This window comes from Rhinatrema bivittatum, chromosome 2 (genome assembly GCF_901001135.1).
Source record: "Rhinatrema bivittatum chromosome 2, aRhiBiv1.1, whole genome shotgun sequence".
Classification (NCBI taxonomy): Eukaryota; Metazoa; Chordata; class Amphibia; order Gymnophiona; family Rhinatrematidae; genus Rhinatrema; species Rhinatrema bivittatum.
Window position 1 is genome coordinate 26,800,990 of NC_042616.1, and position 72,089 is coordinate 26,873,078.

A 72,089-nucleotide genomic window follows, 5' to 3' on the forward strand; every position below is an offset into this window, starting at 1 on the left:
GGTGAAGTGTTAGAGGAGGGGTTCTTGTGTGGCGTTATGATGAGGAGTTCAGTCTTGTTGGTGTTGATTGCAAGAAAGTTTTCCATTAGTAGATTTTTTATTTCAGCAAGTGCCAAATCCCAGGTTTTCATGGCATTAGAAAGTGAATCATTGATGGGGATGATGATCTGTACGTCGTCGGCGTATATGAAATGACGGAGATCCAATTTCACCAGTAGTTTACAGAGCGGAGATAGATATACGTTGAAAAGAGTTGATGAAAGGGAGGACCCTTGTGGGACACCTTGTGATAGATTTCTAGGATTTGAAGTTTGGTGTCCCATCTTGACACTGTATGTCCTATCTTTCAGGAACGATTGTATCCAGGATAAGGCAGTGCTGGTGATGCCAATTTGAGAAAGGAGAGAGAGAAGGGTAATGTGGTTGACAGTGTCAAATGCCGATGAGATATCAAGTAGGGCCAGTAGATAAGAGTGACCAGTGTCAAGGGTTTTTATAATGGAGTCTGAGAGGGACACGAGCAGGGTTTCGGTGCTATGGTTCTTCCGGAATCCGTATTGTGAAGGGAAGAGTAATTGGTTTTCGTCTAGAAAGTCGGTCAGTTGTTTGTTTATGACTTTTTCAAGGATTTTTGACAATAACGGGAGGTTCGATACTGGTCGATAGTTAGCCGGTTCAGAGGGATCCAGGTCAGCTTTTTTTTTTTTTTTTTTATTATTTATTCTTTATTCAGTTTTACAAATTTAATTCAAGCATTACTTGAGTTTGAAATATATATACTTCACTCATTAAAGTTCAGACATAATTAATCAATTCCTAAATTACAATAATCAAAGAATATATATCTATTTAACAATAAAGTAATACACATTGTAACCTATTTATTTTGAAAAACAGTGAAGTATAAATCTTTTAGCCCACAAAATTGGATCCAAGATTTCACAACCTTAAGGAAATATATTTAAACAAAAAATCAACTATAGGGGAGTCACATTTTATTTTATAGACCTTTTTTAAATTGCCTTTAGAAGTATACATCAACTCACAGGGGAGGAGGACACCAAGGGGTCCCTTCTACTAGAAATAAAAGATGTTAGTTGCGAGGGGAGAAAAAACAGAAACGAATTCCCTTGAAATTTAACCAAGCACTTGCATGGAAACTTAAGCATAAACATCCCTCCCAATTCTAACACTTGTGATTTTAACAAAAGAAATTGTTGACGACGCTTCTGCGCCGTTCTCGCGAGGTCAGGGAATATCTGAACTTTAATGCCCAAAAAATTTTCATGACGATGAGAAAAGTACTTTTTGAACACCCATTCTCTGTCTGATTGTAATAAGAAGACCACTACAAGTGTAGATGGAATCACTGTGTTTTCTTCCGACTGCTCCAGCAGCTCTGAAATATTCATAGTTGGTGTTGTTTCCCTTGGGGCTAATATCTGGAAATTGTCCAAATTACTTTCAATAATTCTTTTTGAGGGTATATAAAAAGCCTTAGATGATATTGGCAAAGTCTCCTCAGTAATCTTTAGATTTTCTAACATATATTTCCTCCAAAGATCTTTAGCATTCATATATGGTAATTTAGGAAAATTAATACATCTCAAATGTCTAGCGCGTATCTGGTTATCCAAATTTTCCACTTTTTGTTGTAGAATCTGATTTTCTTTAATTAAGTTGCTTTGAAGATTATTTAAACTGTCCGTTTTTACTTCCATTGATTGCACCTTTTTCATATTTTCCCCAAGGTCTTTTTCAACAGTTAGCATTCTGGTTTCTAAATTTTCAACTGCTTTAACTGTTGAAAGAATCTGTCTCTGAATGTTATTATTAGTGTCTTTTATCGCTTCCCATATCGTTTGTAGCGTAAAATTTTGTGGTCTTACCAACTGACATACTTGGGCCGCATTTTCAGCACTTTCCCCTTCGTTCAATATTGATATTCCTCCTCTCAATTCTCGTGATGGTCGCTCTGGCGTCTCTCCACTCCCTGCTTGCTGCGGCTCAGCTTCTGGCAGGTCAGCTTTTTTAAGGGTAGGCTTTATTATTGCATGTTTGAGTTGCGTGGGAAAAACTCCCTCTGTAATGGATTTGTTGATGATGTTAGATATCGCAGGGGCGATTCTAGAGGGGATGGCAAGGAGTGTTTTAGTTGGCATGATATCAATGACTCTGAAAAAACCTTTGATAGGGTTTCTTGGGCCTATACGTTATCTGTTCTGAAGAGGCTTGGTTTCAGTGGTCCAGTTCTAAAGTACATCTTCCTTTTATATCACTCTCCTATTTCGAATATTTTGAGAAACAATTTTAGATCAGAAGACTTATCTATAAAGAGAGGGGTCAGACAGGTTTGCCCCCCTCTCTCTTATTCTTTATATTCTCTCGATAGACCCCCTTGTAGGAAAATAGCATCCAATTCCGAAATAAAACGTGTTTGGGGGTTTTTCTTTAACAGGAATCAGGAATTTTAAATTTCGGCTTTTGCGAACGATGTCCTAGTGTATCTGACCAATCTTGAAGGCGACCTGCCCAAGATTCTAAAGATCCTAGAAGAATTTGGTAAATTTGCAGGCCTCAAAATTAACCAGGACAAATCAGAAGCTTTGGATGTTACTGGGGAACTGTGGCATAAGTGGATGGGCAGCTTTCCTTTACAATGGGTTGAAAAAGAAATAAAATATCTGGGAATACGTATTCCCATGAGTACTACAAGAATTTATGAAGCTAATGTTGGCCCTCTAAAAAAGAATTTAGTCAAAGTTCTCCAGTTATGGAAGGGACTATCATTATGCCTAATGGGCAGAGTTCATCTTCTGAAAATGGTAGATATATCAGAATGGCTGTGTAGGCTGCAAATGGTACCCGTGTACTTGCGTAAAGAGGATGTGAGAGAAATAAATAAGAATATTAGGTTATTTCTTTTGGGGGGGGGTTGGAAGGCTAGAATCTCATTACAAAATTTAATGAGATCCCCATCATCTGGGTGGTTTGAACTGTCTATAAATTGTGCTTATATAATGCTTCGTGTGTGTTAAGATGTATAAGTGATTGAATCTTTGAAACCTCATTCCATGCTCCTTTGGAGTTTATGGAAAATTGGGTGAGACCATTTTCATTAGGTAATAATCTACAGGTTGCAAAGAAAGATATCCCAGAAAAGATCCTTAAGAGCACTATTGTAGCCTCCTGTAGAAATGCCTGGCTTCTAATTTGTTCTAGTTTACAGAAGGGGGGGTACAAGGATGGCATTTATGACTATCCAAGGCAATCCTCAGTTTTGCCCTGCTCTCAACAATCTGTTATTTGCTCAGTGGAAGGCACAAGGCCTTACACTGATCTCCCAGACACTAATTTCAGTCATAGTTTTCAGGAATTACAAACACAATTTGCATTTTCATCTAAAGATTTCTGTGGTTACTTACAAGTTAGACATTATGTACACAAGGTAATGCAAAATGTCCTGGGTCTTGGGGAATTTCAAGCACTAGAAGATGGTTTTGTAAGAGGTGTGGACAGTGAAAGAGAATCCCATGCACAGTATCACAGACCCTTACCAGATATTCAGTGGAGGGATGAATAAGAAACATGGCAGAGATGGAATATGATGCCTGCTGTCAGGATACCTATATGGGAGCTTTTCCAGCAGCAAGAGGGGGGCTCCCAGTCTTTTGCATCGAGTGTCACATGCATGATTTTTTACCCCCCGGTGAGAAGTTGTATGTGTGCATGCGATGCAAAGAGCTCCTATCTCTCAGAGAATGAGTCCGATCTCTGGAGGCTAGAGTGGCAGACCTGGAGGAGCTGAGGCAGACAGAGAGGTATATAGATGAGACCTTCAGGGACATAGTAGTCAAGTCCCAACTTCAGACTGGCAGCCCTGGTGCTGCCTTGGAGGAAGGTGGTCTCATGATGGGAGAGCATCAACCAGGTGCAGCAGGAAAGGATCCTGTAGCAAGCACCTGCTCTCCAGGTGGTGCATTGTCCTCTCGCACCGAAGATGTTTCTCCAATGATTACTGCCCAGGAGGGAAGGTTAGGTCAACTGTCATAAGAACATAAGAAAATGCCATACTGGGTCAGATCAAGGGTCCATCAAGTCCAGCATCCTGTTTCCAACAGTGGCCAATCCAGGCCATAAGAACCTGGCAAGTACCCAAAAACTAAGTCTATTCCATGTTACCGTTGCTAATGGCAGTGGCTATTCTCTAAGTGAACTTAATAAAAGGTAATGGACTTCTCCTCCAAGAAATTATCCAATCCTTTTTTAAACACAGCTATACTAACTGCACTAACCACATCCTCTGGCAACAAATTCCAGAGTTTAATTGTGCGTTGAGTAAAAAAGAACTTTCTCTGATTAGTTTTAAATGTGCCTTATGCTAACTTCATGGAGTGCCCCCTAGTCTTTCTATTACCCGAAAGAGTAAATAACCGATTCACATCTACCTGTTCTAGACCTCTCAGGATTTTAAACATCTCTATCATATCCCCCCTCAGCTGTCTCTTCTCCAAGCTGAAAAGTCCTAACCTCTTTAGTCTTTCCTCATAGGGGAGCTGTTCCATTCCCCTTATCATTTTGGTAGCCCTTCTGTGTACCTTCTCCATCGCAATTATATCTTTTTTGAGATGCGGCGACTAGAATTGTACACAGTATTCAAGGTGCGGTCTCACCATGGAGTGATACAGAGGCATTATGACATTCTCCGTTTTATTCACCATTCCCTTTCTAATAATTCCCAACATTCTGTTTGCTTTTTTGTCTGCCGCAGCACACTGAACCGACGATTTCAATGTGTTATCCACTATGACACCTAGATCTCTTTCTTGGTTTGTAGCACCTAATATGGAACCCAACATAGTTGGTGATTCAATTATTAGGAATGTAGACAGCTGGGTGGCTGGTGGGCGTGAGGATCGCCTGGTAACATGCCTACCTGGTGCGAAGGTGGCAGACCTCACGCATCACCTAGATAGGATTTTAGACAGTGCTGGAGAAAAGCCAGCTGTCATGGTAGATGTGGACACCAATGATATAGGAAAATGTGGGAGGGAGGTTCTGTAAGCCAGATTTAGGCTGTTATGTAGAAAGCTGAAATCCAGAACCTCCAGGGTAGCATTCTCTGAAATGCTCCCTGTTCCACGCGCAGGTCACCAGAGGCAGGCAGAGCTCCGGAGTCTCAATGCATGGATGAGAGGATGGTGCAAGGAAGAGGGATTCAGTATTTTAAGGAACTGGGGAACCTTTTGGGGAATGGGGAGTCTCTTCTGAAGGGATAGGCTCCACCTTAACCAGGGTGGAACCAGACTGCTGGCGCTAACCTTTAAAAAGGAGATAGAGCAGCTTTTAAACTAGAACAAAGGAGAAAGCCGACAGTCGCTCAGCAGCGCATGGTTCAGAGGGAGGTATCTTCAAAGGATACTAATAACGCATTAGAATTAGGGCATCCCGACAGTGAGGTTCCAATAATTAGAAAAGTAGTCCAAGTGCCTGTAACTAAAAACTCACCTGAGCTAAAAGATTCCAATTTATCCCTATCAATTAAAAAGGAGAATGAAAATACAAACAAAAAACAAACTTTGAAATGTTTGTATGCTAATGCCAGAAGTCTAAGAAGTAAGATGGGAGAATTAGAATGTATAACAGTGAATGATGACATAGACTTAATTGGGATCTCAGAGACGTGGTGGAAAGAGGATAACCAATGAGACAGTGCTATACCGGGGTACAAATTATATCGCAATGACAGAGAGGAGCACCCGGGAGGCGGTGTGGCGCTTTATGTCTGGGATGGCATAGAGTCCAACAGGATAAACATCCTGCATGAGACTAAATGCACAATTGAATCTTTATGGGTAGAAATCCCTTGAGTGTTGGGGAAGACTATTGATAGTCTATCGTCCACCTGGCCAAGATGGTGAGACGAACAGTGAAATGCTGAGAGAAATTAGGGAAGCTAACCAAATTGGTAGTGCGGTAATAATGGGAGATTTCAATTACCCCAATATTGACTGGGTAAAGTAACATCAGGACATGCTAGAGAGATAACGTTCCTGGATGGAATAAATGACTGCTTCACGGAGCAACTGGTTCAGGAAGAGACGAGAGAGGGAACTATTTTAGATCTAATTCTCAGTGGAGCACAGGATTTGGTGAGAGAGGTAACGGTGGTGGGGCCGCTTGGCAATAGTGATCATAATATGATCAAATTTGAATTAATGACTGGAAGGGGGACAGTAAGTAAACCCATGGCTCCAGCACTAAACTTTCAACAGGGAAACTGACAAAATGAGGAAAATAGTAAAAAAAAAACAAAAAACCCCCAAACCCTGAAAGGACATTATTTAAAAATACCATCTTAGAAGCACAGTCCAGATGTATTCCATGCATTAAGAAAGATGGAAGGAAGGCCATACAATTGCCTGCATGGTTAAAAAGTGAGGTGAAAGAGGCTATTTTAGCCAAAAGATCTTCGTTAAAAAATTGGAAGAAAGATCCATCAGAGAAAAATAGGATAAAGCATAAGCACTGGCAAGTTAAATGTAAGACATTGATAAGACAGGCTATAGAGAATTTGATAAGAAGTTGGCCATAGAGTCAAAACTCGTAATAAAAACTTTAAAAAATGTATCTGGAAAAAAAAATGTATCTGAAGGGAGTTGGTTGGACCATTAGATGATTGAGGAGTTAAAGGGGCTCTTAGGGAAGATAAGGCCATTGCAGAAAGACTAAACATTCATTGCTTCAGTGTTTACTGAAGAGAATGTTGGGGAGATACCAGTTCCAGAGATGGTTTTCAAGGGTGAGGATTCAGATGAACTGAACCAAATTATGGTGAACCTGGACGAAGTAGTAGGCCAGATTGACAAACTGAAGAGTAGTAAATCACCTGGACCGGATGGTATACACTCCAGAGTTCTGAAAGAACTCAAAAAAGAAATTTCAGACCTATTAGTAAAAATGTTTAACCTATCATTAAAATTGTCTATTTTACCTGAAGGCTGGAAGGTGACCAATGTAACACCGATATTTAAAAAGGGGTCCAGGGGAGAGCTGGGAAACTAGAGACCAGTGAGCCTGTCTTCAGTGCCGGGAAACATCATAGAAACTATTATAAAGAATAAATCACAGAACATTTAGATAGACAAGTTTAATGGGACACAGCCAGCTTTGGATGTACTCAAGGAAATCTACATTTTTCTGCTCTGTCAGGATTTTCAGAAAAATGTGTATGACTTCTGCTTCAGAGAAAGCAGAGCGGGAAGGAAGGAAAAATCTAAGGTTCGATTGGTAGCAATATTAGAATGTAGGGTATGAATCAAATCTTCTGCCTTTGATTGATGTGTGTTAGGAAAGCGACTAAGAGATTTGTAAACTAATAAATGTGAAAGTAGCTGAAAAGCACAGAAAAGCAAATGTTTTACTACAACAAAAAAGCTAACAGTTTATTGAATGTCACCGTTTTTTTCTTTTACACTTTGGAGCACAAGATGCAAGGTGTTCCTAACATTCATTGAACATGTAAAGTTTTTGTTATACAACAAACTGAAGTGTTCATACAGTTAAAACGATTATATTGTTTGACCACATATTGCTTTGTGTTCCTAATATTGCTCAATGAAAACTTGTTATACAACAAAATGAAGTGTGTAAAACTGTCAAATATAAAATATTTATTTACAAAATCTGAGAATTAGATTGTCACATTTATTGCTTATCACATAAGATGCACAGACTTTATAAAGAAAAGCACAGAGATATTAGTCTATTTTTTTTCCAGCTGTCAGCAGGCATTGTTCTACACTTGGGATAAACAGTTGAACATCATCTGTGTATAAAAAATATATACCGTATTTTCCGGCGTATAAGATGACTGGGCGTATAAGACGACCCCCAACTTTTACAGTTAAAATACAGAGTTTGGGATATACTCGCCGTATAAGACTACCCCTCTTCCAACGCAATCCAACATTTACAGCAGGAGGGAGTGAGTCGAGGAGTGAGGGCACGTTGCCCGATTGGCCGGTGCTGGGCAAAAGGGGCTTGCCGAAGCAAGCCCCTTTTGCCCAGCACCGGCCAATCGGGGAGCGAGGGAGCGCAGAATGAACTTTTTTACTGCATCCGGTGAGGGGAGGGAGTGACTCGAGGAGCAAAGGCGCGCTGCTTGACTGGTCGGTCCTGGGCAAAAGGGGCTTGCTCCTCGAGTCACTCCCCCAGATGCTGTAAAAGCAAGCCCCTTTTGCCCAGCACCGACCAGTCGGGCAGTGCGCCTTCGCTCCTCGAGTCACTCTCTCCCCTCACCGGATGCAGTAAAAAAGTTCATTCTGCGCTCTCTCGCTCCCCGATTGGCCGGTGCTGGACAAAAGGGGCTTGCTTTTACAGCATCCGGGGGAGTGACTCGAGGAGCGAGGGCACAGGAAATGCACCAGATGCTGTAACTTTGGATTACCGGCGACAACTACGGTATACGCCCTATAAGACGATACCCGGCGTATAAGACGACCCCCGACTTTTGAGAAGATTTTCAGGGGTTAAAAACTCGTCTTATACGCCGGAAAATACGGTAACTCCCAATGAGTGTAACAACTGCCCTAATGGAATAAGGTAAAACCGAGGATAGCAGAGAACCTTGTGGAACACCCAACTCAAGACTCTGCCAAGAGGAATAGTTAGCTCCAATCCATATCTGCTATTTCCTATCCTTTAGATATGAGCTAAACCAGTGCAACACACATCCCAGGTTAGCCAATCTTGAAATGGCTATCTTATGAAAAATGGTATCAAAAGCGGACGCTAAATCAAGTTTGCTGTTAGCTGGGAGCTTGGTTGTTAGAGACCTACAAAAGTGCCTGATCTTGCATATCCAACTTTTTCAGTGTGCTACAGGCTTCACAAAGATGATTCTAACTTTGGAGTGCAATTAGATTTGACATTATCCATGCAATCCCATATAAAACCTGTCATAAAGTCTCTATTCTATAAACTACACATACTTCGTCACATAAAGCCATTGTTGGATCCAAACTGCTTTAGATCAGTATTACAATCGTCAATCCTAACCTCCCTCGATTACTGCAATGTACTATACATAGGTCTTCCTTACAATTCTATCAAACCACTCCAGTTAATTCAAAATGTACCAGCAAGACTACTTACTAATACCCAGAAACACGAACACATTACCCCAGCATTGCAAACCTTACATTGGTTATCGATTTAATTCAGGATCCAATACAAACTTGCCTCCCTAGTTCAGAATTTATTATATCATGTAAAATCACCATGGGTCACAAGCACTATTAGAAAGTCCTTCTGTCCAAACAGTAAGATTGGCATCTACGCGGGAAAAGGCATTTTCATTGGCTGGGATACCCTCCCGCAGCACTTACGACTTCTCACAAATAAAAAAAATGTTTAAAAAAATCTTTAAAACCCATTTTTTTCATAATTGCCTTTCCCGCAACTTCATCTTAATTTTCCTTCCAATAACACAGCAATGATTTATGAGAGTGAGTCGCCTTACAAGGTAGGAAAGGATATTTTATTTGTATTATCATGCGTTTCTTGTCTTATGTCTTATTTTGTAGCTCGTTTTAACTGATTATGTATGTACATACTTGATTCTTTGCATGTATTATTGCAACCCACCCCCGTCTTTGGAGGTTGCGGGCTAAAAATCATTTTAAATAAATAAAGTTGTACCAAAATACCACTCCCACCATACGGGATACTACACAATGAAGCGTCAAGCAAGGACACTAATAACAGCTCTGGTTTAAGACCTTTCCGAAAACCATATTGACATTCGTCAAGAATATCATTATCGGAAAAATAATTTGTGTAAGGACACATTTTTTCCAGTACCTTTGCCAAAGTGGGAAGACTGGATAAAGGGAGGTAATTTGATTTTGTTATCCTTACCTATTGGCTTTACAGTTGTCCTTTTCAACGAGTCAGGTACTATTCCTTGTACAAGACTCTTCTTTATCAGTTTGGTAATAAGAATATGGGAGGGTTCTTTTGCCAACTTTACATAAGAGGATGGACAGGGATCCAAGATTGAAAGCGTAGAGTTTAGACTAGAAATGGCCGAAGTCACTTCTTCCTCTTGCCCAAGCTGAATTTGTGTGATTCTTCTGCTGATCGGAATCTGCTTAAGACTTGTCCCACTGGATTTTGTAAGCAGGCAGCTTTAGAATCAAAATAGTCGGCTGTAACAACCGGTTCAAACTCTAATTCCTTATGTTTCACAAGTTTGGAAGTCTATTGTTCAACCGTTTGAATCATTCTCATGGCTTATTTATGGCTGTCTTCAAGACACTAAAATGATAATCCTTTTTAACCTGGATACAGGTCTTCCTACATTTACACAAGTAACCTTAATCTAATTTCATATCAAAGTCGCTATACTTTCTCCATTTTCTCTCTTTTTTTTTTTTTCTAAGATTTTTCCTCACGTCTGACAAAACGTTAGGAAAAAAACAAGGCAGAAGCTTTATGTGGTGCCCCAACCATTTTAATACATGAATCCAAATGGTTTCCATAAACCGCAGAGAGACTTAAACAGGTAAATTTTAAAGGGAGCATGCGTGCACCCAGAAACGCGCATAATGGGCACGAGAGCAAAAAACCGTTTAATTTGATATCATGCGCGCGAGTACACGGGTATCATTTAAAATATCCCCAGCATGCGTATGTGAGGAGCCTTGATGCGTGTACTCGCAGGTGACTGTGTGGGGGAGGGAGGGGGAGAGAGCCTAACACTGTCTATATCTCCCACTGTAACGGGGGTACTTGCAACTCAGGGCGGGGGTAATGTTACAAGGGTCTACAGTCCCTTGCGCCCTGGGGAGACCAATGTTACACCACTCCCAAAACCCATCCGGAGCTGAAAGTGCCCCTCTTACAATGGGAGATATAGAGAATGTCAGATTGTCCCTCACCGCCCCCCCCTCTCCCCCCCGGTATTCAGGATCCCTCTGGCCCAAAATCTCCAGGCTTGTGCCTCATCAGGACCAGTAGTAAAGTTATGCAGGTCACATGGCAATCGTTGCCATGCTCAGCCTTGCAAAATTTGGGGGTTACGGGTGGACCCACCTCGGAACGCCCATTCCCCACCCCTTTTGCGCCTCATTCGTGACGCGCGTGCGCACAGTACGTACGCTTTTAAAATTTACCTGTTAGGTTCCAATTGTCTACTAACTGAGTCTCTGAAACGTCTTTTTCCATCTCTTTGGTCCAATCAGCCTCAAATTGTTCAGAATTCTCTTGGAAATATACAGTCTTTTCCTTAAAAGACTTCACTTCCTCAGCTCTTTAGTGTTCTGCGCCAAGCTAGAAAACAAAGAGGAGCCATTGTTAGTTCTGGGTCCCAGTTACCATTATAACAAAAGACCTTCTATCATTGCCAGTATCCTTCTTGGATACTAGGCCCTAGAACCCCAATACCCATCGCAATCAAGACTTCTGTATTCCGCATGGACAATGTTGCACTTGCTGTTGGTTCTTCTAGTGTAAGGTTCCCCTGAAACTACAAAGAGAGAAGAAAAAAGGACATTCTGCAAGAATAATTTTCTTAGTCAAACCACAAAAGTCAGGGACTGAGGATACCATCCGCTCCCCTTTCCCTGGGCTGCATTTCTCTGCTAGGAGAAAGGCTCTCTTTTTACTAAATTCTATCCATTTGTCTACTTCTAACTATAGGCATGTATGTGTTTACATCTACATATATGCCTATATATTTGTATGTATTTATATATATAAATATATATAAGCCCACTCACTGCCACCCCTTTTTTTTTTTGACTGCTGTTTTTTTCTTGGAGTGGGTCCTGGACTTGTCTGTTAGTACCAAAGGAGAGGAAATTAACAGGTAAGTATAAATTTCACCTTCCTTTTCATCCTGCAGACCAATCTATATAGGTAAGACGTACCTGAGTGGTTCCTAGCCCGGGTGGGAGTTACTTAGACTTGCTTCCTGGACACTCACGTTGGCTGCTGTGCCCTTCCCCCCCCCTCCCTTAAAATGATTGACCTCTAATATTCTGTCAATGTGTACTGAGATACCCTTGTAGCTGCCCTACACATTTCTCCATAGGGTCACTGGTCTGTCCGGTGCAGAGGACGCTGCCTGAGCCTTTGCCAAATATGTTCTAAGGCTTCCAAAGCTTGGCTGTGCCTTCAATATGCATGCCTCCATAACTGCTTCCTTAATCCATTACGCACTTGCTGCCTTTGAGGTCACTTCTTTCTTGCAGATCTCTGGAGCCAAAGACAACTGTCCACTTCAGTTCCTGAACTCATTTGTGAATTCCAGATAACTCCAAGGAGCCTTAGGTCTATCTCGTGATCTAAGCTTCCGCTTCTGATCTTGACCTTACGCCTTCATAAGCCTTGCAGTGAAAATCTTGAATGACGTCCTATTACTGTCAAAACAACAGGGGGGAATATTACATAAGAATAGAGAGAGAGCACCTAGCCATAATGCCCTAACCCTAGATAGGTATTTATATCTCTATGGGAGGCCCACCTGGTAACTCGAGGTGAGGTTTAGGTTTTAGTGTAGGGGTTAGGGGCCACTTTGACATTCAAAGTGAGCCATATGAACAGAACAGTGCTCTCTTGTGAAGATTTGATGACCTTCGGAGTGAGGAAACTCACCCAAAGATGAGATTTGTGCAATGTTCTCCCAACCTAGCTTGATGTTACCAAGTAGAGAGTCCATCAAGCTAGGTTGAGAGAACATTGCACAAATCTCATCTTTGGGTGAGTTTCCTCACTCCGAAGGTATTCAAATCTTCACAAGAGAGCACGGTTCTGTTCGTACGTCTCACTTTGAATGTCAAAGTGGCCCGTAACCCCTACACTAATACCTAAACCTCACCTCGAGTTACTAGGTGGGCCTCCCATAGAGATATAAATACCTATCTAGGGTTAGGGCACTATGACTAGGTTCTCTCTCTCTCTCTCTCTCTCTCTCTCTCTCTCTCTCTCTCTCTCTCTCTCTCTCTCTCTCTCTCTCTCTCTCTCTCTCTCATAAATCCAGGCCCAAGTCACCTTGAAATTCCAGAGTTTAATTGTGCATTGAGTGAAAAAGAACTTTATCTGATTAGTTTTAACTGTGCTACATGCTACAAGGAGTGCTCCCTAGTCCTTCTATTACCTGAAAGAGTAAATAACCAATCACTTCCATCTTTTCTCCAAGCTGGGAACTGAACAGTCCTAACCTCTTTAGTTTTTCCTCATAGGGGAGCTGTTCCATTCCCCTTATCATTTTGGTCAACCTTCTCCATCACAATGATATCTTTTTTGAGATGCGGCGACCAGAATTGTACACAGTATTCAAGGTGCGGTCTCACCATGGAGCGATACAGAGGCATTATGACATTTTCCGTTTTATTCACCATTCCCTTCCTAATAATTCCTAACATTCAGTTTGCTTTTTTGACTGCCACAGCACACTGAACCGACGATTTCAATGTGTTATCCACTATGACACCTAGATCTCTTTCTTGGGTTGTAGCACCTAATATGGAACCCAACATCGTGTAACTATAGCAAGGGTTATTTTTCCCTATATGCATCACCTTGCACTTATCCACATTAAATTTCATCTGCCATTTGGATGCCCAATTTTCCAGTCTCACACAGGAAGTGTGGGTGGTGACAGTGTTCCTGACGGATCGGTAACGGCCTACGCGTGAGGGGGCCGTGCACAGTTCGGATGCACATGACACATTGTAAGAGCTCCCAAGGGGAGGATAGGAAGGGGGCCTTTTGGGGAATAAATAGGTGCTATGTATAAACTGGATTCAGATTTTAGGTTCCGTGCCTTGTTTTCCTGCCCTCATTGGGCAGACCTCTGAAACAGGGGCGGAGGAAGGCATGGCCTTGGACAATGACCTGCATACAGAACCGCAGAAGCCAGGGGGTTATTGCCACCGACCACGTCCTCCCCCCCACGGCTCTCCCCTTCCATTTGGGTGCCGTCAGCCACATACCCGTCAGCGTTGATGGAAATGAGAAAGAAGAGGGCGCCTTACCTGCGAGCCAAGCGTCGCCGTGCAGGCCGGCCTCAAAACTCTCCAAAAGGGCCCGTTTGCCTAAGTATAAAGGAAGCGTGCGCGGCTCCGGGACGCCCTGGCCACCGCGTCCAGGAGGCGCATTCGAGCGTCGCAGACCCATCTGCACGTGGATGGCGTGGAAGAGCTTTCTGTCGCAGTGCGTCTCCTCCCTCTGACGGGGTGGAGCGATGGCCACGTGAGCGCGGTCGACGGCTCCGACGACACTGGGGAAAGCGTGCAAAGGCACAGAAACCTCTCTTCAAGCCCATCAGGTCCCGCCTGTCACCAGGGAACTTTATGTATCGATCCATGCGGTCAGCTACAGCTGCGATGACCTGGTCGAGACAGCGTGAGAAGGTGGTTTGGGACATTCCCCCTACCCCCTACCCCTACTGTGGTTTGGAAGGAGCCGCTTGCCCTGTCATGGAGGGCGGCCAACAGTTCGGTGAGGCCGGGGACGGCACGGGACTTTGCCGTGACCGGATCCAGATCCCCTCGGACGTCTCCATATAATTCCAGGATAGCCCGAGAGCTGAGACGATACCTGCTAACCGCAAAGTCCTCAGGCCTGCCCAGCGAGGAGGTTTGTGGTGGAAGGATGCGCTCCCTGTGTCTCCCGGCCTGTGGCCCGTGGCTGCAGACCCTCTGCCTGCGCTGCTGGTACTTCCCCGGGACGTCGTGGAAGTGGCCTCGGGGGCCTGTTCTGGTTGTTCATCTTCCACGCGCGCGGCGAGGCTGGCGAGGCGTGAAGAATGCAGGTACGAGTACCCTTGCCACTCACCAAAAGCTGTTAGGTAGCTTGACCTGCTAAAAACGGCCGTTTCCGTTGGTCCAGGAACGTTTGGTAGGTGTGTGTGTGTGTACTGATTGCAGTGTTTGTCGCGCGCGATAGCGCCACGATAATGCCGCGGACCGCGATGCCGCCCGCGTCCCGACCGTACCGCCCAGAAAAAAGGTGTAGTTATTAGCCGCGCTACTGACCCGCGATAACGCGCGACATATATCGCGCACCGAGCTACCACCCCCTAATTTACATTTGCCCCTCCCCAACTCCTCCCACTCGAATATTTAATTTTTTTATTTGCATACGCATTTTGCGATAGGCTGTTAGTTTCTAAGAAAGACGGTCAGTGATGATGAGCTAAAGGACACCAGTAGGTTTCTCCTGCCTTAGTGCTTCCTTTCTGCTTCACCGAGGCAGTGTAACTGGTTGAGCAGACCAAACTTTCAACTTTCAACTTCCCTTCACGGGCAATTTGATTTTCCGCATAAACATCCACGCAGGCCTAATGTATCCGTTTGCGCAGTTGGTCATGTTCCCCTTCCTTTCCTGGATGTGGGGCCACGGTCATCCCTTTGGCGGCCCACCCAGCGTCCAACAGTTAAAGTGGGAGCCCTCTCATCCCACAGCGAAGCAAAATATGTCAGGGCTGGAAAAAGGAGGAGAGTCCCATTGGCTGCAGGGGCTCCAAGGAGGAGGCTGCTGCTGCTGCTGCTGCTGCTGGTGGTTTCGGGGTGGGGAGAGATAGTGAGTGGTGGGGTGTGGGGAGGAGGACTGCTTGTGAGAGGGCATGGGTGTATGGGGAGGGGAGAGAGTGTATGCGAATGGGCATGTGTGTGTGTGCTGGGGGGAGGGTGTGCATTTGTGCATGGGAGAATGAGAGGAATGCGAGTGTATATGTCTGTGAAAACGAGCATGTGTGAGTGAGAGCGTGAGAGTGAGCATATGAGAGTTAGAGCGTGTGTGTAAGAAACAGGAGAAAACTTGTGTGCAAACTGCCTGACGTACCCCCTCAGACCCCTCCCCACACAGACAGGGTGACTGTAACTTAAATGTTCCCAGGTATGCTGAGGCTAGGTTGAAGGGGAACCCATGAATAACTTTATGAACGCGCATCAAGGGTTACAGGCCCAGCGCAATAACGTTTTGCAAATGGTTGTCTAGGCCCGGCCTACCATTTCCCAGAACCACATGACCTACTTTCCAAAAAGACTGACAGTTCAAAGAGGGGAATATTGTGGATTCTTTGCCAGTGCCCGTGAGATGGTCTGAGAACAAGGACCTGTGTGAAACACGGCAATGAAATGGCCGTATGAAGCCCCAGGGTCATGGCCATGTGCGATTTCATTGCTTGCAGCCAGTTTTACAGACTGGGCTCTCGCCACATAGCGGCAAAGCTCCCAGTGAGACTCTGCCCCAGGCTGTGCCACATTCCCTGGCAAGCGCACCCCAAAGAAGCCATTTCAGGTTGTGCCAGTGTAACATACCTCTAGGAACTAGGGCAGAGAAATGTTGAATCATCATTGTGACATGAAAAGACTGACAATAGAGTGCTGTCTCTTTAAGAGCTGGGGGGGGGGGGAAAGGAGATTCAAAATTGGATTGTCTGAGCATGTGCAAACAGATCACTGCTCAGCTTGAACAGAGTTCCTGCCCTGCTCTGAATTAATAAATATTATCTGTACTGATTAAGGTGAGCAGCCCTCTATAATTGTATTCATGTGTAATGTATTTATGTTAGTTAGCATTGTTTTGAGATGTATTGAAGTTGTTTTTACTTTATCTAAAGAGATTTATAAAAATTGGATTGTCTGAGCATGTGCAAACAGATCACTGCTCAGCTTGAACAGAGTTCCTGCCCTGCTCTGAATTAATAAATATTATCTGTACTGATTAAGGTTCTCTTTTCTGGAACCCTGCTGTGGACGACTTGGGAGTAATTGAACTGTGCCCTGTCAGGATTTGAAGCTCTTCTTTCGGATAGAGGCTGCTGTATTGTGGATTTGGCAGTTGAAGCAAAGAGCAGTACTGACGCCCTCTTCAGCTCTAAATTCAAATGGACACACAGTAGGATACAATCTGGGACTTTGCTTGTTCAGAGACTGCTTAAGGTCGGGTGCTATATCACATGCTGATTCTGGTTGAAATACTTAACATGAGTTATGACAAAGTTGAGTTTTCTCTTGTACTATATACATGTGTTTATATGACAAATGCAGATGCTTAGGAAGTGAACAGATTTATTTCAGTCATTCATTCCAGTAAAGATAAAACTGTTACTCACTAAAGAGCGTGTGGATTCATTTCTGATACTGGGTTGGGAATCAAAGTGCAGGTTTCAGACACAAGGAGTCATAAAGAAAATTGAACTTCAAGGGTTACAACAAATTCTGGCGCATCAACGTGGGGCAGTGTTTTTTTTTTTTTTCTTCTCTCTGTCTGACCTGCTACTGAGCGACCCAGCATCATTAGTGAAGTGAGCACAGTATTCTCTTTGTTTCTTTCTCATACAAAATGGAGTATTGCAAGTACTATGATTGTATTCCTGATAGATCTGTTATTCTGAGTTCTGTAAATCCTGAAATATCTTTAGCAAGTGTAGAAGATGCATTAAGCCCAGCAGGTGTAGTTACAAAATTGAAACGTTTAAGAGCTGAGTCATCTGATCAAGTTTTGTGTGAGTTTAAAGAACCGCTTTCTATAATTATTTTAGAAAGAATGAGCTTAAAAGGGGAACTGGACAGTCAGTGGATAATTTTACCTGTCTTAGATGAGACAGTATCAGAACAGAATGTTGAGTCGATGTCCCCTGAAGCATGCACTGACCCACTAGTGAGTGACATACTTTTAGATATGACAGATCGACTTCAAGAAGAATTAGCATATATAGCTGACAGTCATAAAATCAATATTCAAGATCTGAGGAAAAGAACATCTGCTCTCATGATTGAGAGTTTGGGGTCACAAGAAAAAGAAACACGAGATATGGATCAATCACCCCAGAGTATATTGCAGACTCCAGTTAAAAGCCAAAAAAACGTTCCCAAGTGGCGGGATGCTATGCTGACCCAACATTCTGTGGCAGTCAATTCTTCTCAATATTCCATTCCACCAATTTCTATTCCTGCGGATGTTTCAAAGGTTATAGTGGAGCATGTGATCAAAACTCCTAAGGAAAAGGGTGCAGAGTTGAATCATACGTACTACAAAATTAAAGTTTTCTCTGGAAATGTCCCTAAACCTAGTAATGAAGGAGACTATGAAACTTGGCATATTCAAATTAAGCAATTACTGCAGGATCCAGATCTCACCGCAGGTGCAAAAAAAAAGGAAATTAATTGAAAGTCTCCTTCCTCCAGCTTTAAATATTGTCTCTTACATAGATAAAAGCGCCACAGCAGAGCAGTGTTTAGAGGAACTGGAGAAGGCATATGGCAGTGTAACTAATGGAGAGGAATTATTTTTTCAATTTATTGAAACTTTCCAGAATGGCAAAGAAAAATCTTCAGACTATTTGAGAAGGCTTCAGGTCCTGTTACAGAAAGTCGTGGAGCGGGGAATTTTCTTTGGGCTCGCCCCAGACAGGCAGTTACTACAACAGTTTGTACGTGGGTGCTGGGAGGAGACCCTGATTACCCGACTGCAATTGAGGGACTTATTAGAGAGCCAGTCGAAGAAACTGCCACAGTACTCGGAGCTGCTATTTAAAATTAGAACGATTGAGGAAGAAAGAAACATGAAAGAATCTAGGAGGATATGTCAATTGGGAGTTACCCAGATTAAACCTGTAAGCAGGACTTACCTAGCAAATGACATAAGCATTGCTCAACATATGACACCAGAGGCAAGTGAGTTTAAGGTGGGATCTGAGTTGGGAACATTTTCAGGAGAAGATAATGTTTTGCTCGCCCCATTGATCACTCATTGTAGAGCTGCCAATTCAGAAATAGTAAATAGCCCTGCTGCAAACAGCATGATGCGAAGAAACTCTTGGGTAGAGAAGATGCCTCAAAAAGGGAGGCATCATCCCAAGATACTTTCATTTTGCTATAACTGTGGAGAGAATGGACACATGATGGGAGAATGCATCAATCCTGTAAATGCTGCTCTAGTCCAACAGAAATTGCGGGAAAAATTTGAAAAAAAAAAAATACCCAGCATTAGGCAGGTTTCAAATACTCCTTTAAACTAAAAAGGTGCTTTTGCGAGGGGCAGACAAAGGCACCAAATGCAATTCAGATAAGTCCCAAAAGAAAAATATCCAGTGATTATATCCCACCATGTCCTCTACCAGATGATGTTTTGAAACGCCTCGTGGGAAAGGTTTGTTCTGCAACCGCTTATTTGGATGGTGTGCAGTGCCCTTGCTTAGTGGACACTGGCTCTCAAGTGACGTGCATAACACAAACCTTCTATGAAGACTATTTATCACATCGGAAGCTATACCCGCTAGAAGACTTACTTTGTGTTACGGGTGCAGGAGGTCAACCTGTTCCTTATCTGGGGTATATTGAAGTTGAAGTACAGTTTCCCAAGGAGGCCTGTGGAAGTGGGAACAAATATTCTGTCCTTGCTCTAGTCTGTCCCGATCAAAAGAACAAACCCCTGCCTTTAATAGTGGGAACGAATATTCTCAGACATCTAATACATGACTGTAAAGAACTGGCTGGCCCAAATTACCTTAAGGAGTTAGCCATGGACAAAAATTGGGTAACTACATATCAGACCTATGTTTCTCATCAAAGTTCCAATCAAAGAGTTACTAGGCCAATGATGGCTAGATTGACCAGCACCAGACCAATAGTGTTCGAAAGGGATGAAGCGAAGGAAGTGGAATGCATTCTGAGAATGCCCAGACATGGTCAGAGTTTGTCCATATTGCTTGAGGCTTCAGAAAATTATCCTCTACCCGGAGGCTTACTAGTACAACCTCAACTCATCCGAACTGGCAGTAAGTCGCACACAAAGGCTAGGGTGCTAATGAAGAATATATCAGATTGTAGCATCAGTTTGCCTCCTAGAAGGACACTGGGTGTAGGTGAGCCAGTCGATATAGTGAGGACCATGAACGTTACAGGCTCGACCTATAAGGATGGTGCTAAACTAGAATCTATTGGAGAGGGTAACATGGAGTCTGAGAAGGTGTCGCTAGACTTCGGAGATTCTCCAATATCTGAAGAGTTTAAACAGCATATAGAAAAGAGAATTAATCAAGAGGCAAAAGGAGCATTTTCCTGTCATGACCTTGATATTGGATGTATTCCAGGAATAATGCATAAAATCACCCTGTTGGATCCAACTCCATTTAAAGAGCGCACACGTCATGTATCCCCAGCTGACTTTGAGGATCTCAGGCAGCACCTGAAGGAGCTATTAGCCACAGGAGTGATTGAGGAGTCTGATAGCCCTTATGCTTCACCTGTGGTATTGGTTAGAAAGAAGAATGGTACCTTGAGGATGGTTGTTGATTATCGTAAATTGAACAACATAACCAGAAAAGACTCCTATCCATTGCCTCGAATTGAAGAGACATTCACTCTCCTATCAGGTAGCAAGTGGTTCTCAGTACTAGATCTCAAGAGTGGGTACTATCAGATTGAGGTAGAAGAAATGGATAGGCCTAAAACTGCATTCACCACGCCCTTTGGAAACTGGCAATTTAAGAGAATGGCTCAAGGACTGACAAATGCTCCAGCAAGTTTTCAAAGAATGATAGAGAAAGTAATGACTGATATTAATCTACATGAAGTTGTGGCCTTCTTGGATGATCTTATAATATTCTCAGACACACTGGAAGAGCATGAGGACCGATTGATGAGGGTGTTACAACGACTGTTGAAATGCGGATTGAAGCTCTCTCCATCTAAATGTAAATTCTTTCAGAAGTCAGTGAAATATTTGGGTCATCATATCTCAGAGAAGGGGGTGCTCCCCGATGAAGAGAAAATTTCAGCCATTACTAAGTGGCCACAACCTAAAAACATTAGAGAGCTGCGATCTTTTCTAGGATTTGCGGGCTATTACCGAAGATTCGTGAATCAATACTCACGCTTGGTGAAGCCGCTCAGTAATCTGTTGGTGGGACTAACAAACAGTCGAAAGGATAGGAAAGAAGCTCGGATTCAAAGTCAGCAGCTATTGGGTACGCGGTGGACCTCAGAATGTCAGAAAGCATTCGAAATTATAAAGGAAAAACTCACGGTTGCCCCTGTGTTGGCTTTCGCAAATTGGAAGCTACCTTATGTATTACACACTGATGCCAGCACTACAGGGCTAGGCGCTGCACTTTACCAAATTCAAGAAGGAAAACTGCGAGTGATTTCATATGCCAGTCGTGGGCTCACTAAAAGTGAACGGAATTACCCTATCCACAAATTGGAATTTTTAGCCCTTAAATGGGCAGTTTGTGAAAAATTTCATGATTATCTATATGGTGCAGAGTTTAAAGTAGTGACAGATAATAACCCTCTGACGTACGTCCTGACGACTGCTAAACTGGATGCCACAGGTCATCGATGGTTAGCATCCCTCTCCCTGTACAACTTTGACATCGGATACAAATCTGGTAAAGCCAATATAGATGCTGACGGGTTGTCTAGGAGACCACATGATCCTGAAGAAGATGATGAAGAATTTTTGAAATATGAGGAGAGGGTTGCCAAGATGCTATCTCGTGTGAAGACAGATCAAGAAGGAATGGACACTCTATCTAAGGTAATATGTAAGGCGGCATTCCAGAAGCATGATGTCTCTATTTTGACACATATTTCAGAAGATTCGGGAGACTACGACACTCCCATTACACCTCATTCTACTTCCAAGTTTGAGTGCAGCCCTGGTGCCTTGGTGGAAATCTTACCTGCAGGAGGAGATGCTGTTCCAGATGATTTTGATGACCCGGACCTGTGGCCTGGACAACCCACCCTACCTGGGTTTACCTTGGGTGACTGGAGAGTGTTCCAGAGGGAAGACCCATGTTTATCCCAAGTCATAATGATGCTGGAGAGAGGTGAGAAATTTGAAGATCGAGACAGGAATCGGGAGCATCCAGAATTTCGATTATTCTTCAGAGAATGGCAAAAACTATGTCTTCAAGAGGGAGTACTTTTCAGAAAAGTGATGAGGAGTGGAGGACCACACCAACAACTTGTGATTCCAAGAAAATATCGTCAGAGAGCTCTGGAGGGGGTACATGATGAAACTGGCCATCTGGGTTGTGAACGGACCTTGGACTTAGCACGTGCACGTTTTTATTGGCCGAGAATGGCACATGGGGTAGAGCAATGGGTGAAGACATGCGAAAGATGTGTGCGGAGAAAAGCTAGAGCAGAAAAAGCAGCCCCCTTGGTAAATATAAAAGCTTACGCCCCCATGGAGCTAGTTTGCATTGACTTCCTTACCTTAGAGCCTGACGACAAGGATACACGAAATGTTTTGGTAGTCACGGATCACTTTACTAAGTATGCTCAGGCATATCCCACTAGAGATCAGACTGCAAGAACTGTTGCTGTTACCCTGTGGGAGAATTTCATCTGCCACTATGGATTTCCAAAACGAATCCATAGTGACCAAGGAGCCAATTTTGAATCTGAACTCATTTCAGAGCTATGTAGAATAGCAGGCACTAAATCCAGAACCACTCCATATCACCCTCGAGGAAATCCAGTAGAACGCTTCAATAGAACCTTAATAGAAATGTTGGGTACATTAGAGGATAAGCGTAAGGAACATTGGAGAAAATATGTTCGGCCACTAGTACATGCCTATAATTGTACTCGGAATGACAGTACTGGAATTTCTCCGTTTTTTCTCATGTTTGGAAGAGAACCTCGACTTCCAATAGACTTATGCTTCGGCATCAGTCCAGTGGGTCATAACGCTAAAACTCATCACCAATATGTACGAGAGTTACGTCAGAGGTTGAAGTATGCATACGAGCTGGCTACTCAGGAAGCTGAGAAACATCAACTAGCCAACAAACGCAGATGGGATGCGAAAGTAATGCCATCCTCAGTGGAAGAGGGTGATAGAGTATTGGTCAAGAATGTGAAGTTGAGGGGCAAGCACAAATTGGCTGATTGGTGGGAGTCTTCAGTGTATATTGTGGTAAAACAAATTGAAGGTATACCAGTCTATGTGGTGAAGCCAGAAACAGGGGATGGACCCGAAAGGACGTTACACAGGGATCTACTGCGCCCCTGTGGATTTATTTCTGGAAGAGAAGAGGCTGATATTCACTGTGAACCATTCAATAGTACCAAGCAATTGAGGAAAAAGCAGAAGGAGGACGCTGAGGATAGTATGGATGGCTCTATTATGGAGAGCGGAAGTTCAGATCCAGCTGAACTGGATGAGTGTCCAATTACTGGTGAAATTCAGTCAAATGGAACATTAAATCCTAATGCGGAGGAGTTTCATCCAGAGTCATGGGAAGAGGATCCTGTGGAAGTTAGTATACCAGTAAATCATAACAATTCATGCGATTTGAACAGCTCAGTCAATGAAGAACAGCATGCATCCTCCTTGGGGAAGAAGAAAACTCTTGATGAATCAATGACTAAAATAGGACTTCTACCGTTACCTCAAAGATCGCAGAGACCAAGGAGACTGCCTAGTAGATTCGATGACTTTGAAGTGCAATTGCCCAAGGGGTTGCACAGCCACAACATATTGAGACAGTCATATTCAAGGAATCCATTAGAGGCGTGTATATCCATGCAGCAACTAAGTAGTATGATGCAAGAGATATTGAGCAAACAAACAGAGTTAATATATAAGCTGTGGACATAAATACCTGCCGGGGACGTCAGGTTTTAGGAGGGGACCATGTAACATACCTCTAGGAACTAGGGCAGAGAAATGTTGAATCATCATTGTGACATGAAAAGACTGACAATAGAGTGTTGTCTCTTTAAGAGCTGGGGGGGGGAAAGGAGATTCAAAATTGGATTGTCTGAGCATGTGCAAACAGATCACTGCTCAGCTTGAACAGAGTTCCTGCCCTGCTCTGAATTAATAAATATTATCTGTACTGATTAAGGTGAGCAGCCCTCTATAATTGTATTCATGTGTAATGTATTTATGTTAGTTAGCATTGTTTTGAGATGTATTGAAGTTGTTTTTACTTTATCTAAAGAGATTTATAAAAATTGGATTGTCTGAGCATGTGCAAACAGATCACTGCTCAGCTTGAACAGAGTTCCTGCCCTGCTCTGAATTAATAAATATTATCTGTACTGATTAAGGTTCTCTTTTCTGGAACCCTGCTGTGGACGACTTGGGAGTAATTGAACTGTGCCCTGTCAGGATTTGAAGCTCTTCTTTCGGATAGAGGCTGCTGTATTGTGGATTTGGCAGTTGAAGCAAAGAGCAGTACTGACGCCCTCTTCAGCTCTAAATTCAAATGGACACACAGTAGGATACAATCTGGGACTTTGCTTGTTCAGAGACTGCTTAAGGTCGGGTGCTATATCACATGCTGATTCTGGTTGAAATACTTAACATGAGTTATGACAAAGTTGAGTTTTCTCTTGTACTATATACATGTGTTTATATGACAAATGCAGATGCTTAGGAAGTGAACAGATTTATTTCAGTCATTCATTCCAGTAAAAATAAAACTGTTACTCACTAAAGAGCGTGTGGATTCATTTCTGATACTGGGTTGGGAATCAAAGTGCAGGTTTCAGACACAAGGAGTCATAAAGAAAATTGAACTTCAAGGGTTACACCAGCTCCTCTCTGGAAAAGTCAACTCCGGGCTGCTCCAGCAAATCCAAAGACTTCGATCCTGGCCGTGCCAGCAAATCCAAAGAAGCCATTCCAGGGCTGCACAACTTCTGTGGACATTCTTCAGAATTTTTTTTTGGCTTCAGGCCACACTGCTTGGGATGATTTCCTCCTCTCATGGTGGTTTGGAGGCTCTGGCAGGAGAGCACAGCTGCTCCTATTACCCTGACTAAAAAAAAGCATTTTTTTTTCTATTGGAGAAGGCAATCGTCTTTGAACCTCTCCCCCCCCCCCCCCAAGGTGCACAGTTTCTGGAGGGACAAGCATGGAGTGGTGAGAGAGGAAGGCGCCACCTACCCAGATAAGCTGGATCCCTCTCGCAGTGCCTTGGGGATTTTATGCCACTGTTAGCGGTGCCATTTGCCTCTCTTTTGGTGCCTCGGGGGTCTTCAATCACTTTCACGGGAGCTCTTTGCCCCCCTCCCTCATTTGGAACCTTGGCGTGTTCTTGCCACCCCTATCATGTTCTTATGTTCTTATCACGGTGCTTTGGGGTCTTCATGCCGCTGTTTGTGCTGGTTTTGACTTTCTATTCGTGTCTTGGGGTATTCCCTACCTCTTTTGATTCTTCTTTGCCCCTCTCATGGTCCCTTGGGCAGTTCAAGCCACCGTTGCGGGTGCCATTTGCCCCTCTTTTAGAGGCTCGCGTCGTTCTTTCCACTCTTGGCGCTGCATTACGCCTTGGGGTGTTGCTGCCTGTGTTTGGGCTGCTTTGCTCTGTCAGAGCACTTTGCGTTGTTCATGCCCACTCTTTGTGCCACTTTGCTCCCCCCCTCTTGGTATTTGGGAGTACCCTCCCTCTGCTTCTGATGCCTGCTTGCAAGTTTCACTAAACTTCAATAGGCACCTCCAAATTTTGGAGCCAAAAACAGGAACCGTTTCTTCCCCCATTGACTTTAATGGAAAACACACGAACGAATGACACAAACAAATTTGTCTTATTTCAAAATAAAATGAATTCTGAATGCAAATTAACAGACCAGCATTTTTTCTATGCCGATCAGCCTTTTCTCAGCGACTAGCTACCTAGCACAAGAAAAAATGCAGGACATCCTCCCCACATTTAAAATAATAAATTTATAATAAGATGCCATTGTTGTTTCTGTCATCATGTTGTCGCTGAGAAGAGGCTGATATATGTTGTGGCACGTGGATTTATAAAAGGAAAGATATGTATTATGCACCCAAAAAAATAATGATAAATAGCTTTTTATGTAAACTAAAAAAAAAAAAACGTTTTCTCTGTTTCTAAAATAATTGTTCTCAGATCGAACACTTTAGGGTGGAAGGCGGTTGATGGTTTATGATTATACAAATTATGTTATACTGATTACCTGGGTGGTTACAGCGGAAGTTATATGAAAACTCCAATCTCTTCATAAAAACGTTTTTTAGTGCTTAAATATTGCAGAAAAAGATTGTTCCATGTATATATATAGTTGGTGCCCATTTCTAAAGTTGAAGCAAAGGTGTGTTTTGTTTTATTATTATTATTGTGGGTTTATGTTACACCTTGTAATTTTGTGGATAATTTATAGTGTTGTTGTCTCACACGAGGGACTCAGCCTACCTCTGCTGTCAGTGCTGGGCGGGGCCAGGAGGTGGCAGCCAGTCAGAGGCCGCTCCCTCTCCCCAGCCTCCCTCCTCTCTCCTCCCCTCCCTCACACCGCCCACACCCCCCCCCCTCCCTCCCTCCTTACTGCTTTGTCTCCATCCTCCCTCTCTCTTCCATCTGCATCCATTAGGAGAGGAGCCGGAGGAGGATGCTAGGATGATGGTGCTCCTAGAGGACGTGAGCTTACCAGATTCAGATTCAGGGGTTCAAATTAAAGGAGAAAGTTAAAAGTGCAGGACAATGCCTGGGTCCCGGTGCTGGTCCGCATTGTCCCTGCTCAGGGTTCGTGTCTGGCCCGCTGGCAGGATCTCCCAGCTTTTGCTGCTGTAGCTGCAGTTTCTCCTCTTTCCCCCAGGATTATTCAGATTTTTCTCTGCTTGCTCTCTCTCTCTCTGCTCTGGGAAATGTGCAGCTCTGATCTCTTTAGTAATCTGCACGGCCCAGGAGGAAATGCATTGCTGTTTTCCCCTTTCTCCGGCGTTGCATCGCATGCAAAGTCCGGCTTCTTGGGGATTCCGGTGCATTTGTTGTCTGCATCCTTCTGTTTCTAGTCGCGGATCCCTTGCCCTGTATTTGGTAAGGGTTGATCTGTGACCGAGATGAGGGGGGGACCTGCCAGGGGAAGGATCTGTAGCAGTTAAGCCTTGCTTGGGTTTCTAATCTGCACTTCCCAGCAGGAGGTGTACTGGGGTTCTAGGGCATGTTGCAGTATTGCCTCTTCATAGATAACAGTTGTCGCTGCAGGAGCCTTGGGTACTGGTGCTGCTTAGGTGTTGCCAGGTTTGACACAAGGTGTGTTTTCTGCTCGGATTTTGGGTTACTTGGAGGTCGGTGAGCTTTCCAGATCCTCTGATGCTGACTAGGAAGGGAAAGTCTAAATCCCGCCCGTCTCCCACGGATGCTCCCATCGGGCCGATGGATGGTCCTCTTGGTTCGGGGACCTGGGTGCAGACGCCTGGCCCGGAGCCGGCAGTGGGGCTTCTGCCTTCCCCAGAGCCAGACCCCTCCTGGCCGGGCCCTTGTGCCTCCTCGGTGAAGCCCCTGAGATCAGAGGGCCTGCTGGAGAGCAAGGTATGGAAATGTATTTTCTCATGGAAATAAATAAAATGTTGACAGATCTTCCCGCCCCTTCCCCTGTTGCAGAGTCACAGATTTCAAGAAACAAGCAGTGAAACCCCAGACTAATAATAGCCAAACCTGCCCACAATCGTCTTCTCCGTCCTGATGTGTCCTGAAAATTTGGTGTAGATGGGACAAGAGAACATAATAATTAGGGAATAGTGTGGTTTCCATGTGCTCTGTTAGAGAATTAAAGTTACACGTTTAGGTTGAGAGCACTCCCCCCCCCCCCCCCCCCATGTGCTACCTCCAGCGAGCCTGCCTTTATTTATGTCCAAGTTTAGTCATAAACTACTATAAAGTTATGCACGTAGTTTAAGGTGGTTTAAAAAATCAGCACTTAAAATACACAGCTTAATTTCCTCTTATAGGAGCCACGAAAGTAACTGGAAATGGGAAATAGTTCACTGCCTAAGATGCAAATCTCTCCCTGCCCGGTTAGGATTCAGCACCGTGGGTTCTCCTGATGTAGCAGGATCAGATGTTCCTGATGCTCTGTTAGATCTGGGGTTGTACTACACACTGATTTATCCAGGCAGTGACATTCGATATTCTGCCTCATAACATAGTAATGTTATGTTCAGTTCAATGTAAACCGGTGCGATATGTATTGTATACAGGAACATCGGTATATAAAAAAAAAATTAAAAATAAATAAATAAATAATGTCCGCAGAAAAAGACCGAATAGTCCGTCCAGTCTGCTCATAGTAGTAACTGCCGCTCCGTGCAGGTTTTTATTTATTTATTTTATTTAGAAGAGTTTATATACCGGGGTATAGCAGTCTGCCTTCACTCCGGTTTACATTTTAAACAACATATTAAAGGAGTAAACAAAAATAGGTAACATTAATACGTAACATATTTCTATGTAATTCAACGAGAAAAAGGGAGAGAGAAGCATAATATAAAATAATCATAGTAAAAAACATCAACAGGTAACAGGCGTTGTACCAACTGGGATTGATTGGGATTGATTTAGGTTACTCCCAGGTTTCTATTAAGGGTAGTAACTGCCGCTCTGTGCAGGTTACCCCCAGGTTTCTGATAAGGGTAGTAACTGCCGATCCATGCAGATTACCCCCATGATTCTGTTAAGGGTAGTAACTGCCGATCCGTGCAGATTTACCCCCATGTTTCTGTTAAGGGTAGTAACTGCCGCTCCGTGCAGGTTACCCCCAGGTTTCTATTAAGGGTATTAGCTGCTGCTCCGTGCAAGTTACCTCCAGGTTCCTATTAAGGGTAGTAACTGCCGCTCCGTGCAGGTTACCCCCAGGTTTCTATTAAGGGTAGTAACTGCCGCTCCGTGCAGGTTACCCCCATGATTCTGTTAAGGGTAATAACTGCCGCTCCGTGCAGGTTACCCCCAGGTTTCTATTAAGGGTAATAACTGCCGCTCCGTGCAGGTTACCCCCAGGTTTCTATTAAGGGTAATAACTGCCGCTCTGTGCAGGTTACCCCCATGATTCTGTTAAGGGTAGTAACTGCCGCTCCGTGCAGGTTACCCCCAGGTTTCTGTTAAGGGTAGTAACTGCCGCTCCGTGCAGGTTACCCCCAGGTTTCTATTAAGGGTATTAACTGCTGCTCCGTGCAGGTTACCTCCAGGTTTCTATTAAGGGTAGTAACTGCCGCTCCGTGCAGGTTACCCCCATGATTCTGTTAAGGGTAATAACTGCCGCTCCGTGCAGGTTACCCCCAGGTTTCTATTAAGGGTAGTAACTGCCGCTCCGTGCAGGTTACCCCCATGATTCTGTTAAGGGTAATAACTGCCGCTCCGTGCAGGTTACCCCTATGCATTGTGTTAAGGGTAATAACTGCCGCTCCGTGCAGGTTACCCCCATGATTCTGTTAAGGGTAATAACTGCCGCTCCGTGTAGGTTACCCCCAGGTTTCTGTTAAGGGTAGTAACTGCCGCTCCGTGCAGGTTACCCCTAGGTTTCTATTAAGGGTAGTAACTTCCACTCCGTGCAGGTTACCCCCAAGCCTTATATTAAGGGAAGTAATATTTACAATCAAAACCAAGCAACTGTCAAACCCATAACAAAATTACTGCTAGCAGCATATTTACAGCCTTCCTGATAATTCAGACAGTGCTGCTTGAACATTCTTTGCTTTTGACTTGGCTGTAAAAGCAGTCCTGTGCTTTTTTCCCTAATGTCTACAGAAGGTAAAAGTCGGGTCCCAGCTTTGGCTGTCGTCTGCATCCAGTTTCCCTTTTTTTCCCTTGCTGTTGAAGCAGAGAGTGATTTTTCAGTTGCATCAAAAGAATGAAGGCTAATTGGTTAAGGGTAGTAACTGCTTCTCCATGCAGGTTACCCCCACGCAGCCTTTTCTTCACTTCGAACCTCTAGCCTGTAGGGATCTGCAGTGTTTGTCCCACGCCCTTTTGAATTCGTTTACTGTTTTTGACCTCACCTCCTCTTCTGGAAGGTCATTTCAGGCATCCACCTCCCTCTCCATGAAAACAATATTTCCTGATGTTGGTCCTGAGTCGTCCCCCTGGAGTTTAATTTCATGTCCATACAGGACACTTGACTCTGGGGGTACACAAAGTCTGACAGATCCTGGTCATACCCTGGATCAGTCCAGACTCCTGCGTTTTGCCTCCCTACCAGCAGATGGCGACAGAGAAAAGTTTCACTGACACTGCCATATAACCTAGTGTGCCCAGTCCCTCGATATTTTTCTGTCTCCAGCAGATGGTAGGGGTGTAAAACCTGCAGCCTGGAGTTTAGAAGAAAAAAAAAGAGGAAAAGAAGATTTGGGATTAAGAAAAGAAGTTTCCAGTTCTTCCCGGGGGGGGGGGGGGGGGGGTGTTGTTGTTAGGTCCTGTTGGGGCCCTTCCCCCATGGATTGAGGTGGACGAGCAGGGGGTTGGTGACCCTTCATGGAAGCTCCTGTGAGGGTGTACATCAGGTGGTCCAGATCCCTCATCCCTTCACGAAGCAGCATTGATGGATGCTGGGAACTCGGCTGTACTTTCTTCTGTTGCTGGAGCTGGCAGTGGCAGTAAAGTTTATTTAAAAAAAAACAAAACGGGAGGGGGGGGGAGAGGAGAAAAGCTGCCTCGCTGTTTGTGCTACTTGCAGCGCCAAGTCTCGGGTGGGGACGGCAGCGGTAAACAGAGCTGCCCTCCACCGGGACGATGGGCACGCAGCCGGTGGTGCCGCGTGGTTGGCGTGGCGCGCGGCTCGTTCTGAGGAGGTTCCCGGTCGTGTCTTGTCTTGAGCTGGATTGCATAGCCTCCGCATTTCTGGGCGGGGAGGGCGGCTGAGTGCTGACCCGAAACTTAAATGAGCCCCACGGGTGTCAGGCCTACCCTGTCAGCGCGGGAATGGTGGCCATTTTGATTTCCGAGGCGCGGAAGTGTTCCCCACCGCCGCTGTTGCCGGCAGTACACGGACCCAGGGGGAGGGGTAAAGAGGCTCTGGCTCAGAGGAGATTCCTCTGAACCAAGATTCAGATGACTCCCCCCAGGTTGTTTTTTTTTCCAGCGGATTTGTGCTGCTTAATTAGCCAGGCCAGCAGCGGGGGATGTTATCTCTCGGCCCCTGGTCCCGGTCCTCCGGTGATTCTCGGCTGATGAAGAGACCCAAGTTGGCGGAAAGAAAGCGGTCGATGAGCGTTCGGCGGATTTTCAGTCTTTCACCTCCTCCAAATTGTCCTGAGAGGGATACTGAGGGCGTGGGGGGATGATTCCCTGGGAACGGAGTCAGCGCAAAACGAGGCTGATCCTGACGAGGGACCGGAGGAGGCTCCAGTTGCCAAGGAAGTTGACCCTAAGGAGGTGCGCGTTTTCCGCAAGGAGGCGCCCTGGCCACTTATTCCTTGTGTCCTAAAGGAGATTGGTAGCGGCATTTTGCAGGGGGAATCCGACCTGGAGACTTGAGGGAACCGGCGGAAGTGTTTTCCTTTTTCTTAAGATGTTTAGACTATTGATGGTTTGGGAACGGGACACCCCTGAAGGTCAGCAGAGCGTTGGATCCGTCGCCGGAGGAGACCTTGGACGAAGGCCCGGATGCTTCAGGCTCGCTGGTACCTAAGAATACCACATTGCCGGCAGCGAGGTACAGGATCGAAAGTTGGGGGGTTCATCTGGAAAGGATTTTTGGGGGTCTCAGCCCTGCGAGTTGCAGCAGCGTGACACAGGGGGCGTGCCTGCACTGGGTCCAGCATTTGCAGGAGACGCAGTCGGCGCCAGCAGCAGCAGCAGGAGTGCAAGGCGGAGCGTTCAGAAGCAGCTGTGGCACATGGGGCCGATGCCTTCCACGATCCGATCACAACATCTTCCAGAGTTATGTCGTCTGCGGGGTCGACCAGAGACTTGCCTTCGACGCGAAACTGGTCAGCGGACGTTTGGTCCAAATCTCAGCTAGGGGCCCTTCCGTTCGAGGGCAAGCTCGGAGCAGAGCGGACTCTCCCCGATGCTTTCCTAAGAGCACAAGCTGCCACAGTGCAAGCCGGAAGGCCTTTTCCTTTCCCGCTCGGGCACCCTTCTGGGACAGGAAGACGTTTCGCACACAGTGAAGGTTCTCTGTCATCTCGAAGGCAGGGCTCAGGCAGAGCACAGGCCGGGGTCAGTCCGTTTGGGGTGGGCGCAAGCTCCTCTCAATGCCACTCTGCTATTCCGACCGGCAGAAGGCGTTTAACGCCTTTTCCTGAGGAGTGGGCCAACCTTACTGCGGGCCAGCGGGTCCTCGGTGTGTTGCGAGAGGGCTGTGCGTTAGAATTTGCTTGGCCAATCTGAGCGGTTTGCGTCGTGTCCCCTTATGCTCCCCACACCAGGCAGGTGGCGTCGGCGTTGCAGTTGGTGATTTGGGCGCTTGCATGTCCGCGGCCTCGTCAGAGAGCTCTTCTCTCCCAGGGGGATCCGTTATCAGAGGAGTTTCATCGTTCCCCCCCCCTGCTCGAGGAGGAAGGCAGAAACAGCCTTTTCTCAGCGGCTTATTCCTACCATTCCTGGTCTGTCAGTCGGTTAGAGATGAGAGCAGTACGCGTCTCGGTGACTGGCCTTTCTGCAACCCGCCATGGGTGGGTTCTGTCGGAGAATGCAACGCCGGTGGCCTCCATCAAGCAGGGAGGAACCAAGAGTCAGGCGGTTATCCTGTGAGCAGAACAGCACTTGGAGCAACTGGCGGCGTCTCACATAGCCGGGGTGGGCAAGGCGCGAGGGGATTTTCTCAGCTGGAGAAAGCTAGGCCCCAGAGAATGGGAGCTGTCAGGGACAGTGATGCATCAGTTTTGCAACAGGCGGGGCTTTCCCCACATGGTCTTAGTGGCGTCCAGGCAAAACACCTCGGTTTTATAGTCAGCAGAGAGCGCATGGGGCAGGAGGAATCGGTGTTCTGGTTCCGTCATGGCCTCGAGGAATTTGCCTCTATATATATATGCGCCCCTTTCATAGCTTGTTTCGGTTCATTTATAAGTGCCACTTAGACAGAACTCTCCATATATGACTCAAGGCATTTCCAATATACCCTTGTTAAGTTTAATAAATTTACTTCGTTTAACCTCAGCCTCTAGCTGCTTCAGCTCCCAAGTTACCACGACCCTGTTTTATTGTAACTTTGCTTCTTCTTCAATGTCAATGTTAATGTTTATGTTATCGGTTCCTTGTAAACCGATATGATATGATCGGGATCATGAATGTCGGTATAGTTGATCGGGATCATGAATGTCGGTATAGAAAAGAGTTAAATAAAATAAATAAATATTTTTTCATCCATGGCCACTGGTGGGCAAAGTGGAATGGCAGCTAAAGAAGCATCCGAGCAACGTGATTCTGGTGGATCCGGAGCGGCCGCATCATGCGTTGTTCATACCTGTGGTCAACATGTCCGTAGATGGGCCGCTGAGGCTCGGCCGGCTGCCTGACCTTTGCCAGGGCCCAGTATTTTCAGATCTGGCGACTCGCTTCTGTCTCGTGGCCTGGTTTTTAAGAGGAAACGAAGGGGCTATTCCGAAGGGGTCGTTACTACTTTATGGCAGGCCAGGCGACCTTCCACATCTTTGGCGTATGTGAGGATTTGGAGGGTCTTTGGATCCTGGTGTACCAATAATGGGGTACAACTTATGCAGGCTGCGGTGTCACATATTTTGGTCTTTCTTCAAGAGAGTTTGGTTAAGGGTCTAGCCAAATCTCTAAGAGTGCAGGTAGAAGCCTTAGGCTGTTGTTGGGGTAAGGTCCATCTGCTGGCAGGGAGGCAAAACCCAGGAGTCTGGACTGATCTGTGGTATTCCAGGAACGAAAATTAGCAGGTAAGACCCAATTTTCCTTACCTGCTGGAAAACTAATGCATTTTGAGCACTTCCCACACGTCCCTAAGAGTTTCATAATGCCTCTGTATTGCTTCTTGGTTCAACCACATCTTGAATACTGTTTGCATTTCTGGTCACTGCATTTGAAAAAAAGAGGTAATGGAATTGGAAAAGGTGCAGAGAAGGGCGACCAAAATGATAAAGGGGATGGAACAGCTCCTCTATGAGAAAAGACTAAAGAGGTTAGGACTCTTCAGCTTGGAGAAGAGACGGCTGAGGGGAAATACGACAGAGGTCTTTAAAACCATGAGTGGAGTGGAAAGGGTAAACATGAATTAGTTTCAAAAAGTACAAAGACTAGGAGACATGCAAGGAAGTTACTAGGTGATGCGTTTAAGACAAATAGGAGAAAATACTCTTTTACTCAATGCATAATTAAACTCTTGAATTCGTTGCCAGAGGATGTGGTGAAAGCTGTTAGTGTAGCTGCATTTAGAAAAGTTTTGGCCAGGTTCCTGGAGGAAAAGTCCATTAACAATTATTAAGGTGGAGTTGCAGAAATCCCCTGCTTATTCTTGGGATAAGCAGCTTGGAATCTGTCTACTCCTTGGGATGCAGCCAGTTACTTGTGATCTGGATTGGCCATGGTTTGAAAGAAAATGCTGGGCTTGATGGACCTTTGGTCTGACCCGGCATGACAAAACTTAAGCTCTGGTTTGTATTCCAGGTGCCGGTGACGTTTGAGGACATCGCCGTCTATTTCTCCCAGGAGGAGTGGGGGTCTTTAGATGAAGAACAGAAGGAGCTGTACAGGGAGGTGATGAAGGAGAATTACGAGACCCTGAGCTCTCTAGGTAAGGACTGCGTTATCTGAAATTTTAGCGGACAGAGAGGATGTTTATTAAAAGTCACTTGTGAGTTTGTTCCTAGGTCAGCTCCATAGCAGAAACTTGCAAACATAATCAAGACCTTTCCTGTTCATTCCCCAGATCAGTCCAGACGCTTGGGTTTTTCCATCCCTACCAGTAGAGGGAGACAGAGAGGAAAAGCTTTACTGACTTAACTTAGCGTGCCACCTGCAGTCCCTCAGTATTCCTCTGTCTCCAGCAGTCACACTGTGCAGGTGAAGATTTACTCCCAGGGGTGCTAGGCCCTGTTGGCGAGGCCATGCCCCTGGTAGAGTGGGGACGAACAGATGGTCGATGACTCTTTTTGGCCTGTTCCCAGATGCCAGGCAGGAGTTGATAAAGCCAGTGGGGCCTGCTCCCTCGATCCTGATCCTCTCCTCCCTCCTGCCAAAGGAGTCTCCCTCTGGCCCTGACCGAAAACTTTGAAAGGGAAGTGTGCACTTTTACTTTTTAGATTAAAAGAAAAAAAAATAGGAGTTATGCAGCTGGGAGCTGCGGAGACTCCTTGCTGAAGCAGGGCTGTGGCAGAGGTTTTTGACCTTGCTAGTGGTGCGCCGCCTATGAAAGGGCCTGCACCCTCAGTGGCCTCATCACTGAATCTGTAAGAATCAGCCGATGGGACGTGTCCCTTGGACTCTTTTCAGTGCGGCGTGCTTGGTTGCGTGGTTGGCGCACGTCGTAAGACGCACATACATGCTCACACAAACACATTTGCTCCTCTCTCTCTCTCACACACACACACACACTCCATCTCTCCTACACACAGGATCTCTCTCACCCTCACACATACACTCCCTTTGTCACACACACTCCCTCATATATACATGCTTCCTGACACACATACCTGCTCACACAAACACATATGCTCCCTCTCTCTCTATATGTGACAGAGGGAGTGTACGTGTGAGTGTGAAAGAGAGAGATCCTGTGTGTATGAGATGAAGTGTGTGTGAGAGAGAAAGAGAGGGAGCATGTATGTTTGAGTGAGAATGAATGTGTGCATATGTACATGTATGAGAGGAGAAAGTTTGGAGTCTGGCTTCTTGTAGTTTCCGTCTGAACGTTTGTATTTCTACTCTGTATTCCGTATTTGGAGAGCGTCTGGCTGTGTTCTGCATGTGTGACTTAGGTGAGGTATTCTGCCAGCATGTTGTTTCTAAATCGGGATCCGTAGCAGCCTAATGCATTCTGTTTTCCCAATAGGAGGTGTACTGGTGTTGTAGGGCCTGGTGTAATATTCGCAGTGCATGCGCAGTTAGTGCGTTAGGGTATGGCCGGCTTTCTTTAGGCTCCAGGATTTTGTATTATTCAACGTCCCTGCTAGTGGATGGGGGGGGGGGGGGGGGGGGGGCTTGTGTTGCCGTTACCCAGGTGACATCAGAATTTGAATATTATTTTTCTGCGGTGAGGGGACAGGTCCTTGTTTCCTGTGACCGTGGGGTATTTGCCGAATGTGAGGCGCAGGTTCTGGTTAGGGTTGTGTCCCACTCCTGTCTGGAAGAATGCCTGATTCATGCTCCTGACTAATTTTCGCGGTAGTTTTCCTAGCTGGCTGTTACTACTTGGAAGGTTCTTCTGCCGGGAGAGGGCACTGCCGTGCCTGCCCAGCGCCTTGCACCAATGGTGCAAAATGTTTGCAGCGGGGTCTCCTGCTTTATGACGCTGCCCGTACGGCATCTGGTAACAGGCAGGTGTGGAGAGAGAGCCATCGGACCCCGCCAGGATCAAACTAATCAGAGGGGATTTTCTTTTAAAAAAATCATAAGTTTAATTTAAAAAAAAGAACTTGCTGGGGAGAGGGAAATACATGCGCCAGACCTCTCTTCACATCTGCCTCAAACATCCCTCCATCCTCTTTTCTCACCGGTCTCTCACTCTTTGTCTTTGCTCCACAGTCCATCCCAACCAGTCCCCCTCTCTCACTCCACCCGTCCAGTCCCTTCAGTTACTCTGTCTCCCCCTACAGGTTCATCCCTAATTCTCCCTACCTCCACCAGTGCATCCTCACAAGTTGCTAACTCTCTCTCTCTCTCTCCACCAGTCCATCCCTGCCAGTCTTTCTCTCTCTTTCCCCACCAATCTCCCACTAGCCTGTCCCCACCAGTCTCTCTCCACCATTCCATCCCCACCAGTCTCTCCCTCCCTCCACCAGTCCATCCTGGTCAGTCTCTGTCTCTCTCTGTCTACCAGTCCCTTTCTTTCAATCTGTCTCTCTTTCTCCCTCCCTCCACCAGTCCATCCTGGTCAGTCTCTGTCTCTCTCTGTCTACCAGTCCATCTCTGCCAGTCTCTCTCTCTCTCCTTCCACCAGCCATTCCCCTCAGATCCAGCTGTGTGACTGCCTGTAGTCACACCACAAGTTATTGATTATCAGTACATTCTTGCACGTTTACTCCAGTGCTTTGCAATTCTATGTATTCTGTTTGTATCAGTAAGCATTACTTAATAACTTTAATATATCCTGAATGGGGTGCATAGCATTATATCTTCTTTGTTACATTAATAGCTTTTCTGTATATGGCCCATTACTGCAGGTAAAAATGAAAGAGAAGCATATGGAAGTCCACAAAAATGTTAGAGGTTGAAAAGGGGTCCGCGCTTCCAAAACAGTTGGAAAACCCTGGTCTAGAGACTGGCAGCTAAAATGTAATGCTAAAAAAATGCAGAGGAGGGCATTTAGGGTGCAAAATCCAAGGGAGAAGTACAGTATTGGGAGTGAAACTTTAAGCACAAAAGAACATCTGGATTTGGAGGTGATCAAGTCTGATGATCTTAAGGGGGGTCAGACAGCAAAGGCCAGGAAGATGCTCGACTGCACAGGGAGAGGAAGGGTCAGCAGAAAACGGGAGGTGATATTGCCCCTGTATAGATCCCTGGTAAGACCTCACTTGGATTCCTGTGTACAATTCTGGAGATCGCACCTTCAAAGGATATAAACAGGATGGAGTCGGCCCAGAGGGAGGCGGCTACAATGGTCAGTGCTCTTCCTTCTCAAGTATATAGGGATAGACTTAAAGATCTAAACATGAATACCCTAGAGGAAAGGCGAGATAGGGGAGATATGAGAGAGACATTTAAATACCTGCAAGGTTTCCATGCACAGGAGGTGAGCCTCTTTCAAAGGAAAGGAGGCTCCAGAACAAGGGCTCATGTGATGAGGGTGAAAGGGGGCAAACTCAGGAACAGCCTCCCAGTGGAAGTGATGGAGGGAAACACATGATCTTAATTCAAGAAATCATGGAATAAGCACATGGGATCTCTGCGGGAGTGATGGGAATTGTAAAGCTAAAGTTATTTGGGTGGATGGGCAGACTCGATAGGCTAGATGGTCTTCTGCCATCACAGTTCTGCCTTTCTATTGGGCCATCACACACGTCTTCATGGTTTCCTCCCCTTTAAATCAGCCGCTGGCCTTTCCTACATCCCACGTCCCTGTTCTCTGATATGGGGAACTCACTGCAGGCGATGCCTCCTGAAGCCCTGACTCCGGCTCCTGCCTTGCTCCGTGTGTGGGCCGATACCTGAGATTTACTGGCTCTTCTCACTTCAGATCCCACTCCTGCATTTATCCCCATCTTGCATTATGCAGGAAGATGTATTTTGGGAAAAGCCATCGCTGCAGACTTTAGATTGGTTGGATCTGATCTTCTGATCCCCAGCGCCTGCAGGTTCTGGAGCTCGGGGCTTCGATCCACAAGCCCATGACCCACAGAGAGAGAGAGAGCCTCAGCTTAGGGATGGCCTGACCTCGAGCTTAGACACCTGGGCCAGAAAGCTGAGTGGTGCTCAAGCTCCATGAGCAGACCAAGCGACATAATCCCCATTTTCATCTGGGCAAGCAGTGCAGTTTCCTGGGGACCCAATGTCACAGAGGCAGAACGTCAGGGCCACTGGCACGGAGGGGGCCTGCTCCTTAACTTCTGCCCTTGGCTCCAGTATATCGGACATCAGCCTTGTGCACCCGTGGCCAGCAGCACCAGTTGACCTCTGCTCTGAGCTAGGGTTTATGGATTTATGACCACTGGGGTCTTTGGAGCTCTTACTTGACATATTTTGGAGCTCTTTATTTAACCGGTTTCAGGCACATACATGAAAAGACAGAAATCACAATAAATCAGAATCAGGGCTGAATCACATCGGTAACTAAAATCCACAATCCCAGTACAAGCAGCTGAAGATCACGCCAGGCCGTAGCAGGCGAGGTGAGGGTCTCGAAGTATTAAATCCTTTATTCAAAACATCCAATCCTAATTGGTCAGCACCCACTATATTTCTTGCCTGAGCTTTCCAGTACCCCAGATGTGGATTAGATTTCCAGGAGGTCGCGATGGTAAGCCTTGCGGCCAGGAGTAACTGACCTTTCCCTGTACGTACAAGGAGCAGTCCAGACAGTGGAAGTCGTTGCACACTTTTTCCAGACATTATAGGCTACACCTGGCGCCACAAACCGCGGGTTATTTTGGCGATCAGGTACTCCGAGCAGGCCTCGCAGGACCCCCCACCCGAATTAGGGAAGCTTGGGTACATCCCACTGTCTGGACTGATCCTGGTACGTACAAGGAAAAGAAAATGATTCCTTACCTGCTAATTTTCGTTCCTGTAGTACCATGGATCAGTCCAGACGCCCGCCGCTAGGGGTTTCGTCGTTTCCTGCTCGGATTCTTCCATGTAGCTGTCTTTCTGTCTTTCTCTGGTTATTATGGCTGTCCACAGCTCCTCACAAGTTGGCTGTTTTGTGGTCTCGTTGACCGTTTTTTACTTCTATCTTTGTCTGTTTCTTTCTGGTTACGGACCTGGATCCAAAATGTTGTTTGTTCTTTTGGGCTTTGCTATGCGTAATACTGAGCTCCAGCAGAGGGTGCACTGCTCTATATGCTGACGCCCTCAAACTCTGTTCTGACTCCCATCTGCTGGACGGGGGACATCCAGTACCCCAGATGTGGATTAGATTTCCAGGGAGGGGTCGCGATGGTAAGCCTTGCGGCCAGGAGTAACTGACCTATTATAGATCGAAATGGGACAGGTAGCGGAGAATTCTGTCAAAACCTCCAGCGAAGCCCGATTTAGGTAATAAAGGTGTCGCGATGTTTAAGCTTTACCTGCGATCTCCGCAGCCACCCCAGGGCAGTACCACCTCACGTGGCTGTAAGCATCTTGCTCCCCATATCCTCTCCCCCAACAATATACACTGTGTCCAGGGAACATTTCCGCAGAGCAAAACAGGAGTGTGTGATGTGTTCTGTGCAGCAGCCGCGCTCCCAGTGCTCGATATCTGATGAGTGGAGATCCGTATCCCCCTTCCACGCTGCAGTACCCCAGATCCTCCTTCCATGTATCTGTGAGGTTACAAGGAGTCCTCGGCCCTTCCTAACGTAGTCATGTAACAGCTCCGCTCCCGGCGCACAAATAGGATTCCGTCTGGTCCAAAGGGCGCGAGGCAGGGTGCAGCTCAGAAGTACATCCCAGCATCACGGGACTCCTAGAGACTGGTGACAGGGGAGAGAGAGGGAGGATCCCCTCTCTATGCCCCACATACCCGACCACCCGTCGCCACATCTGCAAAGTTGTGAGCCATAAGCGGGCCGGGCCTCCAAACGCGCCTGCTCACAGGGGAGGAGGGGGATGAGAACAGAAGGACCGGCAGGGGTTCGCCTCCCCAGCTTGCTCCTCCTCCATTGCTTCTCCACGCCGGGTCCTTGTCACTAAACCAGTCGAGCTGCCCGGTAGTATAATCTGAAATTGGGCAATGCCGTAACGTGCAAAGTGTTATCCTTGCTGGTTTCTATTTTCCAGTTTGACTGTGCAGTTCCTGGAACAGCGATATCCGAATAGTACGAGGGACATGTTGACAGGCGCACAAAACCTCTGGCCAACTGGCCATCTTGATTAAATGTACACGACCTGCCCAGGAGACAGTGATGGCCTCTCAGTCCTTCAGGCGCTGTTTCATGTCTGCAAGGTGTGGGGCTAGATTGCTTTTGAATAGGTCTTTAGGATCCCTGGGAATAAAAATCCCCCAATAAGTGAACCCCCCTCCCGAGCCACAATCACGCCTGCCAAAGAGCCACATGGCCGAGGGGGAAACCCTTCTGCCTTATCATAATTTAGGTTATAACCTGACAGCCCCCCAAAGTGCGTTATCGACTCCAGGAACCCGGGGTCCGAAATCGCCAGCTCAGTTATAAACCAAAGCAAGTCGTCGGCCTGAAGGGCCGATTTGCGCCCTCCTGCCTCGCACGTTAAAGTCCTGGACAGTGGGGTGAGCCCTGATGGCTTCGGCTGGAGGTCCCCATTGCGGTAATTAAAAAGGCGAGGAGAAAGGGCGCAGCCTTGCCTGGTGCTGAATGGCCACAGGAACCGAGCGAGCCTGAGGTCTCTTGGACGGGGGAAGTCATCCCAAGCCAAAAAACCGCTCTGGCTGCAAACACGGAAAGCTGTGGGACCCTTTCAAAAGCCTTTTCAGCACCTAATGGAAGCGAAAGGCCTGAAATACGCTATCGCCAGGCCACCCTCCTGGCATTAGGTGTGGAAACATTCCCTTTAACGAAGCCGGTTTGGTCAGGATATGTGAGTTGGGGGCAGAAGAGACTCCATCCCAAGCTGTAAAACGTTCGGTGACATTTTTATCTCCGCGTTTAGCAATGAAACGAGCCTGCGGGAGCTGCAGTGCAGTGCATCCTTCCCCCTTCTTAGGGAGTAAGGGAATGGTAGCGCCTGCCGTATCACCCGAGCCGCGGTGTCTTGTTTACCTGCTAAAAAGGGTATAAGATCAGCCGGGCACCTCTTATAACTGTCCATAGGGTATCTGTCTGGCCTGGGGCTTTTCTCTTCCAGCTACTGATTGAATTTCCAGACCCGTGATGGGTTCTGCCGGTTTGGCCACCTGGCTTCCGTGATCTTAAGACGGTGAAAAGGAGGGGAGAAGGCCCTGAATCTCAGTCACACTCCCCATGTGGGGGCTCCATGAACAGTGCTTCAGTATTCGTTAGCTCTGTTTTTTACCTTCCCCGAGAGACACCCCCCACAACACCAGGACTAACAGTCCTACCAGCTTTTTTTCTTAAGAGCTCGGGCCAAGAGGGAACTAAGCTGATCTCCATATTCGTAAAAAATTGAGCTTAGTCTATTTCCCTCGAGAGATTTCTGATCCCTTCGAGATTGCTCCAAGGTTCGCTGTCAGCAGTCCTTGTGTTGCTCCTCTAGGCTGTCAATCTTTGCTAAGAGGCTCATCACCCTTTGCCTACAGAGTTTCTGCAGGTAACTTGAGTACAATATTATTTGCCCTCTCGGGTAGCTTTGGAAGTCTCCCATCTCAATAGAGGAGAATAATCCACTTCCAGGGTTAAGTGTCAAACTCCTCTATCGCTCCCTTCAGCAATTCAGGGAATCTTTTATCAGCCAGCAGCGATGCATTAAACCTCCAGGTTGAATTCTTCTGGCCCCCACCTCAAGAACAACCTCTACTGGGTTATGATCTGATATGGAGCAAACCGAAATATCGCTCTGAACTATTTTCGATGCCAACACCAGCGAACAGAGAAAGTAACGTGTTGAGGAGAAGAGAAGGTATAATCCCTCTCTCCAGCGTGTTGGTGTGAAAGGAAGAGACTTCGTCAAGTCTCTCATCTCTCTAGAAGTTCCTATATTAGCTTTAGAGGTTGAAGTCTTATCCATATTTTGGTCAAGGCATACATTCCAGTCCCGTCCCCCCCTACAAGGAGAGGCTGCATTCCCCAATCAACCAAAGTGTGCATAAATTTACTGAAGAGCTCCCTCTGATCTGTATTAGGCCCATAGACATTCACCAGAGTAAACAAATCCCCCAGTAGGGTGCAATCTAACACAACATATTGACTATCTGTGAAAATCGAATGCACTTTGCACCAGTGTTGTCACTGAGCCCAGCTCTGCACTGATTCTCATGACCGGTGGTGGAAAGCAAAATCTCAGCCTCTTTTGTACTCTACAGCTTTTATTTCCTGACTATGCTCTATGTCATATACCAGCGATTCTCAGCCTGGCCCAAGAACAGATCTCAGGAGCCTTCAGGGGGGGGGGGTTGCAGGATGAAGCCAACATTAGAAAAATCAGGAATTAAACCCGGGAGGGTCAGGCTGCAGTCTGCTGAGAGTTCGTCAATTGACAGGAATTGGACTTGTAAAATGGGTTTCTGCATGCACCGGTTTAGGAAACCGAATATAACAGCAGATAAAGACAGCAAGGCCCAATCCCGCACTCAGTCCAAACTCTCACCTTTCTGTGATACCTTCATGCTCCCCACCATGGAGGACCCTCGGGGACTAGGTTGAACTTTCTTGAATGAAGGTATCAGTTTTGCCCCATCACCTCTCTTCTGTCTTCACCTCTTTCCCTTGCAGCCAGAAGTGCGGATGTTAAGAAAGTACAATATGCTGTCTACGCCTGAAAATTCACTTGGCTGGATATTGGCTGATTCAACTGGCTTAACTGTATTTTTGCGCCCCTGTAATGAACCAATGAATATTTCCCCCATGGGTGTTTATGGTAATAGACTCCTCATCATTTGGTTGCCCTCCTCTGGCTTCCTCTATTCTGTCTCTTTCCTTCTGGAGATTTTTTCTCCAGAGCTGGCCACAATACTCCTGGATGAGATCTCACAATGATTTCTAGAGAGATAGGAACATCTCCTTTTTTATTTTTTCTGCTGGTTGTACTTCTCTGTCGCCCCGGTGTTTTTCCGATTCTCCCCCCCACTCCCTCATAATGTTTGACCAAATTAAGGTAATTTGAATCAATGCCCCCCAATCCCTCTGCTTAACGGTGGAGAACAGTAGTAGATCCTCTTCTAGCCCTCACCCCCTATCATGCACTGCTTCTGTGAGAACTGCTGCAGTGTATTTCTCAGTGAATGTAAGAAAAAGAGAACTTAGTTCTATTATTTTTTTTCCTAGAAACGGGCCATGAAAGGATCAATCCGGATATATTATCAAGGATTAAACAAGAGGAAGAGCCGTGTGTCTGGGATTGCCAGGAGTCAGGAGAGAGAGAAATTACGCACTCATACATAAGTGAGTAATATTAACAAATACCGTACAGAGAAAAGGAAAATTGGGTCTTACCTGATAATGTTCATTCCTGGAATACCTCAGATCAGTCCAGATGCCTGGGTTTTGCCTCTCTACCAGCAGATGGAGACAGAGAAGAGCTTTACTGACACTGCTGCTTAACCTAGTGTGCCACCTGCAGTCCTTCAGTATGACCTGTACCCAAGCCAAGATGAGATTAAGTATATCCTGAATAAACTTGAAACCCGACCAGCCATCCACTCTGTACTATGTTCATACCGAAAACAAGAGCGGGCTTCTCGGGCTCTGGACTGATCTGGGGTATTCCAGGAATGAAAATTAGCAGGTAAGAACCAATTTTCCTTTCTTGTTCATACCCCAGATCAGGCCAGATGCCTGGGATGTCCCCAAGCTCTCCTAAACTGGGTGGGAATGTGCTAGCCCCACTCACAGCACACTCTCCCCAAATCCCGCAGAGTCCGGAGCCTTGACATCCAGCCGGTAATGTCTGGCAAAAGTGTGCAGCAACTTCCACATAGCTGCTCGACATATTTCTTCCAGAGAAACAAGTTGACATCCGGCCCATGAGGTTGCCTGTCCCTGAGTAGCGTGAGCCCGCAGGCCCTCAGGCACTGGCCTACCCTTATAACTATATGTCGATCCAATCACTTCCTTCATCCACCGTATTACTCCCTTTCTTTGGTCCATTCCAAAGCATGAAAAGATGGCCTGATCTACGAAAACCATTGGCAGCCTTAAGATATCTCAACAAAGCTCGACGCACATCCAGCAAATGAAGCTCTTTCACATGAGGCATAGACGAATCCAAGGTTGGAAACGCGGGGAGTTCCACTGTCTGACTGAGATGAAACGTGGACACGACCTTCGGTGGAAAAGAAGGCACTGAGCGCAATGACACACCCCTCCCCATAAATCTGCAGAAAGGGGTCTCTACACGATAACACCTGCAGTTCTGGCAGAACAATAGCCACCAAAAAAAACCCCACCTTCAGAGTCCGATCTTTTACAGATGCCCTTTTCAAGGGTCCACAAGTCCCCGCAGAACTAGATTAAGATCCCACGAAGGACAGAACTTTTTCACCGGATGCCGTGAATGCTTGGCCCCCAAAGAAAACAAACCACATCCGGATGTGAAGCCAGAGAAACTCCTTGCACCTTACCTTGGAGGCTGCCAGCTGCACCCGAAGGGAATCAAAAGCCGGACCCTTCACTAGACCTCCTTACAAGAATGTCAGGATATGCGAGACTGAGGCCTGGGTTGGCTGTATGCCCTGCTGCAGACACCATGTCTTGAAAACTCTCCAGACTGTAATGTAAGCCAAGGATGGAGACGGACGTCTGGCTTGCAGCAAAGTCACAATGACTCCCTAAGAATAACCTTTCTGTATCCAATGATTCCTCTCAAAAGCAAGGCCGCGAGACCAAAGCAATCCGCCTCTTCCCAAAATATTGGACCCTGACGTAGCACTTTCTGCAGGTGTCCAAACCCCAACAGCTCGCCCACCGCTAAGTTTATCAGATCAGCAAACCACAGACGTCGCGACCACTTCAGAGTCACGAGAATCACCTCGCCCAAATGCCGTTTTATTTGCCTCGACACTCTGCCGACCAAGGGTCATGGAGGGAACAAGTACAGAAGAACCCCCCGCAGCCAGGGCAGGACCAGAGCATCTAGGGCTGTGCTCCCGCCTGCAGCTGAAAAATCTGGACGCCTTGGCGTTCTGTCTCATTGCCATCAAGTCCATGTGGGGGTCCACCCACCTGTCCTGCACGAGAACCATAGCTTCCTCTGCCAGTTCCCGTTCTCCGCAATCGAGTCATTGCTGACTGAGAAAGTCCATCTGAATGTTGTCCGCCCCAGCAATGTGAGATGCCACGAGAACTGTCAGGTGTAGCTCCACCCAGCAAAGCAATTCCTGAGGCTCTTGCAAAACCAGATGACTTTTCATTCCTGCCGACAGTTGATAGAAGCCACCACCATCACATTGTCTGACCAGATTCGCACCACTCGACTGTGGCCTAAATGAAAACAAAGCTAACCAAACTGCCCTCATCTCCAGCTGACTGATAGACTATGAGGCCTCTTCGCTGACCACTGGCCTTGAGCCATCTGGCCCTGATATCCAGCTCCCCAACCCATAAGGCTGGCATCAGTGGTTATAATCACCCATTCTGGGATCTCCAGTTCCACTCCTCATTCCAGATTGACCCAGAAAGTCCCCTGAGCGGCAGGGGACTCTGAAACTCTTCCGATAATGGGAATTAGATGCAGTGTAAAACCATAGACCCCAGGAGTTGCAAACAATCCCAAACCCTGGGCACTGAGAGCCGTAACCAGTGGCAAACCTTACTCTGCAGTTTTATCACCCAATCTGCCATGAGAAACACCTTGCCAAGCTTGGGGTTACAGCGAGCCCCCATATATTCCAAGGATTGGGAGAGAACTAGGTTGCTCTTCACCAGGTTCATCACCCAGCCCAGAGATCACAACCTCTCCATGACCCTCGGTACTGATTGTTGACATAGGGCTTCTGACGTTGCCCAAACGAACCCGTCGTCCAGATATGGATGCACCAGACGTCCTTCTTTTCCCAGCACTGCCCCACCCCTGCCATCACTTTGGTGAACGTATACGGCGCGGTTGTTAACCTGAAAGGAAGGGCGCAAAAGTGAAACTGTTCTCCCAGAACCAAAAGTCTCAGGAACTTCTGGTGATCCAGCTGAATTGGGTATGTGCTTCGGTCAAATCCAAAGACACTAGGATCTGTCCCTTGTGGATCACCACCATAAACTGACTGTAGAATTTCCCTTCGAAAACGAGACGCCCCGAGGGCTGCATTCACCTTCTTCAAATCCAAAATCGGTCTTCTTTCTATGGAGCCGTGACGTAGATGGAATACCTGCCCTGGAGCCAAGACTGTGCCAACCCCCAGGTGTCGCAACCGTTCTACGCTCTCGTGAACAGCTTCCTGCTTGGCGAGGAACCCACAAGGGGAGAGGACGTAAGCCTCTCGGATTGACCGAGCAAATTCTCACATGTAACCATCTCTTATCACCTCCAGTACCCACTGCTCCGTCGTGATCTTGACCCACTCTTTGTAAGACAAAGCTAGCCACCCTTTGACCGCTCGCAGAGAATAGTGGGCCGGCTTCGCCTCATTGAGAGGTCTTAGTGCCACCGACTCCCTGACCCAAGCTGTCTCGAGCTGGCTTCCGCCTGCCTCAATAGGCAGAAGCAGCAAAACCTGCGCTTTGCCTCTGAGGTATGGAGAGACCTCTATTCTGCCGATATGGAATCAAGTAGAGAAGGTTCTCTTACCCCCTTTGACTTATCCTCAGGCAATTTATGCGCTTTGGACTCTCCCAGGGATTTTACCAACTGTTCTAGGTCCTCATCGAACAAAAGCTTGCCCTTAAAGGGCAGAGCACTCAGCTGAGACCTGGACAAGACATCCGCTGACCAATTCCTCAACCATAGGAGCCTTCTGGTGGAAACTGCCAATATCATAATCCTAGAGGAAGGCCTAAGCAAATCATATAATAAAGCGTCTGCCACATAGGCCACTGCAGCTTCCAGTCGCTCAGCTTGCTTGGTTGCAACTGGGAAGGGTGCCTCTCTCGCCTGCAAGTGCTGGACCCAGCGTAAACGTGCTCTTTGCAAGAAGCTGCTGCACACAACCGCCCTTAATGCCGAGTGCCGAACCCTCAAAAATCCTCTTGAGCTGAATCTCTCATTTCTTTCTCCTTCAATGCTTCAGAGCGGCTGACCACCAGGATGGTTGTTTTCTTGGTCACCGCAGAGACCGATGCGTCCATCTTTGGCGGCATCAAACGGTTGAGATCCTCCTCTAGTAAGGGATATAACTGTGCCATTGTTCTCCCCCTCCTTTAAACCCACTCCCTGACCACCAACTTTTCTACTGACTTATGGAGAGGAAAGGCTTCACTGGACCCCTCAAGTCGTTAACGAAGGGATCCATGCCTTCGTAATCCAACTCCTACAGTACCTTAATGACTAGTTCTTTGAGCACCTGCAGAATTAAAGACCATAATTCCTACTTCCTGACTTCCTGAATAGTCTGACCACCTTAGGGTCGACACCGGGTGGTAAATCATCATCCAGAGCCCCTACTGCCAAGGCATCTGCTGCTTCAGAGCCCTCTGAGTCGAACCTCGAAGAACCCTTTTGCATGTTCGACTTTGTTTTTTTTGGCCTGCCATGGGCTCTCTGGGATTTGAGAGCACTCCCCCCGCCACCTTCCTGGTGAGCAAGGCTTCATGGAGAAGCAATACAAACTCCGATGAAAACGCCCACAGCTCCTCTACATTCTCTTCTTCAATGTCCTCTGCGCCCTCCGAGTCCCCCCTGTGCCTCTGCGGGGCTCAAAACAGCCGGGGATAAAGTGGGAGGGACATCCCTGTCATTTCCTGAGGCCGCTCGTGCAGACGCCCCAAAAACCAAGATGGCCGCCATTCCTGCGCTTGCCGAACGCGGCCATGGTGCTGCCTCCCAACGATCGCATCTTCCTTTTCCCTGACCGTAGTGAAGCAGACCCTCTCGAGCTGCTCTCTCCCCTGGAGATGCAGCGAGCAACATAGTCCCGCTGAGGTCAGCTGTGTCCACGGCTCCCCGCGTGAGCTGCAGATCTTCCCCGCAATTCTTAGCCAGTGCCATTATTTTTGTCTGACCTGCACTTGCTGCCTGCGTGAGCCAAGCGCTCTTAGCCCCCTCACCAATGGGACAAATATTGGTCACCGGGGCATCATCTGCCCTAGCAGTGGTCACCGACCACCTGCAGAGAACAATGCTGCCCTTTTTAAAATCCCCCAACACCATCCCTCACAGCCACATCTTTCTTTTTTTTTCTTAACTAAAAACAAAGAAATAACTTTCCTGGTGCTGGAGAGGAAAGGCAGTCCGGAGCACTGAGGGAACTGTCTAAGCCCCTTCACGAATACAGATGTGAGCTTCAGAAAAGGGTCACCAACCTCCCTGCTCGTCTGCCTCTGCCAGAGAGGATGGTCCTGTGAGGGACCTGACAACGCCCGCCCCGCCTGGGAGAACTGCTCCTAACACTCTCTTAATAATTTTTTTTTTAAATCCAGACTGCAGGTTTTACATCTCTACCATCTGCTGGAGACCGAGAAATACTGAGCAACTGCAGGTGGCTCTCTGTCTCCATCTGCTGGCAGGGAGGCAAAACCCAGGCGTCTGGACTGATCTTGCTTATGAACAGGAGATGTTACAGGTAAAAGTGAGTGTGGGGAAGCTCTCTATCTGGCTTAGGCAAAAGAAACTGAAATTAAACCCACAAAAGATGGAAATAAAGGAAAACAGTGCATGCCTAAACACACAGGTAACCCTTGCTGGTTTGATTCTCCCATTTAGCCACCGAGTCCAGAGCGTAAATTTCTAACCTGACCCTAAGCTCACTGATACAGCCCAAGTTCTAGAAGTAGCTAAATCAGTTTCCCTTATTATCTGTGCCAGACCAGCCCAGACACGTAGGTAATGTCCTGCCAGCAGATGAAGGCAGGGGAAATAAAGCTCCAAGCTGACTTCCCTTCCCCTTATAAAGGTCTGGTGCTGCCTTCAGCCCTTCAGTGTTTCTTGGTGCTCCTGGGAAGACGTTTTAGGCCCAGGTTCCCAGTGGGGGCACTCTGGGCGATGGTGCTAGGGGGGACTGATTCTCCCTTCCCCCTTGGGAACGGACTCAGTTGGGGGTCACGTAAGGGGTCCCGGGTGCCTTTTTTCCCCTTGGCGGGTCTGGCAGCAGGAGCTGCTGACAGCATGCAGGACTTTCAGAACAGCCTTCTCCCTGAACTGCCTGCCGGTCTCCTAGGGTGCTGTGCTGGAGTTGGACTCGGTGGGATGGTCCGAGCTGATCCCTTTCCCCCCCTCTCCCTCCCTCAGCTTATTTCCAGTAAAGCTGTGAAAAGAGCATGGCTCCGCAGGCGAGCCTGGCTTGGGAGTAGGCAAGGGCCTATGATCCACACTGGCTTCCCCAGATGGAGGCCTGGCTCCCGCGGTGGAAGGCAGCAGCGTCATGCTGCCTAGTTAGCATTCCCATTGGGGGCCCCCCTCGGCAGACATTTTATTGCTGTTTTGTGCCAAAAATAAATAAATAAACCAAGCATGCCAGGCTCGCTCCCCTCCCGCTTCCCCTGCGATAGTTGAACAGGGAAGTCCCGTGGGGGTGGGGGCGACGTATTTTCCCTAAGGCACAGCAGAGCCTGCGCAGCTCCAGTTCTGTATTGAGTTGTTCCAGCGGGCGTTTGAACTTTCCTCTCTGATAGCTGAGTGCCGGCGGGAACAGCCTGCATTAATGGATCTCTTCCCCTCTACACTACTGTATAACAATCCTAACAATCAGGTTTAATTTACACACCTAGTTTATTATTTAACATTGTTACCGTACTATGGTGGCACATGAGTAATTTGTAATCTATACCACCCATATTTCTCTTTATCGTGCCCTTCTGTAAACCGTTGTGATGGTTATTTAACTTAACGACGGTATAGAAAAATTTTCAAATAAATAAATAAATAAATCCCACCTTGATTGGTAGAAAGTGCAGATAAAAAATGTTTTGTTTTGTTTTTTTTTAAATAAAGTTAAATAAATAAATAGAGCTTCCAAGAGGGTCTTTTAAGGCTAAATCAGGCTTGTAAGGCTGATTGCTGTAGCCTGTTATTAAAAAAAACAAACAAACCAAAACCCAGGGTGGTCGAGCTCGGGCAGCACCGTTTGGATTTCTCCTCGAGCTCCTGCCAGGCCCTTATCCGTGTCCCTGCACAGAAGATCTGCAGGTTAACCCTTCACAGCATTTTGGGTGCTGGCTGGGACCGCCCCAGAGCATTGGCTGGACAGGAGGCAATAATGGCTTAGTGGGCAGGCGGGTCAGGGCAGAGAAGCTGGGGACCTTTAATTCTGGGGCTCTCCTTCCGATGGCTGGAGAAGGGAGACACCTCCTAGCCGGATCGAGTCAGCCGTGGGGGCTAAGTTAGCTAGCAGCTCAGTATCTGCCTCGTAAAGAGGAAGGCGTTGGCAAAAAGTGCGCATGGGCTTTGCAACTACGGGGGCAGTTTGAAAATTTGCCCTGGCCCCTGGCTTAACAAATACAACCCGGACACTCCACCTAGCTCATGAAACCTAAGTCAAGTTCCAGTTTGACTTTTCACAGGTATTTCATAAAGTGTCTCCTAAAACATGTGACTCCCTGACAAAGTTTGATCCGGGTGGTTGGTAGCGTTCCATAGTCACTGCCACCTGATTAATGTCATCTTTTTATATCCAACAGGTAATGAGGTCATACAGGAAGCGAAGAGGGAGGAGAATCGAGAAGAACACCCTATAGTCCAGGAACTAACACCACGACATTCAGGAAATGGCTGTGAGAATCTTTCTCAGAGGCCTGAGGGGGGAGACCCGAGCCAACGTCAGCAGGAATCGGAGAAGCAGCCGCGCTACACTGCAGAAAACTCAGTGGATAGAGTCACTGCATTTGAGAGAAGTGGCAGGGAGCTCACAGACATCCCCGAGCATCCAAGACACTGGAGAGCAGAGAGACCCTTCCAGATTAGGAACAGTGATCAAATGACTTCTGCCCTCGACCAGAGAGAAGGAAAAGGGAAGAAATCCTTTTTGTGTGACACCAGTGGAAAAAACTGTGGTAGAAAATTATTATTGCACCAGAGAACCCCCACTGGGGAGAGACCCTTTCCGTGCTCTCAGTGTGGAAAATGTTTCAAACAGAAGTTAATCCTGAAGTTGCACTACAGAGTCCACGCTCACAGGAAAACTTTCATGTGTATTGAATGCAGGAAACATTTCTCTCGCAAGTCCTCTTTAGTATTACACCTCAGAGCACACACAAGAAAGAGACCTTTTCATCAGACTCGCTGTGCAGAATCTTACAACTGTAAGTTGTCTTTAATAAAACACCAGAAAATGGAGAAAGGAGGGAAAAGGTTTTCATGTTCTGAAAGAGGGGAAAACATCCTTCAGGGGCAAGACCTACTAATAAACCCCAAAAAACAGAAAGAAGAGAAATTATTTACATGTATTGTGTGTGATAAAAGCTTTACATCTCCATCACAACTAAAAAGGCACCAAAGGATACATACCGGGGAGAAACGATTTCTATGCACTGAGTGCAATAAACGCTTCATCAATCTGTCAGATCTGAAAAGGCACCAAAGGACGCACACAGGAGAGAAACCATTCACGTGTACTGAATGTGATAGAAGTTTTTGTCAAATATCCCAGCTAAAAGTTCATCAAAGGATTCACACAGGAGAAAAACCATTTGATTGCACTGAGTGTAATAAAAGCTTTAATATTCTATCAGATCTGAAACGACACCATAGGACCCACACAGGAGAGAAACCCTTTACGTGTCCAGATTGCGATAAACGTTTTTGTCAGAAATCACATATAAAAATCCATCAAAGGATACACACAGGGGAAAAACCATTTACATGTACTGAGTGTAGTAAAAGCTTCACACGGATTTCATCTCTGAAGTTGCACCAATGGACTCATGTGGGAGCCAAAGCATTTACATGTACTGAATGTAATAAAAGCTTCACTCGGTTCTCTTACTTGAAAATGCACCAAAGGATTCATAGGGGAGAGAAACTATTTACATGTCCTGAGTGTAATAAAATTTTCACTCAATTCTCGCATCTGGAATTGCACAAAACGATCCACACAGGAGAAAAACCATTTACATGTACTGAGTGTGATAAATCATTCAGTCAAAAAGGATATTTAAGAAAACATTTGAAGAAACACAAAGCTGAAAAACCATTTAGGTGTTCTGAGTGTGAGACTTGCTTCACTAGCTTGTCTCATTTAAAGAGGCACTTAAGGATCCACATGGGAAAGAAACAATTTACATGTGTTGAGTGTGATAAAACCTTCAGTCAAAAAGCTTATCTAAGAAATCATTTGAGGACCCACACAGGAGAGAAACCATTTAGATGTACTGATTGTGATAAATCATTTGCTCAAAAATCAAATTTAAGAAAACATCGAAAGATACACACGGGAGAAAAACCTTATCAATGTACTGAATGTGATAAATGTTTCACTCATTTATCACAGCTAAGGACGCACCTAAGGATCCGTATGGGAGACAAACAATTTACCTGTGCTGAGTGTGATAAAAGCTTCTTTCAGAAATCAGATTTAAAAAATCATTTGAGGATCCACACAGGAGAGAAACCTTATCGATGCACAGAGTGTGATAAGAATTTTACTCAGCTAGCACATCTGAAAAGGCACCAAATGACTCACACTCGTCTAAGGGAGAAAAAATAATGGAATAAACAAACTCCAGGCACTTTTATTTTTTTAACTTTTATTTATAATGCCATACTGTGAAATAGCATAACAGAATTCAGTATTAACTGGTCTATAACAAAAAAAGACAATTGTACCAAACAGTAATCAACTCATAGTTGTCACACTGTATTGCATTAATTTTAACAGTAATACATATAATGTTAGCTAGATAACAACACAAAAACACAAAGACACCCAGCCATATAAACATTCACACATACAAGCAAAAGGAGAACGAGACCCATTAGTTAAACCATATTATATTTTCCACAGTACAGAATATTTCAAGTCCTTTAACCTACCTTGTATTTGAGGCAGTAGAAGAAAATAAAAATGTTCCCATGCATAAATATATTCTTTAGTTGCTTTCCAAGCCATATAGATTACATGAATACACTCTGACTACATTCAATTAGATATATGCTGATACCATAATGTAGTGGAGGCATAGAATCTTTTAGCTAATACAACTGATACAGAATAGGAAAATTGGTTCTTACCTGCTAATTTTCATTCCTGTAGTACCACGGATCAGCACAGACTCCTGGGTTTTGCTTCCCCTCCAGCAGATGGAGACAGAGAACTTTTAACAGACTCTGCCCTTTATCCTAAGGTGCCACCTACAGTATCAAAGCAGAATGGTTCAAAACCAAACTATATACAAATAACACTTTATCCAAACTGGCTCACTAACCCAAATGGGAACAGAACCCGTTGAACACTGTGAACAAAAATGATCTGCAGACCCAAATAAACAGATGCTTAACGAGCGGACTCTCCGTTGCCTCTATGCATACAACGAGCGGGACTGTGGACTGATCCATGGTACTACAGGAACAAAAATTAGCAGGTAAGAACCAATTTTCCTTTCCCTGTACGTACCTGGATCAGTCCAGACTCATGGGATGTACCAGAGCTTTCTTACCTGGGGTGGGACATGGAGAGGCCTGCTCTCAGCACACCTTCTCCAAATCCCCCAGAACCCGGGGCCTGGACAGCCAGTCTGTAATGCCTCGCAAAGGTATATAAAGACTTCCACGTAGCCGCCCTGCAAATATCTTGCGGCGAGACTTGTTGGCACTCCACCCAAGACGCTGCCTGCGAATGGGTAGAATGGGCACAAAGTCCAACTGGTAGGGGTCTACCACGCAACAAATACGCTGAACTTATAGCCTCCTTCAGCCAGCGGGCTATTGTAGTCTTAGATGTCATATTACCTCGTTTTGGACCACTCCACAGCACAAAAATATGGTCAAACATACGGAAACTGTTCATAGCCTCCACTAACGCAGTAATGCCCTGTGAACCTCTAGCTTCTTTTAAGTCTCTGGAAAGGGGATCCGACCGGTCCACTTCTGGAAAAGACAGGAGCGCCACGGATTGATTCAAATGAAAAGAGGAAACCACCTTTGGAAGAAAGGAAGGAACCATGCGTAAGGAGACTCCAGAATCAGACATTCTTAAGAAAGGCTCTCTGCAGGATAACGCCTGAAGCTCTGGCACCCTACAAGCAGATGAAATAGCCACCAGAAAGATCACCTTGAACGTGAGATCTTTCAACGTCGCCCTTTTTAGAGGCTGAAAGGGCGCAGCACACAGAGCTGTGAGAACCAAGTTGAGGCTCCAAGAAGGACAAGGGTGTCTGACCGGGGGGGCCGTAAGTGCTTCGCTCCCCGAAGAAAACGAGCCACATCCGGATGCAGAGCTAACACTACTCCCTGTATTGTACCGCGTAAAAAACCGAGAGCTGCTACCTGTACTCTGAGGGAGCTACACGATAAACCCTTCCATAGTCCGGCTTGTAGGAAACACAAAATATCAGACATTGACGCCCAGGTAGGACCCACCTTGCGTTCCACGCACCAAGATTCAAAGACTCTCCACACCCGGACATAAGCCATGGAAGTGGATGGCTTACGGGATCTCAAAAGCGTAGCCACTACCGCGTCAGAATAAACTTTACTGTTCAGACGCCGCCTCTCAAAAGCCATACCGCTAGACAAAAGCAATCTGCCGGGAAATCCCGAAACTGCAGGGGCCCCGCCATTATTAGATTGATCAGATCCGCAAACCATGGACTTCTCGGCCACTCTGGAGCTACGAGGTTCATCTCCGCCGGGTGGAGTTCTATTCGCCTTATCACTTTGCCGATCAGAGGCCAAGGCGGAAACGTGTACAGCAAGACGTTTGTCGGCCAGGGAAGAACCAGGCCATCCACTCCTTTCGCTCCTGCCTCCTCTTCCTCCGGCAGAGGACATAGCTTATCCATAGCTTTACTAACCTTCAACCCCAGGTCAGGGGTGTCCCATTCTCTGAACAGCAAGTCAGTTACGGAGAAATGAAAAGGAAAAGCAATGGTCGGACCCTGCAGGGCCAACAACACCGGATCCATAGCCCCTATTCTGGATTCCTCTGGCGGTCTCTCAATGCCTAACTCCCCTAGAATCGCGGGGATAAGCGGACCCAGCTCATCCTTTCTAAACAGGCAGACCACCTTCGGGTCATCTCAACAATATGGGAGCTGCGGCCTGACTCCTGCTATTGATCTGCATCTACATCCACCCCCAGCGGGGGCTTGGATTGCAGACCCTGGTCATCTGGGTCAGAAACTTGTGCAGAAGAATCTGTATCTGTATGGGGTGCCACGGGCCTTAACTGGCGCTTCACCTTTAAAGAACCCACGCTCCCCTTAGGTTTGGACTGCTTCCGTGGATTCGACTGTGGTACCAGTAAAGAAGTTTTCCCTGCATACTGTTTTTTCTCTAACTTCCTGGCCTTAAAGGCCTTAAGAAGCAGTAAAATAAACTCCGAGGAGAAGGAGGATGAAGAGGAGAACTCTGAAGCCCCCTCGGAGCTGTCCTCTGTCGCAGGCGAGGCATGACCCGTTGGTTCGCCCCCCCCGGGGGCCCTTTGTTGAGGGGGAAAGAGAAGGCGGGAGAATCCCGTCTCCCACCGCGGCTCGCGTCACTGCCCTAAACGTGTTCAAAATGGCTTCCGTTCCCGCGCTCAGTGGGAACGGATCAGGAGAAGGGGGCCGCGGTCCACTAACCTCCGTCGGAGCTTTGTGTGCGCTGTGCCTGCCATCCCTGGGCGCAGTGGAGTTTCCCTCCCCCTCAGGGAGACACGAGGAACAGAGGCTGCCCCGAGACAGGCGCGTGCACGTGGCATGCTGAGCTCCACAGCATTGTGAGAGAACTAAAAATAAACCGGAGCGGCGAAAAAACGGTGGCGAAGTGACCTCGCGGCAGCGAGGGAAGGGAGAGCCTGAGCGCCGAAAAGCAAGACGTTCAAATCTTTTATTTTTTTTAAATTTATTAAGAAAACAACTTGCCTGGCAGTCTTCCAAGGGTCCTGGTCCTCCTGGAGTGAGTGAGCTGGGCTCCCCGGTATCACCCCCAGAGCTGCTTGAAAGTGGCAACAGGGCCCTCGACCCTTAGCCGCAGCTGCCTCAAGCACCAGGGGGGATGGTCCCCTCAGGACCTAACAACCCCCTGGGAGGCTGAAGAAATCTTCCTTGTCCCTTTGCTTTTTTTTTTTTTTTTTTTAAACCTAAGTAGAATTTAAAGAAACAAACTCCCTAACTTTGTCTAATTTTTTTTTTAACACTAAGTAATCAGTACAGACTGTAGGTTTTGCACCTCCACCATCTGCTGGAGACAGAGAAATACTGACAAGACTGTAGGTGGCACCTTAGGATATAGGGCAGAGTCTGTTAAAACTTCTCTGTCTCCATCTGCTGGAGGGGAGGCAAAACCCAGGAATCTGGACTGATCCGGATACGTACAGGGAAGTAGAAATTAATATTGCAATTTGAGTGTACGTTTTATACTGGTTAGTTAAATCACCTGCCCAAGAGAGGGATCCTAACAGCTATTTACCATAAAAAGAACGTTTAAGAGAAATTACCTGCTCTGTAGCCGAGGACACCTTCACAGAAATGAAACAGCTTAGCACATGACACCAAATTCTGAACAAGCAAACCATTTTCCATATGGTATTTAATGCATGTGGCAGATTGTACAATACCCATCTTTTGTGCTTGAATATTGTCAATATGAGAATGATGCAAGATCTTAAATTGCATCTCCTGATATCTAGCTTCAACGGAGGTCTTACTAATATTAGAACAAATCATGTCTATAGATGTAATATTCAACCCCAGCTCCCGTGTCCAATAGGTAAGACTGTTTAGCAGCTGAGGGCCACATTTGACCAATCTGCATTTCCTGTTAGTTTGTGCCAATGTGAACGTTTTTTATCCTACTTGCCAACAGAGCAAATCTCAGTCTCCAAAGCTTGAGGCTGTAATAACAGCAGATACTGGCATTTTAAAGAACAAAGACAGGTGTCTAATCTGTAAATATGCATACAAATGTTTGTGCATCAAATTAAATTGTTCTTTTAACTGTTCAAAAGTGCAAATAAAATCAAGCTTTGGAATAAAGATATGAAAAACTTCATAACCTTTGGATCGTCACTCAGTAAGTATTGTATCTAAGCCAGGTATGAAATCAGCACTTCCAAGCAAAGGCGAAAACTCCCAAACGAAATGACATACCCCACCATTTACAGAGCTATCTCCAAGCTTGCCCTGGAGATCTAAACAAGGGATGAGACTGTAATTCAGCAGGAAGAGAAGTACCCTGAAAATACAAAACATATATTAGAGAGAAGTGAGTCAGACGAGATTCCACGCTACTGGAAGTACAACACTTAAAATCCAACGAAATCCATTCCCAGAGAAAGGGCATTTGACAAGCTACCTTACAAAATTTGAAGTTTGGAAGAAGCAGTCCTCCATTTTCTTTAGTATATATGTTTTTTAAATAAATTATCCTAGCAGCTTTCCCCCTCCAGATAAATCGTAACAATGTAGATATCAATGTGAGCGCTTCCTTATTTGTCAACTAACATGGGGTCGTTTGTAGGCAACAGAGCAACCTAGCTGAGAGCAGCATCTTAGAAAGAACACATTTCCCAGAGTGCTAATTCCAACCAGGCATTCAATTGATTTTGTACATGTCATATTACATTCAATTTATTTAATGTCAAATCAGAAGGGAAATGTATATCCAAATATATATATATATATATATATATATATATATTTTAATTTAAAGTTTATTGACCACATCATTAACCAATAAAACAACTAAATAATAATTGTACAAATTTTCAAGGGCAATAATTACAATTCCTCCATTTTCCAAATAACTTGCCCGCCCTCCCCAATCAATAACCCACCCCATATCACACTGGGTAAGTAACAGAAGGAAAGGTTAATAGTCCAGAAAGTTCCAGTATGATTTGCTTGCACCCAAGAGATGCAGGGCTGCCATATTTTTGTACGTTTTTCCACAGTATCTTGCCTTATTGCCGTTAATTGGCTTAGGTAAAACAACGTGTCATTTCTTTTCCACCATATCCATTGATGGACATTCTGGTTGCTTCCGACATGATGTGATGGATATTCTTGACCACGTCTTGGGCGATGCATCAAGCCGCAGCGGTGCTTTAATGCTCGCTGTTTTGCATCTCCCCGTCCAGATTCCCTCCCCTATTAACAATGACCTTCTTTGCATGAGATTTACCGGCACGAATAATTCAAAAGTGCGCAAAGAGGTTCCTTACTAGTCAAGCCGATGTAAATATTTTATTGCGGCTGAGCAAGAAGATGGTCGGCCACGTTAAAATAACTACACTTATTTCAAATGCATTAAATGTGCGGGGGGAGGCCCAGGACCCTAACGTGGGGAAAAACAGGAAGGTTGAGCAGGGTTCAGTGCTGACCCCCATCTCAACCTGGGGCCGCCAACAGAGAAGGCCCCGATACCCCCAAAATGTAAAAAAGTAAAAATGTAGGTGCGTGTCGACAGCCTCCTTTCAAAGACCATCACGGCCCCGAACCCCCCCCCCCCCCCAGAGCTTAAAACAAAAATAGGGTCCCGGCCGCCTTCCGATATCCACCCCCCACTCCCAAATCAGCAATAGGGTCCTGACCCCCCCATCCCCCACGTCAAAAAAAGAAATGATAGTCCCTGCTCTCACCTCACCCCAACCCCCTACTATATAAAAAAAAAAGAAATGTCTCAGCCCCCACCCCTGACCCCCCCTTGCCGCACCCTCCCCCATCCCGAATCTTAATTTAAGTTGAGGCTCCAGCGTCGGGGTTGGGGTGCCCCCTAGCCCCCCCCCCACCCAGTTGACGCCATTTTCCAAAATGGCGCCAACCTGACCTTGCCCCAGATGTCTTGGATCTTTAGTTTTTTTGGGAACCGCGAGCAATCTTTGGCTTGCCTGAGGGCAGATTCAGTCTGGATTCTGGCTATCCCTTTTGCAGTTTTGATTTATTCCAATCAAAAATTAACAGATCATAAGCCTGCTTACCTCAGCAGTGCTGGAAAAAGAAATTTATTTATTTATTTATAACTTTTCTATACCGAAGTTCAAATAACAGAGTTAATTATCACTCCGGTTTACATTGCAACCATAAAACAGTGACAAAGTTGTCTTACATAGAACAGGGGGAGAGAAAAACTTGGATACAGCTTAAGCATGGGGAGTAACGTGTCAAAACTGGTAAGAACTGATAAGAGTTGGCTTTTTGGGGTAACAACGTATTCAGAGGGCGGGGGTAGGAATGAGGGATTGGAAGGAGGTTGGAAGGTGGGGGGGGGGAGGGTAGCGGAGGTTTAAGCGGAGGAAATGCGGCAGTTTAAACACGTAAGTCATTTAGAAAAGATCCTTGTTTCTTCTCTCGTTTGTGGGATCTACCTTCTTAATCTTCTCCCCAGGGGAAATGCTCTGCAAACACTGCTTACTAGTCCCTGCTCAATAAAGTTTAAAATCTAATCAAGGCAAACATACAGATCAAGAGACTTAGGGAGTTTAATATAGTAAGAGTGGTTAAAATTATTTAATAAGGGGTCATGTGATGATGAGGGCTTGAAAAGCCATGTGGAGATCAAGCTCCTGCTCTGCCTCCAAATTCTGCATTTTCCCTTGGTGCAAATTAGATTTTGTAGCTTCAAAGCCAAGGGAAGCAACTCTGCCCACTGCGGCTCAATTGTAAAGAGGACGGAATTGTGAAATGGCAAGTAAAGCTGCAAGCAAAGCTAAAGAAAAGCCAAAGGCTCCGGATTCAAAAAAATGGAGACTGCAAAACCTGACTCGCTCGCCATTCCCGCCGAAGAGTCCTTAGAAGAGAAGGGAACAATGGCAGTAGTAGCAGCGAGGTTAAAGCATATAATCGGAGCAGATTGCGGAAGCACAAGCCTCTTTGGGGGAATTTGGAGGTCGGATGGATATGGCAGAAGGTCAGATCGCCGTGGTTGAGGATGATTTGGGGGTCTCTGGAACGAAAGATAGAGGTGTTGGAGAAAGCAGCTCAGAGCAGAGACGACAAGATCGGTGAGCTAGAGACCCCTTCCTGCTGCAATAATCTGTGGTTTGTGGGGGTTCCCCGAACAGGACTTGGTGGGAACATTGGAAAAGTGGCTAGCGACAGAGGTATTATCCTCAGAGCATGTGGCAGCAGTGATTGTCAGGCACATGCCCAGGCCAGGCCCGCAAACGGCAGCTATTCAGAAGCCAGGAGTGGTTCTAGCTAAACTGCTCAATTATGCTCAGAAAATCGCAATCTTACAGGCCTATCGGAAGAAGAGAGAGGTGCATTTTAGGAATAGGAAAATGTTAATTTCTCAAGACTTTTCATTTCGAGTGCCGCGTCAACGGGAGGCACAAAATTAGTGCCAAAGAAAGTGTGCTTTTCCTTGTAATATCCTGCTTGCCTGAGCGTCCGGCACCAAGGACCTGTACATGTTTTCGATGAAGTACCAGCAGTGGCAGATTTTGTGAAGACCTTGCCATGAGGAGGAACAATGAAGCTTTAGAAATGAAGCATTTGGTTATTTAAAGTTTGACTGCTGGAAAAGTGAAAAACGCCAGTTACCCCGATGGCATGGTTAACGGGGGGGGGGGGGGGGGGGGTATAGGCTGAAGGTAGGATAGGAGAGGTATTTGTTTCTATTAATAATTAAGCTCTGGGGGGGTCTAGCAAGAAAGCAAAAGGGAGAGGTGGGGCATTTTCTGTAACCTACAGGCATGGATACTTGCAACAAAAAGTGTACCATTTGCTAAGGTTGGTTGCTGCTTAATACTGTATGGAGGGCAGCAGCTGAGCATGTCAGACTACTAGCATGACCCCAAGTCTCCGATATGGGGACAAATATGTGAGCGAGCGAATGGGAAGTGGAGGGATGAGGGGAAAATGATGGGTAGATATTTCTGTTATCTTAGGAAGGGGGGTGGTTAGTGAGGGTGAGGAGTGGCTTAGGGTAGTTTGGGAATCTGTTCAGAGCTTTTTCCCAACAAAGGGAAGATCAGTGCAGGTTTATGGATAAGCTGGAATGTATACAAATGTGGTACAAAACGAAAGTCCAAATAGAATGAAGAGCTTCCACACTAAGGCCTGGATTCCTCATTCTCCCCCCCCTCCCCCCCCCTGCGAAAACGGGGGGGAGGGGGGCGGGCCTGCGAAAGCCCGCAGCTTTCGCACCTCAGCGGTGCGATTTTGGCTGTTGCGGTGCGCTGGCTGCCGGCTTTCGCACCGAATAGCGCCACCGTGAAAGGTGGCGCTATTCGGCGCGCTACTGCCGACGATAATGTTAGTAACATTATCGCCGGCAGCGAAGACACCACCCCTCCCCATCGCAGCTCGGCAAATGTTGACTGGAGACAAAAACCTAACCTCTGCCCATGACACTGCCTGAGCTCTAATGGAATGAGCCCTAACCTGAGTAGAAAGTGGCTTTTCAGCATCCACATACTTGGCCGTGCCCACCTCCTTAATCCAGCGAGCTATTGTAGCTCACGAAGCTGGTTCGCCCTGCTTCTTTCCACCATGAAGGACAAACAGACAATCTGACTTTCCGAAAGGTTCAGAAACCTCCTGATACCGCATGACTAGACTCTTGACATTCAAGGAACACAGGAGGCGATACTCCTCCACATCCCTGACCTTATCCAGGGACAGCAAAGAAATGGATTAATTCAAATGGAACTCCGAGACCACTTTAGGCAAGAAGGCTGGAAGAGTACGCAACTGCAACGCCCCTGGAGTCACCCGAAGGAATGGCTCCCAGGAAGACAAGGCTTGCAACATGTAAATGAGACGTGCAGAACATATAGCCACCAGCCACAATGTTTTCAACATCAATAACCGCAAGGAAAGGCTACGCAGCGGTCGAAACGTAGGGCATGCTAAAAAACCAAGCACCAGTTTAAGACTCCACAAAGGAACTGGCAACCGCAAGGAGGCCGAAGGTGCTTCGCTCCCTTCAAGAAACGGGCCACATCAGAATGGGACGATAATGCCTCTGAAACATGTAAGAGCTGCACCCTGAATCTTCAAGGAATTAAGGGCCAATCCTTTATTCACCCCATACTGCAAAAAATCCAGAATAAGCGGGTTCTTAACCGAATGAGGAAGAACACCATGCCCCTTGCACCAGGCCTCATTCTCCAAACCCACACATATGCTAGAGAAGTGGAGAACTTCCAAGCGTGGAGTAAGATAACAATCACTGCAGAAGAATATCCACGCTTTACCAGACGAGCCCTCTCAAGGGCCAAACCATAAGACAGAATCGAGCCAGATCCTCATGAAGAACTGACCCCTACTGCAACAGATCTATGTGCGGCAGAAGATGAAGGGGGGTCCACCAGTAGTCTTCGCAAACCCAGCATCACCAGGAGTACTAAGCACTTGTGGATCTCGATTCTGCGAATGACCCTGCCTGGCAAGGGCCACGGAGGAAAGGCATAAAGCAACTCATCTTCCGGACAGACCTGTACGAAAGCATCAATGCCCAGGGACCATGGATCTCTCCTGCAAATAAAGAATCGAGAAACCTTCACATTGCAAGAAGACGCCAGCAGGTCTATGGACGGAAGGCCTCAGCGATCCACTAGCAGCTGAAATACCTCAGTGGACAACACCCATTCTCTGGGGTCCAGACTCTCCTTGCTGAGAAAGTCTGTTTGTGTAGGTTGTATTTTTTTTTTTTTGTAATTGAAATTCTATTAATCAGCTCAGTACAAAATACAAAACAGGCTCCCAAGTGTAACAAAATCAGAAGCAAACATCATCTGCAATGTACAGAATAATAAAATGTAAACATAAACCTGTGTATGAGTTTTTAAAATTTTGTACCTCCCATACCCCCCTCCCCCCGATTATCTGAGCATAATCCAGAGCAGAAAAAAGACTGAGGGAGACACCTGTGGCTCACAGGGATAATTGCAGGCTGAGCATGCTCAGTGCACTCAGTGTGCCAGTGTCGGTCAAAGCTTTGTAGAAACTTTGACAGAAAAATTTTCCGTACAGGGCTCCATGTGATGTCACCCGTATGTGAGGACTAACATCCTGCTTCTCCTGTGAGAAAAAGGGGCAGGGCATGGTCAGGGTGGATCATGGGCGTGTCGGGGGAAGGCCAAGGGATGTGTGTGTAATATGTTATGCACGCAAGTGCAACCAGGGTCCTCTTCCGCATAAATTTACTTCTGCTATGGAGGATGTGTAAGGAGTAAATTTTAAAAATGTAGGCCAAGCAGCAGGGTTTTAAGGGTCAAGGCTAACAGAGGAGAAGGGTGGTCTAAAATTAGGGGGGGTTTGCAGGTCTTGTTCCTAAACTGGGTGAACTGGGAAAACAGGATATGGCTTCGGCGGTCATCCCTTGTAAAATTTCCCGGACTTATGTGGCATTTGTGCACACATGCGTGCGTTCATATAAAATTGTGTGCACATGTTATATGCATACAACCTATTTTATAACATACACACACATATGCACATATTTTATAAAGTGGACGTGCCTTTGGACACGAGCTGGCGTATGCGCGTTCATGTGCACCCATGCGGCTGTTTTGTTACCAATCCCATCTTTTGCAGAATCCTTATCATGTTGGACTCTGTGCCATCCCAGATATAAAGCACAATCCCCCTCATATCAAGTTGATCCTCCCTATCATTGCGATATAATTTGTACCCTGGTATAGCATTATCCCATTGGTTATCCTCCTTTCACCATGTCTCTGAGATGCAATTAGGTCATCTCATTCACTGCTATACACTCTAACTCTTCCATCTCACTTAGACTTCTGGCTTTGGCAGACATTTCAACGTGTGTTTTTTGTTTGTATTAACAACCTGCTTTTCAGTTGACAGGGATCATTTGGAATCTTTTAGCTCAGGTGATTCTTTACTTATAGGTACATGGACTACTTTTGCTTTTATTGGAACATCTCTGTTGGGATGCCCTAACTCTCCTGTTTCATTAATATCCTCTCTATCTCCTTTTTAAAGGTTAATGCCAGCAGTCTGGTTCCATCCTGGTTAAGGTGGAGCCCAGCCCTTTGGAAAAGACTTCCTCCTTCCCCAGGACCTTACAAAACTAAATCCCTCTTCCTAGCACCAGCCTCTCATCCATGCATTGAGACTCCAGAGCTCTGCCTGCCTCTGGGGACCTGCACATGGAACAAGGAATATTTCAGAGAATGCTACCCTGGAGGTTCTGGATTTCAGCTTTCTACCTAAGAGCCTACATTTGACTTCCAGAACCTCACTCTACCCTTAACCAATAAGTCTTGATGCTTATTGGTTATTTGGAAAGCATCAACCGGGTATAGCAGGAAAGGATCCTGTAGCAAGAACCTGTAGTATATTTGGATTTTCAGAAGGCGTTTGACAAAGTTCCTCAAGAGAGGCTTCTAGGAAAAGTAAAAAGTCATGGGATAGGTGGCGATGTCCTTTTGTGGATTGCAAACTGGCTAAAAGACACAGAGGAGGATTAAATGGACAATTTTCTCAATGGAAGGGCGTGGGCAGTGGTGTGCCTCAGGGATCTGTATTGGGACCCTTGCTTTTCAATATATTTAAAAATGATCTGGAAAGAAATACGACGAGTGAGATAATCAAGTTTGCAGATGATACAAAATTGTTCAGAGTAGTTAAATCACAAGCAGATTGTGATAAATTGCAGGAAGACCTTGTGAGACTGGAAAATTGGGCATCAAAATGGCAGATGAAATTTAATGTGGATAAGTGCAAGGCGATGCATATAGGGAAAAATAACCCATGCTATAGTTACACAATGTTGGGTTCCATATTAGGTGCTACAACCCAAGAAAGAGATCTAGGCATCATAGTGGATAACACATTGAAATCGTCGGTTCAGTGTGCTGCGGCAGTCAAAAAAGCAAACAGAATGTTGGGAATTATTAGAAAGGGAATGGTGAATAAAACGGAAAATGTCATAATGCCTCTGTATCGCGCCATTGTGAGACCGCACCTTGAATACTGTGTACAATTCTGGTCGCCGCATCTCAAAAAAGATATAATTGCGATGGAGAAGGTACAGAGAAGGGCTACCAAAATGATAAGGGGAATGGATCAGCTCCCCTATGAGGAAAGACTAAAGAGGTTAGGGCTGTTCAGCTTGGAGAAGAGACGACTGAGGGGGGATATGATAGAGGTGTTTAAAATCATGAGAGGTCTAGAACGGGTAGATGTGAATCGGTTATTTACTCTTTCGGATAGTAGAAAGACTAGGGGGCACTCCATGAAGTTAGCATGTGGCACATTTAAAACTAATCGGAGAAAGTTCTTTTTTACTCAACGCACAATTAAACTCTGGAATTTGTTGCCAGAGGATGTGGTTAGTGCAGTTAGTATAGCTGTGTTTAAAAAAGGATTGGATAGGTTCTTGGAGGAGAAGTCCATTACCTGCTATTAATTAAGTTGACTTAGAAAATAGTCACTGCTATTACTAGCAACAGTAACATGGAATAGACTTAGTTTTTGGGTACTTGCCAGGTTCTTATGGCCTGGATTGGTCACTGTTGGAAACAGGATGCTGGGCTTGATGGACCCTTGGTCTGACCCAGTATGGAAGGAAAAAAAAATACAACATTACTTTCCATGTTTACAGGGGGGGAGGGAGTTAAGAGGAATTTTGATCCAGACAATCAACATGAGTCCTCACTTTTAAGGTCTGTGGTACAGGGATGCAAACAAGGGAAAAAACACAGGACTGCTTCTACAATCAAGTCCATAAGCAAAGCACATCAAGCAACACTCTGAATTTTCAAGAAGTCTCATCACCCAGTAAAAATGTTGCTAGGAATACATTTTTTATTGGTTATGATAAGGCTTGGGGATAACTGCACGGAGCAGCAGTTGCTACCCTTAAGAGAAGCATGGGGGTAACCTGCATAGCGTGGCAGATATTACCATAAGTTTGCTGGGCAGACTGGATGGACTATTTGGTCCTTTTCTGCTGTCATTACTACGTTGTTATAGTATTATATAAGTTCTGTACACGGTATCTATGGAGATCCTGGAAAGCGAGATTTCCCATGACTAAATTAATCTACCCTGTAGAAGAAGGTGGTTTGGGTTTTTCAAATCTTAAATTTTATAATATGGCATGTAATATGCCATCATTAGGAAGTACCATGTAAGCCCTTGAGCAACAATTTGTATCTCCTCTAGAGCTAAAATATGTCCTGCATGCTCATAGCGGTCTTACTAATGTTACATCCATCGGTCGCAGATGGCTGCGATCTCTCATCTTCATCTCTTTTTTCCCTGCACCGGCAATCCTCGGACGAATGGCGGCATCTGCCATTCAATGCTGACCTCCCCGGCATCCCCAGGACGGTGTGAGCACTGCCGACCACCATCTTGGATCCGGAATTACCTAGAGCGTGCACAAGGGCCTCCTTTGTATACGTCACGGCGGGAACGTCTGGTGTATCCCCTCTGAATGACATCAGCCTGCCTCCTAACTCAAGCCGACTGGCCCTCTGCTGCTACGTGTTAGCAAGAATTTTTCTCATTGTTGAATCCGCTCTAATGGACTTCTTGTTCCAGCCTTCTCCTTGGGTCTTGGTGCTCTGGGTACCTGCTCCTCGGGGGCCCTTCTGCGTTCTTGGCTATCCGCTCCTCGTAGGGCCTTCCTGCCTAGGATTCTACATTACCCATTACCTTGGAGCTATTCTTGGACTACCAATTTTGAGTACCTATTCTGCCTACTACATTACTGCCTGCTGAAGTTCTCCACGGCGTACCCCCTGCCAGCGGCTACTACCGTCCTCTTCAGTAAAGCTGTTCCAGCCCATCCTGAGTACAAGCTTCATTCGCTACACTTTCAGCTTTCCTTGGGCTTCCTGCACCTCAGTCACACCATCTACAGTACAGACTCCACGACGTATCCCGCGCTGCGGGCCACTACTGGATCTGCACCCCTGAGGTAATTCTGCTGCTTGTAGGAACTCCCTGGTGTACCCTGCTCCGTGGGTCACTACCAGGTCTACAACATCAGCGGTGCCTCTTGGGTATCCCCCACTGCTCATAACTGTGTTTATTATTTTCTCCCGCTCTGCGGGCCTTGCCGCTCACTCCTTCTCAGTAAAGGCTCTCTTTAGCTGTGTCCTACATCACTGAGACCCCCACCTACAGATGGTGAGGCCCACAGGGCTCCTCCCTGTGGATGGAGTCACCTCTCACCTCGGCCCAGGGTTCACATTCATACGTAAAACCTAACAACCAATTGATATTGCCAAATTGCTGCTTGTTAAAGCAGCTAGAATTGAGTGGGAACTTTTAAGGAAGACGCTGTTTTTATCATGGGAAATATCATTACGCCTTCCTTTGATGGTAATTCACATTCCAAGCTGGGAAATTTGTAGCAAACCTTTAAGAGACTAGAGAGCATGGGTATTGCTAATATACAAACTTTTTTATATGTACATATGGAGAAAATACACCCTTCTGATTATTGTTTAGAACATCTACATATTTACAACTGAGAAGTTACATCTTATTGACTCTTAAGAAGGAAATGTCAGACTACTCATCAGGTACATTTCCAAGGCTGTTACATGTATTTCAAGCACAGATAATATCGATGTCATCAATGTATAAATATTTCCATTCTGTCACACATTATCATTTTATGCCATCGGTGGCAGATGTGTGGAGTAAGCATTTACAAGTCCAATTGCAAATGGTGATGTTACACGTCCCGCGTGCGGGACTGCTCACCTCCAGGCTCCCGTGCCAAGTTCCAGCGCTGCCTCCCTCGTGGCCCTAGCTAGCCCAGCGACACTGCGGCGTCCCGCAGTGACCACTGCCAGGCCTCCTGAGACGCGCCAGGACTCATGCCGAGCACCAGCACCATCAGCACGCCCCCAGGTGCGCGCGCATGAACCAGCCGCGCTGAGGTAGGAACCAGGGTGGAGCCTAGTTCTGCGGTGCGCCCTGATTGAACCTCCGTTATAAGGAAGTGATTGCCTTCACTTCCTTGCCTTGGCAATCGGGTCATCTTGTTCCTGAGATTGTCACTGCGTGTTCCTGCTTGCTTGTTCCTAGACTGTTCCAGGATCCTTCGTTCCAGTTCTGTTCCTTTTGTTCCTGGTTCCTAGTCCTGCTTGTTCCTGCCTGTTCATTTGTTCGTCTCCCTGGTCTTACTTTGGACTGCCTTACTGGTATTGACCACAGCTTGTTCCTGACCTGCCTGCCACCTGCCAAAGACCTCAGCTTGTTCCTGACCTGCCTGCCTCCTGCCATAGACCACAGCTTGTTCCTGACCTACCTGCCTGCCACCTGCCAAAGACCACAGCTTGTTCCTGACCTGCTTGCCTGCTTGCCAAAGACCTCAGCTTGTTCCTGACCTGCCTGCCTCCTGCCATAGACCTCAGCTTGTTCCTGACCTGCTTGCCTGCCTGCCACCTGCCAAAGTCCTCAGCTTGTTCCTGACCTGCTTGCCTGCTTGCCAAAGACCTCAGCTTGTTCCTGACCTGCCTGCCTCCTGCCATAGACCTCAGCTTGTTCCTGACCTGCTTGCCTGCCTGCCACCTGCCAAAGTCCTCAGCTTGTTCCTGACCTGCTTGCCTGCTTGCCAAAGACCTCAGCTTGTTCCTGACCTGCCTGCCTCCTGCCATAGACCTCAGCTTGTTCCTGACCTGCTTGCCTGCCTGCCTCCTGCCATAGACCTCAGCTTGTTCCTGACCTGCTTACTTGCTTGCCGCCTGTCCAAGACTTCAGCTTGTTCTTGACCACGTTGGACCTCTGGCTCTTGAACCTTGCTTCGTTGACCACTCCTCGGACTGATATCTGGACTTGACCTTGCTTGCCTGACCACGTCTTAGTTCCTGGCTCTGTTCTTGACCTTGTCTTCACCATTCCTGTTCTGGTTCTCTCTGCTGCCTCCTCTCTCCAGTCTTGAACTCTACAGCGCTCCCCCTAGTTCTGGTGGGCACATTGGACTTCCTTTCCTATAGGAGGCCCACTTAAGTCCAAGCAGCCCAGGTCCCTACGGGCTCCTCCTGGGGGGACCTCGGGTCTCCAGTGGTGAAGCTCGACTCTGCCTCTGTCTCCCTCAGTGCTCCGCCCCCTGGGGCAGTGCCTGCGCTGCTTCAGGACAAGGGTTCCACCCCAGAGCACAACCGGGTTGCCAAGGCCATGGAATCGGCGGAGCCTCCCGCCTCCCAGACCCTAGCCATTCTGGCCCCTACAGTAAAGCAACATCACTTAGCCTTAGAGACACTGGCTTCTTCGGTAGAAGAGCTACGCTCTCAGCTACAAGAATCTGCGCTGGCCAATCCTGTGGGTCTCTCGGCCACCTTGCTTCCTAAAGCAACCTTGGTTCTTCCTACTCCCCCTAGATATGGCGGGGATCCACACTCCTGTCGTGGTTTTCTTAATAAATGCTTTATTTATTTATTTATTTATTTATTTATTAGCTTTTATATATCGACATTCGTGGGTGCATCATGCCGGTTTACAATATAACTGAAGGAGGAAATTACAAAAAACCAGGGTGGGGGGAGAGGGAGCAGATAGGAAAAGAGAAGGGGTGAGAGAAGAGAGGGAAAAACAGGAAGAGGAGAAAAGGAACAGTACCTGATGGAAAACAACAGAAGAATATAGTAGGTAGGATTGCAAATTATACACTCAATAAGGGACTGTGTGTTACCTTATACACTGTGGATAACCTTATATAAATTATACATTCCAAAAAATAATATATTCAATAATAACAAAAAGTATTATATACAATAATATACATTATCTTTAACTAGTACATACAGGAGACACTATATATGATATTACAAATTATGCGTTCAGAAAGGCAACTATATATAGACTAGCAGGGTTGCTATAGGGAAAAGTAAGGATCAAAGGATAGCGGAGGGGGGTAAATAAAATGGGGTATAAATGGTTGCTGTAGGGAAAAAGGTAGGGTTTGAGGATAGGGGAAGAGGGTATAGGGTAAAAAAGGGGGTATATAAGGAGGTGCAGAGAAATGGGAGACAAAACAGAATATAATTAAAGGAATAAAGGAGAAGGCTATGAGTACGTTAATGACAAGGGCTCTTTCTCTGAAGGAGTAGAGGGAGCAGGGGGACTACGTAGGAGCCAGATCAGGGTAGGCCATTTATGCATTTTATGCAGTTTGCACTCCAGCCTTCTTTGTTTTTGGAGGAAATCACCAAGGTTACCTTCATTCTGTCTCGGTTGGAAGGAAAGGCCCTAGCAACAGCATCTCCCTTATGGGAGCATTCTGATCCCATTCTCTCCAAATTATCTGACTTCACTGATCTTTTCAAACAGACCTTTGGAGATCCTGGTCAAGTGGCTATTGCCAGCCACAACTTACTCCACCTTCATCAAGGGACAAGATCCCTCTCAGAGTGTACTGTAGAGTTTCGAACATTAGCCACAAACTCGGATGGCAAGAGGATTGCTTACAAGCCATCTTCCTAGATGGACTCTCATCTGCCCTCAAGGATGAACTCGCCATCCATGAGACTCTCTCATCTCTAGAGGACCTGATCACCCTGGCCGGTAGGATTGATCATCGCCTCCGGCACAAACGCCTAGATGTAAAGGCAGCTCGCTTGTCTCCAGTACGCTCTGCTTGTGCTAACCACACCCCTGTGAAGAGCACGGCCCCTTCGGTTTCCGCTTCAGTGGAACCCATGGAGATCAATTGGGGTCGGTTGACTCCAACTGAACAGCTCCGCCGAAGGAAAGAAGGGCTCTGCCTTTACTGTGGCACCTCTGGACATCATCTGCAATCCTGCCCGGTCCGTCCAGGAAACTCCAACACCTGAGCCTAGCAGGGGTCCCAAGCTTGGGTGCTACTGTTTCTGGCCCTCAACTCCTCCTTCCAGTATCTCTGGGTTTTAAGGCCCACACCTTTGCTACCACTGCTCTCATTGATACCGGAGCCAGTGGCAGTTTCATTTTGGTCGATATCGTCAAACTTCTGGGAATACCACTCCTGCCATTAGAGTTGAGCCTCCATATTGCTTCCATCCAAGGAGAACATCTGCCCGGTCTGATTACTCATAGGACCGAGGCTAGTCACCTCACGTGGGTACCCTCCATGAAGAAGAAATATCCTTCTACGTGTTGAAACGCTCAACGCACCCTATAATCCTGAGGTTACCCTGGCTCCAGTCCCACGAACCCCAGTTCGAATGGCATTCCCTGCAGTTGGTACAGTGGGGCCCCAAATGCCAGACTTCCCCTCTCCATCTGGTATCCCCTGTAATACTGGTCTTGAAGTCCACGACGCTTCCTGGTCTGCCTTCCCAGTACTCTGAGTACAGTGATATGTTTTCAAAACAGAAAGCAGACATCCTGCCTCCATTACGTAAGTTCAATTGTCCTATTAAACTCCTGCCAGGCACTACGCCTCCCAAAGGCAGGACCTACCCTTTATCATATCCTAAGACTCAGGCTATGTCTGAATATATAAAGGAGAACTTGGAAAAGGGGTTTATCCGACCATCTGACTCCCCGCAGGAGCGGGATTCTTCTTTGTGAATAAAAAAGATGGTGGACTACGTCCCTGTATTGACTATCGGGGTCTTAACGCTATAACGCGTAAAAACCGTTACCCACTCCCGCTTATTAGTGAACTATTCGACCGCCTTGAAGGTGCCCGGATATTTTCCAGGCTTGACTTAAGAAGCGCATACAACTTGGTTCGGATTCAGCTGGATGATATTTGGAAAACGGCTTTCAATACAAGGGATGGCCACTATGAATAAGTAGTCATGCCTTTCGGG

General features: G+C 46.4%; 1 protein-coding gene across 1 annotated transcript; it reads left to right on the forward strand.

Moving 5' to 3' along the window:
* Nucleotides 1-26,374: 26,374 nt before the first annotated feature.
* LOC115083721 (oocyte zinc finger protein XlCOF6-like) lies at nucleotides 26,375-56,576 on the forward strand. The gene is made up of 4 exons (XM_029587707.1): nucleotides 26,375-27,319; nucleotides 34,352-34,478; nucleotides 43,462-43,578; nucleotides 50,899-56,576. Exons 1-4 carry the CDS (start codon nucleotides 27,101-27,103, stop codon nucleotides 52,920-52,922), a joined length of 2,487 nt encoding a protein of 828 aa, XP_029443567.1. The 5' UTR covers nucleotides 26,375-27,100; the 3' UTR covers nucleotides 52,923-56,576.
* Nucleotides 56,577-72,089: the final 15,513 nt, after the last annotated feature.

Excerpts from the sequence above, each read along its gene's own strand:
- LOC115083721 (XM_029587707.1), top strand. The coding sequence starts at position 27,101 with ATGCTGACTAGGAAGGGAAAGTCTAAATCCCGCCCGTCTCCCACGGAT. Across the intron at positions 34,479-43,461 it reads CGAGACCCTGAGCTCTCTAG|AAACGGGCCATGAAAGGATC; the intron begins GTAAGGACTGCG and ends TTTTTTTCCTAG. Across the intron at positions 43,579-50,898 it reads AATTACGCACTCATACATAA|GTAATGAGGTCATACAGGAA; the intron begins GTGAGTAATATT and ends TATATCCAACAG.